This window comes from Euprymna scolopes, chromosome 3 (assembly GCF_053919585.1).
Source record: "Euprymna scolopes isolate OS-2025 chromosome 3, ASM5391958v1, whole genome shotgun sequence".
Lineage (NCBI taxonomy): Eukaryota > Metazoa > Mollusca > Cephalopoda > Sepiida > Sepiolidae > Euprymna > Euprymna scolopes.
In genome coordinates, this window is record NC_136484.1 from 160,628,925 (window position 1) to 160,701,013 (window position 72,089).

Sequence of the window (72,089 nt, forward strand, 5' to 3'; positions counted from 1 at the left end):
TGTTAGTGATGGTGCTGATGCTTAGGTTACTGGTAATGGTTGTGCTGGTGCTTAGGTAACATGTAGTGGTGGTGCTGGTTCTAAGGTTACTGGTAATGGTTGTGCTGGTGCTTAAGTTACTGTTAGTGGTGGTGCTGGTGCTTAGGTTACTGGTAATGGTTGTGCTGGTGCTTAGGTTACTGTTAGTGGTGGTGCTGGTGCTTAGGTTACTGGTAATGGTTGTGCTGGTGCTTAGGTTACTGTTAGTAGTGGTGCTGGTGCTTAGGTTACTGGTAATGGTTGTGCTGGTGCTTAGGTTACTGTTAGTGATGGTGCTGATGCTTAGGTTACTGGTAATGGTAGTGCTGGAGCTTAGGTTACTGGTAATGGTTGTGCTGGTGCTTAGGTTACTGTTAGTGATGGTGCTGATGCTTAGGTTACTGGTAATGGTTGTGCTGGTGCTTAGGTTACTGGTAGTGGTGGTGCTGGTGCTTAGGTTACTGGTAATGGTTGTGCTGGTGCTTAGGTTACTGGTTGTGGTGGTGCTGGTGCTTAGGTTACTGGTAATGGTTGTGCTGGTGCTTAGGTTACTGTTAGTGGTGGTGCGAGTGCTTAGGTTACTGGTAATTGTTGTGCTGGTGCTTAGGTAACTGTTAGTGATGGTGCTGATGCTTAGGTTACTGGTAATGGTTGTGCTGGTGCTTAGGTTACTGGTAGTGGTGGTGCTAGTGCTTAGGTTACTGGTAATGGTTGTGCTGGTGCTTAGGTTACTGTTATTGGTGGTGCTGATGCTTAGGTTACTGGTAATTGTTGTGCTGGTGCTTAGGTTACTGGTAGTGGTGGTGCTGATGCTTAGGTTACTGGTAATGGTTGTGCTGGTGCTTAGTGTACTGGTAGTGGTGGTGCTGATGCTTAGGGTACTGGTAATGGTTGTGCTGGTGCTTATCTTACTGTTAGTGGTGGTGCTGATGCTTAGGTTACTGGTAATGGGTTTGCTGGTGCTTAGGTTACTGGTAATGGTTGTGCTGGTGCTTAGGTTACTGTTAGTGATAGTGCTAATGCTTAGGTTACTGGTAATGGTTGTGCTGGTGCTTAGGTTACTGGTAGTGGTGGTGCTGATGCTTAGGTTACTGGTAATGGTTGTGCTGGTGCTTAGGTTACTGTTAGTGGTGGTGCTGGTGCTTAGGTTACTGGTAATGGTTGTGCTGGTGCTTAGGTTACTGTTATTGGTGGTGCTGGTGCTTAGGTTACTGGTAATGGTTGTGCTGGTGCTTAGGTTACTGTTAGTGGTGGTGCTGGTGCTTAGGTTACTGGTAATGGTTGTGCTGGTGCTTAGGTTACTGTATGTGATGGTGCTGATGCTTAGGTTACTGGTAATGGTTGTGCTGGTGCTTATGTTACTGGTAATGCTTGTGCTGGTGCTTAGGTTACTGTTAGTGATGGTGCTGATGCTTAGGTTACTGGTAATGGTTGTGCTGGTGCTTAGGTTACTGTTAGTGGTGGTGCTGGTGCTTAGGTTACTGGTAATGGTTGTGCTGGTGCTTAGGTTACTGGTATTGGTGGTGCTGGTGCTTAGGTTACTGGTAATGGTTGTGCTGGTGCTTAGGTTACTGTTAGTGGTTATGCTGGTGCTTAGGTTACTGGTAATGGTTGTGCTGGTGCTTAGGTTACTGTTAGTGATGGTGCTGATGCTTAGGTTACTGGTAATGGTTGTGCTGGTGCTTAGGTTACTGGTAGTGGTGGTGCTGGTGCTTAGGTTACTGGTAGTGGTGGTGCTGGTGCTTAGGTTACTGGTAATGGTTGTGCTGGTGCTTAGGTTACTGTTATTGGTGGTTCTGATGCTTAGGTTACTGGTAATGGTTGTGTTGGTGCTTAGGTTACTGGTAGTGGTGGTGCTGATGCTTAGGTTACTGGTAATGGTTGTGCTGGTGCTTAGGTTACTGTTAGTTGTGGTGCTGATGCTTAGGTTACTGGTAATGGGTTTGCTGGTGCTTATGTTACTGGTAATAGTTGTGCTGGTGCTTAGGTTACTGTTAGTGATTGTGCTGATGCTTAGGTTACTGGTAATGGTTGTGCTGGTGCTTAGGTAACTGGTAGTAGTGGTGCTGGTTCTTTGGTTACTGGTAATGGTTGTGCTGGTGCTTAGGTTACTGTTAGTGGTGGTGCTGATGTTTAGGTTACTGGTAATGGTTGTGCTGGTGCTTAGGTTACTGGTAATGGTTGTGCTGGTGCTTAGGTTACTGTTAGTGATGGTGCTGATGCTTAGGTTACTGGTAATGGTTGTGCTGGTGCTTAGGTTACTGGTAGTGGTGGTGCTGGTGCTTAGGTTACTGGTAATTGTTGTGCTGGTGCTTACGTTACTGTTATTGGTGGTGCTGGTACTTAGGTTACTGGTAATGGTTGTGCTGGTGCTTAGGTTACTGGTAGTGGTGGTGCTGGTGCTTAGGTTACTGGTAATGGTTGTGCTGGTGCTTAGGTTACTGTTAGTGATGGTGCTGATGTTTAGAATACTGTTAATGGTTGTGCTGGTTCTTAGGTTACTGGTAGTGGTGGTGCTGGTGCTTAGGTTACTGGTAATGGTTGTGCTGGTGCTTAGGTTACTGTTATTGGTGGTGCTGATGCTTAGGTTACTGGTAATGGTTGTGCTGGAGCTTAGGTTACTGGTAGTGGTAGTGCTGATGCTTAGGTTACTGGTAATGGTTGTGCTGGTGCTTAGGTTACTGGTAGTGGTGGTGCTGATGCTTAGGTTACTGGTAATTGTTGTGCTAGTGCTTAGGTTACTGTTAGTGGTGGTGCTGATGCTTAGGTTACTGGTAATTGGTTTGCTGGTACTTAGGTTACTGGTAATAGTTGTGCTGGTGCTTAGGTTACTGTTAGTGATGGTGCTGATGCTTAGGTTACTGGTAATGGTTGTGCTGGTGCTTAGGTAACTGGTAGTGGTGGTGCTGGTTCTAAGGTTACTGGTAATGGTTGTGCTGGTGCTTAGGTTACTGGTAGTGGTGGTGCTTGTGCTTAGGTTACTGGTAATGGTTGTGCTGGTGATTAGGTTACTGTTAGTGGTGGTGCTGGTGCTTAGGTTACTGGTAATGGTTGTGCTGGTGCTTAGGTTACTGTTAGTAGTGGTGCTGGTGCTTACGTTACTGGTAATGGTTGTGCTGGTGCTTAGGTTACTGTTAGTGATGGTGCTGATGCTTAGGTTACTGGTAATGGTAGTGCTGGAGCTTAGGTTACTGGTAATGGTTGTGCTGGTGCTTAGGTTACTGTTAGTGATGGTGCTGATGCTTAGGTTACTGGTAATGGTTGTGCTGGTGCTTAGGTTACTGGTAGTGGTTGTGCTGGTGCTTAGATTACTGGTAATGGTTGTGCTGGTGCTTAGGTTACTGGTTGTGGTGGTGCTGGTGCTTAGGTTACTGGTAATGGTTGTGCTGGTGCTTATGTTTATTGTTAGTGGTGGTGCTGGTGCTTAGGTTACTGGTAATTGTTGTGCTGGTGCTTAGGTTACTGTTAGTGATGGTGCTGATGCTTAGGTTACTGGTAATGGTTGTGCTGGTGCTTAGGTTACTGTTATTGGTGGTGCTGATGCTTAGGTTACTGGTAATTGTTGTGCTGGTGCTTAGGTTACTGGTAGTGGTGGTGCTGATGCTTAGGTTACTGGTAATTCTTGTGCTGGTGCTTAGTGTACTGGTAGTGGTGGTGCTGATTCTTAGGGTATTGGTAATGGTTGTGCTGGTGCTTAGGTTACTGTTAGTGGTGGTGCTGATGCTTAGGTTACTGGTAATGGGTTTGCTGGTGCTTAGGTTACTGGTAATGGTTGTGCTGGTGCTTAGGTTACTGTTAGTGATAGTGCTAATGCTTAGGTTACTGGTAATGGTTGTGCTGGTGCTTAGGTTACTGGTAGTGGTGGTGCTGGTGCTAAGGTTACTGGTAATGGTTGTGCTGGTGCTTAGGTTACTGTTAGTGGTGGTGCTGGTGCTTAGGTTACTGGTAATGGTTGTGCTGGTGCTTAGGTTACTGTTATTGGTGGTGCTGGTGCTTAGGTTACTGGTAATGGTTGTGCTGGTGCTTAGGTTACTGTTAGTGGTGGTGCTGGTGCTTAGGTTACTGGTAATGGTTGTGCTGGTGCTTAGGTTACTGTTAGTGATGGTGCTGATGCTTAGGTTACTGGTAATGGTTGTGCTGGTGCTTATGTTACTGGTAATGCTTGTGCTGGTGCTTAGGTTACTGTTAGTGATGGTGCTGATGCTTAGGTTACTGGTAATTGTTGTGCTGGTGCTTAGGTTACTGTTAGTGGTGGTGCTGGTGCTTAGGTTACTGGTAATGGTTGTGCTGGTGCTTAGGTTACTGGTATTGGTGGTGCTGGTGCTTAGGTTACTGGTAATGGTTGTGCTGGTGCTTAGGTTACTGTTAGTGGTAGTGCTGGTGCTTAGGTTACTGGTAATGGTTGTGCTGGTGCTTAGGTTACTGTTAGTGATGGTGCTGATGCTTAGGTAACTGGTAATGGTTGTGCTGGTGCTTAGGTTACTGGTAGTGGTTGTGCTGGTGCTTAGGTTACTGGTAGTGGTGGTGCTGGTGCTTAGGTTACTGGTAATGGTTGTGCTGGTTCTTAGGTTACTGTTAGTGGTGGTGCTGATGCTTAGGTTACTGGTAATTGTTTTGCTGGTGCTTATGTTACTGGTAATAGTTGTGCTGGTTCTTAGGTTACTGTTAGTGATGGTGCTGATTCTTAGGTTACTGGTAATGGTTGTGCTGGTGCTTAGGTAACTGGTAGTGGTGGTGCTGGTTCTTAGGTTACTGGTAATGGTTGTGCTGGTGCTTAGGTTACTGTTAGTGGTGGTGCTGGTTCTTAGGTTACTGGTAATGGTTGTGCTGGTGCTTAGGTTACTGGTAATGGTTGTGCTGGTGCTTAGGTTACTGTTAGTGATTGTGCTGATGTTTAGGTTACTGGTAATTGTTGTGCTGGTGCTTAGGTTACTGGTTGTGGTGGTGCTGGTGCTTAGGTTACTGGTAATGGTTGTGCTGGTGCTTAGGTTACTGTTAGTGGTGGTGCTGGTGCTTAGGTTACTGGTAATGGTTGTGCTGGTGCTTAGGTTACTGTTAATGGTGGTGCTGGTGCTTAGGTTACTGGTAATGGTTGTGCTGGTGCTTAGGTTACTGTTAATGATGGTGCTGATGCTTAGGTTACTGGTAATGGTTGTGCTGGTGCTTAGGTTACTGGTAATGGTTGTGCTGGTGCTTAGGTTACTGTTAGTGATGGTGCTGATGCTTAGGTTACTGGTAATGGTTGTGCTGGTGCTTAGGTTACTGGTAGTGGTGGTGCTGGTGTTTAGGTTACTGGTAATTGTTGTGCTGGTGCTTAAGTTACTGTTATTGGTGGTGCTGGTGCTTAGGTTACTGGTAATGGTTGTGCTGGTGCTTAGGTTACTGGTAGTGGTGGTGCTGGTGCTTAGGTTACTGGTAATGGTTGTGCTGGTGCTTAGGTTACTGTTAGTGATGGTGCTGATGTTTAGAATACTGTTAATGGTTGTGCTGGTGCTTAGGTTACTGGTAGTGGTGGTGCTGATGCTTAGGTTACTGGTAATGGTTGTGCTGGTGCTTAGGTTACTGTTATTGGTGGTGCTGATGCTTAGGTTACTGGTAATGGTTGTGCTGGAGCTTAGGTTACTGGTAGTGGTAGTGCTGATGCTTAGGTTACTGGTAATGGTTGTGCTGGTGCTTAGGTTACTGGTAGTGGTGGTGCTGATGCTTAGGTTACTGGTAATGGTTGTGCTGGTGCTTAGGTTACTGTTAGTGGTGGTGCTGATGCTTAGGTTACTGGTAATGGGTTTGCTGGTACTTAGGTTACTGGTAATAGTTGTGCTGGTGCTTAGGTTACTGTTAGTGATGGTGCTGATGCTTAGGTTACTGGTAATGGTTGTGCTGGTGCTTAGGTAACTGGTAGTGGTGGTGCTGGTTCTAAGGTTACTGGTAATGGTTGTGCTGGTGCTTAGGTTACTGTTAGTGGTGGTGCTGGTGCTTAGGTTACTGGTAATGGTTGCGCTGGTGCTTAGGTTACTGGTAATGGTTGTGCTGGTGCTTAGGTTACTGTTAGGTATTGTGCTTATGTTTAGGTTACTGGTAATGGTTGTGCTGGTGCTTAGGTTACTGGTAGTGGTGGTGCTGGTGCTTAGGTTACTGGTAATGGTTGTGCTGGTGATTAGGTTACTGTTAGTGGTGGTGCTGGTGCTTAGATTACTGGTAATGGTTGTGCTGGTGCTTAGGTTACTGTTAGTAGTGGTGCTGGTGCTTAGGTTACTGGTAATGGTTGTGCTGGTGCTTAGGTTACTGTTAGTGATGGTGCTGATGCTTAGGTTACTGGTAATGGTAGTGCTGGAGCTTAGGTTACTGGTAATGGTTGTGCCTGTGCTTAGGTTACTGTTAGTGATGGTGCTGATGCTTAGGTTACTGGTAATGGTTGTGCTGGTGCTTAGGTTACTGGTAGTGGTGGTGCTGGTGCTTAGGTTACTGGTAATGGTTGTGCTGGTGCTTAGGTTACTGGTTGTGGTGGTGCTGGTGCTTAGGTTACTGGTAATGGTTGTGCTGGTGCTTAGGTTACTGTTAGTGGTGGTGCGTGTGCTTAGGTTACTGGTAATTGTTGTGCTGGTGCTTAGGTTACTGGTAGTGGTGGTGCTGGTGCTTAGGTTACTGGTAATGGTTGTGCTGGTGCTTAGGTTACTGTTATTGGTGGTGCTGATGCTTAGGTTACTGGTAATTGTTGTGCTGGTGCTTAGGTTACTGGTAGTGGTGGTGCTGATGCTTAGGTTACTGGTAATGGTTGTGCTGGTGCTTAGTGTACTGGTAGTTGTGGTGCTGATGCTTAGGGTACTGGTAATGGTTGTGCTTGTGCTTAGGTTACTGTTAGTGATGGTGCTGATGCTTAGGTTACTGGTAATGGGTTTGCTGGTGCTTAGGTTACTGGTAATGGTTGTGCTGGTGCTTAGGTTACTGTTAGTGATGGTGCTGATGCTTAGGTTACTGGTAATGGTTGTGCTGGTGCTTAGGTTACTGGTAGTGGTGGTGCTGGTGCTAAGGTTACTGGTAATGGTTGTGCTGGTGCTTAGGTTACTGTTAGTTGTGGTGCTGGTGCTTAGGTTACTGGTAATGGTTGTGCTGGTGCTTAGGTTACTGTTAGTGGTGGTGCTGGTGCTTAGGTTACTGGTAATGGTTGTGCTGGTGGTTAGGTTACTGTTAGTGATGGTGCTGGTGCTTAGGTTACTGGTAATGGTTGTGCTGGTGCTTAGGTTACTGGTAATGGTTGTGCTGGTGCTTAGGTTACTGTTAGTGATTGTGCTGATGTTTAGGTTACTGGTAATTGTTGTGCTGGTGCTTAGGTTACTGGTAGTGGTGGTTCTGGTGCTTAGGTTACTGGTAATGGTTGTGCTGGTGCTTAGGCTACTGTTAGTGGTGGTGCTGGTGCTTAGGTTACTGGTAATGGTTGTGCTGGTGCTTAGGTTACTGTTAGTGGTGGTGCTGCTGCTTAGGTTACTGGTAATGGTTGTGCTGGTGCTTAGGTTACTGTTAGTGATGGTGCTGATGCTTAGGTTACTGGTAATGGTTGTGCTGGTGCTTAGGTTACTGGTAGTGGTTGTGCTTGTGCTTAGGTTACTGGTAATGGTTGTGCTGGTGCATAGGTTACTTGTTGTGGTTGTGCTGGTGCTTAGGTTACTGGTAATGGTTGTGCTGGTGCTTAGGTTACTGTTAGTGGTGGTGCGTGTGCTTAGGTTACTGGTAATTGTTGTGCTGGTGCTTAGGTTACTGTTAGTGATGGTGCTGATGCTTAGGTTACTGGTAATGGTTGTGCTGGTGCTTAGGTTACTGGTAGTGGTGGTGCTGGTGCTTAGGTTACTGGTAATGGTTGTGCTGGTGCTTAGGTTACTGTTATTGGTGGTGCTGATGCTTAGGTTACTGGTAATTGTTGCGCTGGTGCTTAGGTTACTGGTAGTGGTGGTGCTGATGCTTAGGTTACTGGTAATGGTTGTGCTGGTGCTTAGTGTACTGGTAGTGGTGGTGCTGATGCTTAGGTTACTGTAAATTGTTGTGCTGGTGCTTAGGTTACTGTTAGTGGTTGTGCTTATGCTTAGGTTACTGGTAATGGGTTTGCTGGTGCTTAGGTTACTGGTAATGGTTGTGCTGGTGCTTTGGTTACTGTTAGTTATGGTGCTGATGCTTAGGTTACTGGTAATGGTTGTGCTGGTGCTTAGGTTACTGGTAGTGGTGGTGCTGGTGCTAAGGTTAGTGGTAATGGTTGTGCTGGTGCTTAGGTTACTGTTAGTGGTGGTGCTGGTGCTTAGGTTACTGGTAATGGTTGTGCTGGTGCTTAGGTTACTGTTATTGGTGGTGCTGGTGCTTAGGTTACTGGTAATGGTTGTGCTGGTGCTTAGGTTACTGTTAGTGGTGGTGCGTGTGCTTAGGTTACTGGTAATTGTTGTGCTGGTGCTTAGGTTACTGTTAGTGATGGTGCTGATGCTTAGGTTACTGGTAATGGTTGTGCTGGTGCTTAGGTTACTGGTAGTGGTGGTGCTGGTGCTTAGGTTACTGGTAATGGTTGTGCTGGTGCTTAGGTTACTGTTATTGGTGGTGCTGATGCTTAGGTTACTGGTAATTGTTGTGCTGGTGCTTAGGTTACTGGTAGTGGTGGTGCTGATGCTTAGGTTACTGGTAATGGTTGTGCTGGTGCTTAGTGTACTGGTAGTGGTGGTGCTGATGCTTAGGGTACTGGTAATGGTTGTGCTGGTGCTTAGGTTACTGTTAGTGGTGGTGCTGATGCTTAGGTTACTGGTAATGGGTTTGCTGGTGCTTAGGTTACTGGTAATGGTTGTGCTGGTGCTTAGGTTACTGTTAGTGATGGTGCTGATGCTTGGGTTAACGGTAATGGTTGTGCTGGTGCTTAGGTTACTGGTAGTGGTGGTGCTGGTGCTAAGGTTACTGGTAATGGTTGTGCTGGTGCTTAGGTTACTGTTAGTGGTGGTGCTGGTGCTTAGGTTACTGGTAATGGTTGTGCTGGTGCTTAGGTTACTGTTATTGGTGGTGCTGGTGCTTAGGTTACTGGTAATGGTTGTGCTGGTGCTTAGGTTACTGTTAGTGGTGGTGCTGGTGCTTAGGTTACTGGTAATGGTTGTGCTGGTGCTTAGGTTACTGTTAGTGATGGTGCTGATGCTTAGGTTACTGGTAATGGTTGTGCTGGTGCTTATGTTACTGGTAATGCTAGTGCTGGTGCTTAGGTTACTGTTAGTGATGGTGCTGATGCTTAGGTTACTGGTAATTGTTGTGCTGGTGCTTAGGTTACTGTTAGTGGTGGTGCTAGTGCTTAGGTTACTGGTAATGGTTGTGCTGGTGCTTAGGTTACTGGTATTGGTGGTGCTGGTGCTTAGGTTACTGGTAATGGTTGTGCTGGTGCTTAGGTTACTGTTAGTGGTGGTGCTGGTGCTTAGGTTTCTGGTAATGGTTGTGCTGGTGCTTAGGTTACTGTTAGTGATGGTGCTGATTCTTAGTTTTCTGGTAATAGTAGTGCTGGTGCTTAGGTTACTGGTAGTGGTGGTGCTGGTGCTTAGGTTACTGGTAGTGGTGGTGCTGGTGCTTAGGTTACTGGTAATGGTTGTGCTGGTGCTTAGGTTACTGTTATTGGTTGTTCTGATGCTTAGGTTACTGGTAATGGTTGTGCTGGTGCTTAGGTTACTGGTAGTGGTCGTGCTGATGCTTAGGTTACTGGTAATGGTTGTGTTGGTGCTTAGGTTACTGGTAGTGGTGGTGCTGATGCTTAGGTTACTGGTAATGGTTGTGCTGGTGCTTAGGTTACTGTTAGTGGTGGTGCTGATGCTTAGGTTACTGGTTATGGGTTTGCTGGTGCCTGTGTTACTGGAAATAGTTGTGCTGGTGCTTAGGTTACTGTTAGTGATGGTGTTGATGCTTAGGTTACTGGTAATGGTTGTGCTGGTGCTTAGGTAACTGGTAGTGGTGGTAATGGTTCTTAGGTTTCTGGTAATGGTTGTGCTGGATCTTAGGTTACTGTTAGTGGTTGTGCTGGTGCTTAGGTTACTGGTAATTGTTGTGCTGGTGCTTAGGTTACTGGTAATGGTTGTGCTGGTGCTTAGGTTACTGTTAGTTATTGTGCTGATGTTTAGGTTACTGGTAATTGTTGTGCTGGTGCTTAGGTTACTGGTAGTGGTGGTGCTGGTGCTTAGGTTACTGGTAATGGTTGTGCTGGTGCTTAGGTTACTGTTAGTGGTGGTGCTGGTGCTTAGGTTACTGGTAATGGTTGTGCTGGTGCTTAGGTTACTGTTAGTGGTGGTGCTGGTGCTTAGGTTACTGGTAATGGTTGTGCTGGTGCTTAGGTTACTGTTAGTGATAGTGCTGATGCTTAGGTTACTGGTAATGGTTGTGCTGGTGCTTAGGTTACTGGTAGTGGTGGTGCTTGTGCTTAGGTTACTGGTAATGTTTGTGCTGGTGCTTAGGTTACTTGTTGTGGTGGTGCTGGTGCTTGGGTTACTGGTAATAGTTGTGCTTGTGCTTAGGTTACTGTTAGTGGTGGTGCGTGTGCTTAGGTTACTGGTAATGGTTGTGCTGGTGCTTAGGTTTCTGTTAGTGATGGTGCTGATGCTTAGGTTACTGGTAATGGTTGTGCTGGTGCTTAGGTTACTGGTAGTGGTGGTGCTGGTGCTTAGGTTACTGGTAATGGTTGTGCTGGTGCTTAGGTTACTGTTATTGGTGGTGCTGATGCTTAGGTTACTGGTAATTGTTGTGCTGGTGCTTAGGTTACTGGTAGTGGTGGTGCTGATGCTTAGGTTACTGGTAATGGTTGTGCTGGTGCTTAGGTTACTGGTATTGGTGGTGCTGGTGCTTAGGTTACTGTAAATGGTTGTGCTGGTGCTTAGGTTACTGTTAGTGGTTGTGCTGATGCTTAGGTTACTGGTAATGGGTTTGCTGGTGCTTAGGTTACTGGTAATGGTTGTGCTGGTGCTTTGGTTACTGTTAGTGATGGTGCTGATGCTTAGGTTACTGGTAATGGTTGTGCTGGTGCTTAGGTTACTGGTAGTGGTGGTGCTGGTGCTAAGGTTAGTGGTAATGGTTGTGCTGGTGCTTAGGTTACTGTTAGTGGTTGTGCTGGTGCTTAGGTTACTGGTAATGGTTGTGCTGGTGCTTAGGTTACTGTTATTGGTGGTGCTGGTGCTTAGGTTACTGGTAATGGTTGTGCTGGTGCTTAGGTTACTGTTAGTGGTGGTGCTGGTCCTTAGGTTACTGGTAATGGTTGTGCTGGTGCTTAGGTTACTGTTAGTTTTGGTGCTGATGCTTTGGTTACTGGTAATGGTTGTGCTGGTGCTAATGTTACTGGTAATGGTTGTGCTGGTGCTTAGGTTACTGTTAGTGATGGTGCTGATGCTTAGGTTTCTGGTAATGGTTGTGCTGGTGCTTAGGTTACTGTTAGTGGTTGTGCTTGTGCTTAGGTTACTAGTAATGGTTGTGCTGGTGCTTAGGTTACTGTTAGTTATGGTGCTGATGCTTAGGTTACTGGTAATGGTTGTGCTGGTGCTTAGTTTACTGGTAGTGGTGGTGCTGGTGCTTAGGTTACTGGTAATGGTTGTGCTGGTGCTTAGGTTACTGTTATTGGTGGTGCTGGTGCTTAGGTTACTGGTAATGGTTGTGCTGGTGCTTAGGTTACTGGTAGTGGTGGTGCTGGTGCTTAGGTTACTGGTAATGGTTGTGCTGGTGCTTAGGTTACTGTTAGTGGTGGTGCTGGTGCTTAGGTTACTGGTAATGGTGGTGCTGGTGCTTAGGTTACTGTTAGTGGTGGTGCTGGTGCTTAGGTTACTGGTAATGGTTATGCTGGTGCTTAGGTTACTGTTAGTGATGGTGCTGATGCTTAGGTTACTGGTAATGGTTGTGCTGGTGCTTAGGTAACTGGTAGTGGTGGTGCTGGTGCTTAGGTTACTGGTAATAGTTGTGCTGGTGCTTAGGTTACTGTTAGTGGTGGTGCTGGTGCTTAGGTTACTGGTAATGGTTGTGCTGGTGCTTAGGTTACTGGTAATGGTTGTGCTGGTGCTTAGGTTACTGTTAGTGATTTTGCTGATGTTTAGGTTACTGGTAATTGTTGTGCTGGTGCTTAGGTTACTGGTAGTGGTTGTGCTGGTGCTTAGGTTACTGGTAATAGTTGTGCTGGTGCTTAGGTTACTGTTAGTGGTGGTGCTGGTGCTTAGGTTACTGGTAATGGTTGTGCTGGTGCTTAGGTTACTGTTAGTGGTGGTGCTGGTGCTTAGGTTACTGGTAATGGTTGTGCTGGTGCTTAGGTTACTGTTAGTGATGGTGCTGATGCTTAGGTTACTGGTAATGGTTGTGCTGGTGCTTAGGTTACTGGTAGTAGTCGTGCTTGTGCTTAGGTTACTGGTAATGGTTGTGCTGGTGCTTAGGTTACTTGTTGTGGTGGTGCTGGTGCTTAGGTTACTGGTAATGGTTGTGCTGGTGCTTAGGTTACTGTTAGTTGTTGTGCTGGTGCTTAGGTTACTGGTAATGGTTGTGCTGGTGCTTAGGTTACTGTTAGTGATGGTGCTGATGCTTAGGTTACTGGTAATGGTTGTGCTTGTGCTTAGGTTACTGGTAGTGGTGGTGCTGGTGCTTAGGTTACTGGTAGTAGTGGTGCTGGTGCTTAGGTTACTGGTAATGGTTGTGCTGGTGCTTAGGTTACTGTTATTGGTGGTGCTGATGCTTAGGTTACTGGTAATGGTTGTGCTGGTGCTTAGGTTACTGGTAGTGGTCGTGCTGATGCTTAGGTTACTGGTAATGGTTGTGCTGGTGCTTAGGTTACTGGTAGTGGTGGTGCTGATGCTTGGGTTACTGGTAATGGTTGTGCTGGTGCTTAGGTTACTGTTAGTGGTGGTGCTGATGCTAAGGTAACTGGTAATGGGTTTGCTGGTGCTTAGGTTACTGCTAATAGTTGTGCTGGTGCTTAGGTTACTGTTAGTGATGGTGCTTATTCTTAGGTTACTGGTAATGGTTGTGCTGGTGCTTAGGTAACTGGTAGTGGTGGTGCTGGTTCTTAGGTTACTGGTAATGGTTTTGCTGGTGCTTAGGTTACTGTTAGTGGTGGTGCTGGTGCTTAGGTTACTGGTAATGGTTGTGCTGGTGCTTAGGTTACTGGTAATGGTTGTGCTGGTGCTTAGGTTACTGTTAGTGATTGTGCTGATGTTTAGGTTACTGGTAATGGTTGTGCTGGTGCTTAGGTTACTGGTAGTGGTGGTGCTGGTGCTTAGGTTACTGGTAATGGTTGTGCTGGTTATTAGGTTACTGTTAGTGGTGGTGCTGGTGCTTACGTTACTGGTAATGGTTGTGCTGGTGCTTAGGTTACTGTTAGTGGTGGTGCTGGTGCTTAGGTTACTGGTAATGGTTTTGCTGGTGCTTAGGTTACTGTTAGTGAATGTGCTGATGCTTAGGTTACTGGTAATGGTTGTGCTGGTGCTTAGGTTACTGGTAGTGGTGGTGCTGGTGCTTAGGTTACTGGTAATGGTTGTGCTGGTGCTTAGGTTACTGGTTGTGGTGGTGCTGGTGCTTAGGTTACTGGTAATGGTTGTGCTGGTGCTTAGGTTACTGTTAGTGGTGGTGCGTGTGCTTAGGTTACTGGTAATTGTTGTGCTGGTGCTTAGGTTACTGTTAGTGATGGTGCTGATGCTTAGGTTACTGGTAATGGTTGTGCTGGTGCTTAGGTTACTGGTAGTGGTGGTGCTGGTGATTAGGTTACTGGTAATGGTTGTGCTGGTGCTTAGGTTACTGTTATTGGTGGTGCTGATGCTTAGGTTACTGGTAATTGTTGTGCTGGTGCTTAGGTTACTGGTAGTGGTGGTGCTGATGCTTAGGTTACTGGTAATGGTTGTGCTGGTGCTTAGGTTACTGGTAGTGGTGGTGCTGATGCTTAGGTTACTGGTAATGGTTGTGCTGGTGCTTAGGTTACTGTTAGTGGTGGTGCTGATGCTTAGGTTACTGGTAATGGGTTTGCTGGTGCTTAGGTTACTGGTAATGGTTGTGCTGGTGCTTTGGTTACTGTTAGTGATGGTGCTGATGCTTAGGTTACTGGTAATGGTTGTGCTGGTGCTTAGGTTACTGGTAGTGGTGGTGCTGGTGCTAAGGTTACTGGTAATGGTTGTGCTGGTTCTTAGGTTACTGTTAGTTGTGGTGCTGGTGCTTAGGTTACTGGTAATGGTTGTGCTGGTGCTTAGGTTACTGTTATTGGTGGTGCTGGTGCTTAGGTTACTGGTAATGATTGTGCTGGTGCTTAGGTAACTCTTAGTGGTGATGCTGGTTCTTAGGTTACTGGTAATGGTTGGGCATGTGCTTAGGTTACTGTTAGTGATGGTGCTGATTCTTAGGTTACTGGTAATGGTTGTGCTGGTGCTTATGTTACTGGTAATGGTTGTGCTGGTGCTTAGGTTACTGTTAGTGATGGTGCTGATGCTTAGGTTACTGGTAATTGTTGTGCTGATGCTTAGGTTACTGTTAGTGGTGGTGCTGGTGCTTAGGTTACTGGTAATGGTTGGGCATGTGCTTAGGTTACTGTTAGTGATGGTGCTGATGCTTAGGTTACTGGTAATGGTTGTGCTGGTGCTTATGTTACTGGTAATGGTTGTGCTGGTGCTTAGGTTACTGTTAGTGATGGTGCTGATGCTTAGGTTACTGGTAATTGTTGTGCTGGTGCTTAGGTTACTGTTAGTGGTGGTGCTGGTGCTTAGGTTACTGGTAATGGTTGTGCTGGTGCTTAGGTTACTGGTATTTGTGGTGCTGGTGCTTAGGTTACTGGTAATGGCTGTGCTGGTGCTTAGGTTACTGTTAGTGGTGGTGCTGGTGCTTAGGTTACTGGTAATGGTTGTGCTGGTGCTTAGGTTACTGTTAGTGATGGTGCTGATGCTTAGGTTACTGGTAATGGTTGTGCTGGTGCTTAGGTTACTTGTAGTGGTGATGCTGGTGCTTAGGTTACTGGTAATGGTTGTGCTGGTGCTTAGGTTACTGTTATTGGTGGTGCTGGTGCTAAGGTTACTGGTAATTGTTGTGCTGGTGCTTAGGTTACTGGTAGTGGTGGTGCTGGTGCTTAGGTTAATGGTAATGGTTGTGCTGGTGCTTAGGTTACTGTTAGTGGTGGTGCTGGTGCTTAGGTTACTGGTAATGGTTGTGCTGGTGCTTAGGTTACTGTTAGTGGTGGTGCTGGTGCTTAGGTTACTGGTAATGGTTGTGCTGGTGCTTAGGTTACTGTTAGTGATGGTGCTGATGCTTAGGTTACTGGTAATGGTTGTGCTGGTGCTTAGGTTACTGGTAATGGTTGTGCTGGTGCTTAGGTTACTGTTAGTGATGGTGCTGATACTTAGGTTACTGGTAATGGTTGTGCTGGTGCTTAGGTAACTGGTAGTGGTGGTGCTGGTGCTTAGGTTACTGGTAATGGTTGTGCTGGTGCTTAGGTTACTGGTAGTGGTGGTGCTGGTGCTTAGGTTACTGGTAATGGTTGTGCTGGTGCTTAGGTTACTGTTAGTGGTGGTGCTGGTGCTTAGGTTACTGGTAATGGTTGTGCTGGTGCTTAGGTTACTGTTAGTGATGGTGCTGATGTTTAGGTTACTGGTAATGGTTGTGCTGGTGCTTAGGTTACTGGTAGTGGTGGTGCTGGTGCTTAGGTTACTGGTAATGGTTGTGCTGGTTCTTAGGTTACTGTTATTAGTGGTGCTGATGCTAAGGTTACTGGTAATGGTTGTGCTGGTGCTTAGGTTACTTGTAGTGGTAGTGCTGATTCTTAGGTTACTGGTAATGGTTGTGCTGGTTCTTAGGTTACTGTTAGTGGTGGTGCGTATGCTTAGGTTACTGGTAATGGGTTTTCTGGTGCTTAGGTTACTGGTAATGGTTGTGCTGCTGCTTAGGTTACTGTTAGTGATTGTGCTGATTCTTAGGTTACTGGTAATGGTTGTGCTGGTGCTTAGGTTACTGGTAGTTGTGGTGCTGGTGCTTAGGTTACTGGTAATGGTTGTGCTGGTGCTTAGGTTACTGTTAGTGGTGGTGCTGGTGCTTAGGTTACTGGTAATTGTTGTGCTGGTGCTTAGGTTACTGGTAATGGTTGTGCTGGTGCTTAGGTTACTGTTAGTGATGGTGCTGATGTTTAGGTTACTGGTAATGGTTGTGCTGGTGCTTAGGTTACTGGTAGTGGTGGTGCTGGTGCTTAGGTTACTGGTAATTGTTGTGCTGGTGCTTAGGTTACTGTTAGTAGTGGTGCTGGTGCTTAGGTTACTGGTAATGGTTTTGCTGGTGCTTAGGTTACTGTTAGTGGTGGTGCTGGTGCTTAGGTTACTGGTAATAGGTTTGCTGGTGCTTAGGTTACTGGTATTGGTGGTGCTGGTGCTTAGGTTACTGTTAGTGATGGTGCTGATGCTTAGGTTACTGGTAATGGTTGTGCTGGTGCTTAGGTTACTGGTAATGGTTGTGCTGGTGCTTAGGTTACTGTTAGTGATGGTTCTGATGCTTAGGTTACTGGTAATGGTTGTGCTGGTGCTTAGGTTTCTGGTAGTGGTGGTGCTGGTGCTTAGGTTACTGGTAATGGTTGTTCTGGTTCTTAGGTTACTGGTTGTGGTGGTGCTGGTGCTTAGGTTACTGGTAATGGTTGTGCTGGTGCTTAGGTTACTGTTAGTGGTGGTGCTGGTGCTTAGGTTACTGGTAATGGTTGTGCTGGTGCTTAGGTTACTGTTAGTTATGTTGCTGATGCTTAGGTTACTGGTAATGGTTGTGCTGGTGCTTAGGTTACTGGTAGTGGTTGTGCTGGTGCTTAGGTTACTGGTAATGGTTGTGCTGGTGCTTAGGTTACTGTTAGTTGTTGTGCTGATGCTTAGGTTACTGGTAATGGTTGTGCTGGTGCTTAGGTTACTGGTAGTGGTGGTGCTGATGCTTAGGTTACTGGTAATGGTTGTGCTGGTGCTTAGCTTACTGGTAGTGGTGGTGCTGATGCTTAGGTTACTGGTAATGGTTGTGCTGGTGCTTAGGTTACTGTTAGTGATGGTGCTGATGCTTAGGTTACTGGTAATGGTTTTGCTGGTGCTTAGGTACTGGTAGTGGTGGTGCTGGTGCTTAGGTTACTGGTAATGGGTTTGCTGATGCTTAGGTTACTGGTAATGGGTTTGCTGGTGCTTAGGTTACTGGTAATGGTTGTGCTGGTGCTTAGGTTACTGTTAGTGATTGTGCTGATGCTTAGGTTACTGGTAATGGTTGTGCTGGTGCTTAGGTTACTGGTAGTGGTGGTGCTGATGCTTAGGTTACTGGTAATGGTTGTGCTGGTGCTTAGGTTACTGTTAGTGGTGGTGCTGGTGCTTAGGTTACTGGTAATGGTTGTGCTGGTGCTTAGGTTACTGTTAGTGGTGGTGCTGGTGCTTAGGTTACTGGTAATGGTTGTGCTTGTGCTTAGGTTACTGTTAGTGATGGTGTTGGTGCTTAGGTTACTGGTAATGGTTGTGCTGGTGCTTAGGTTACTCTTAGTGATGGTGCTGATGCTTAGGTTACTGGTAATGGTTGTGCTGGTGCTTAGGTTACTGGTAATGGTTGTGCTGGTGCTTAGGTTACTGTTAGTGATAGTGCTGATGCTTAGGTTACTGGTAATGGTTGTGCTGGTGCTTAGGTTACTGTTAGTGGTGGTGCTGGTGCTTAGGTTACTGGTAATGGTTGTGCTGGTGCTTAGGTTACTGGTATTGGTGGTGCTGGTGCTTAGGTTACTGGTAAAGGTTGTGCTGGTGCTTAGGTTACTGTTAGTGGTGGTGCTGGTGCTTAGGTTACTGGTAATGGTTGTGCTGGTGCTTAGGTTACTGTTAGTGATGGTGCTGATGCTTAGGTTACTGGTAATGGTTGTGCTGGTGCTTAGGTTACTGGTAGTGGTGGTGCTGGTGCTTAGGTTACTGGTAATGGTTGTGCTGGTGCTTAGGTTACTGTTATTGGTGGTGCTTGTGCTTAGGTTACTGGTAATGGTTGTGCTGGTGCTTAGGTTACTGTTAGTGATGGTGCTGATGCTTAGGTTACTGGTAATGGTTGTGCTGGTGCTTAAGTTACTGGTAGTGGTGGTGCTGATGCTTAGGTTACTGGTAATGGGTTTGCTGGTGCTTAGGTTACTGTTAGTGATGGTGCTGATGCTTATGTTACTGGTAATTGTTGTGCTGATGCTTAGGTTACTGGTAATGGTTGTGCTGGTGCTTAGGTTACTGTTAGTGGTGGTGCTGATGCTTAGGTTTCTGGTAATGGGTTTGCTGGTGCTTAGGTTACTGGTAGTGGTGGTGCTGGTGTTTATGTTACTGGTAATCGTTTGCTGGTGCTTAGGTTACTGTTAGTGGTTGTGCTGGTGCTTAGGTTACTGGTAATGGTTGTGCTGGTTCTTAGGTTACTGTTAGTGGTGGTGCTGATGCTTAGGTTACTGGTAGTGCTCTGTGCTGGTGCTTAGGTTACTGGTATTATTGGTGCTGGGGCTTAGATTACTGGTTGTGCTGGTGCTGATGTTTAGGTTACTGGAAGTGCTGGTGCTGATACTTAGGTTGCTGGCAGTGGTTGTTCTGGTCTGTAGGTTACTTGTCCTTAGATTACTGGTAATGGTGGTGCTGGTGGTGCTTGTGGTGCTTTTGGTGCTGGGGGCAAAGCACGTGTTTAACAGTTTATGCACAGGTTCCTTCCATAAAGTAATGAATTCTCTAGAGGTTTAATGGAATACACATTTCCTGCGGTTCTTCATTTTTTGGTAATATTGCAGACAATAGAAAATGAAACTACAGGAAAAGCCTTTGCTACATTTTTTTTCTGCTGCCCACTCTGCTATCTTCCAAAATGACTTATGTTGGACTAACATATAAAACATATTGCCAGTTAACACTGGCCAATTGCCTTTAACTTTTTAAAATTCTTTACAATAGAGGCCAAAACGGTAGGTCTTTTAGACTGATAATAATAGAAAAAAAATTGCTTCAAACTCGGAACCTAATTTTTCAGATTGCACAAAATTTATGAAAATCGAAACAGTTTCAATATTCCCAAAACGCAAATGCTACAAACAAATTATAATTATTAAAATTATTACATTTCAGGGTTTGTATTACTGTACACATAGAATTGAAGAAGTTGTAAAAAACAATTATATAACAAATAAATATTATTAAAGGAAAGATATGTAACTATTCTTCCTAACTAGGTCGTTTTCTATTGTGTTTAATTAATGTAACATGTTCATTTAGAAGGAAGTATTGGAACATTAAAAATGACTCCCGACTCTCTCTTCCACACGGTTAGTTTCGGAAAACGAGTTAAAAAAAACTAGATAAAATACTGTTAGAAAATCGCTCAATATATGTTACTTATCTTGCCTTTGATCATATTTATTTGTTATATATATATATATATATATATATATATATATATATATGACAACTTTTTTTTTAATCTATGTGTATAGAAATACAAACCCTAAATTTTACATGGGTCAACGCTGTTTTTCGAGTTGAAAAATGTTACATGACCAAAAACACTAGCACAGTATCCAGTTAGGAAGAAAAGTAACTTATGTTGTCTTTGATAACATCCAGTCGTTATATATTTGTTTTCTGAAAACCTATTTGAATCTACGTGTACAGTAATAATTCAAACCCACTACTTTATCGTCGAAAGTGGAGACGTAATTTCCTTTCAGTTTCAGTGATGAAGTGTAGAATTACTTTAAAAATTAATACTTTTTTTACTCAAATAAAGTTTGTAAATATCACAAAAAAATTCAAGTACACTTTTCTCATAAGTTATAGAAAGTAGAAATCACATGTGGTAAATAAAATGACCACCATTTTCAGCACAAATCCAAGAAGTCCAGGCGGCTAGCCCAAGGTGCCAAAAGGATTAAATATTAAAAAAAAAACCGAAATAGATATGTCGACGTGACAGGAGTAAAATTATATTAAATGAAAATACACACACGCACGCACACACACACACACACACACACACACACACACACATATATATATATATATATATATATACAACGTGTAATAAGTGCAAGAAGAAAAGCAAAGGATCTTATTCCAATGGGCCCTGTCGGTGGGGCATTAGAATACACCTCAATGGGGTTCTGGATATTACCTTAAACTATATCCAGTGGTGAGGCCACAGCTTGTGGGCTTTGGGGAGTGTAGAACCACCCTTTAATTTCCATTGCTCCCAGGTCCACTCTGACCCGGAATGGTAGTACCTGTTAGGGTCCCAACTATGGGTTAAATAGAAACCGACGTGAAAACAACAAATATATTCTATTAAAAAAAAAAGTTTCTTCAAAATCTTTGGATTCGGCATTAAATAAACCGAAAAGGTTTGATATGCCGTAAAAGAAAAAAAAAACAACCAACCTTATTCCAACGAGAGACTTTTCCATTTTTTATCTCTTAAAGAATACATGAATTCTTGATTGAATATATTGACATTTTTCTTTAGCGACCGGAATTATTTTTTAATATCGGAAAAAAATCATTGGATGAAATAGAAAAATATATTCGTCAGCGGCCAATATTAAGTGAAGTATGAAAGCATAAAATAAGCTTCCACAAAAAATTAAAGAAAATCAACGTTGTTTTAAAAAAAAACAAAGGTTTACACTTTGAACTCTACAGGTAAATGTGTAAAAACATTTCTTTTTTTTTTTGTTTTAAATTTGAATATTTTATTTATTGATCTTTAATCTTTAATTTGTCATATATAAAGCTTTGGTGAATCAATTAATTATATAAATTGTAATAGACATTTTAAAATGGGAGGTAAATTTCACAAAAAACGTTTGTCTAAAATATTAAATTTTGTTTATTGGAAAAAACATATAATTTCACATTGATCCTGAAAATATCGTAAAAAAAACAATAGAAAAATTTGGATAGATTTTTAAATTATAAAAATTGAGAAATATTTAACTTGTGAAATTTAATTGGTTTCATTACGTAAAAATGGCGGCATGGTAGTTTATAAACACTGTATTTTAAATAATAAAAATAATATTTCTATCACTTATAAACAACTTTAATTGTGTATGTTGGAAGTATATTCCATAAAGAAAATAAAAAAAACACTTTAAAAAGAGAAATTTCGAGTTTTTTTTAATATTTTATTCGCAGTTTTGTGTTAGGGGTGTCAAACATTCCCAAAAGAGTTCTGGTACACCTAATGTACTGATAAATTAAGGATACACTGAACAAATTTACTTTCAAAATAACTTCTGACTACTTCACTAGCAACAACAATAATCCTTATAATTTGCAAGGAACAAAATTAAGATGACGATAGCTTCTATAATCTAGCTTAACTGTTGCGTAACTAATAATTATACGTTATGATAATACTGTGAATGCAATTTTGTAAGTTAATGCATTTTCTTTCTTTATAATATAAATAAGAATATTCATGTATACACAATGCAATGTATGTAGTGTCGCAAAAATTACTATTATAAACATGCTACTTTAAATAGAAGGTAAATGCAAATATTAAGTTGTGAACATTTTTCGAGAGTTCTAGAAGGAATTAGACGTTTATACAAAGCAAAATAACAGAACATAATCGTTTGTCAAGTATTTAAACTAGATACCGCCAAAAATGACCGAAAAATCAAGTTGTTGTTGTTTTTTAAAACGAAATTACATTTATTAAAATCCATTATTTTTGAGTAAATTTTTTTCCAGAAAGATACAACCCTGAATATTCTCATATAGAAAACAGAATAATGTAAACCCTTTTTCTACTGTTTTAAATTAAATTTTAAATGTTAAATTTTCCCCAAAAGTTAACAATTGCCATTTTGTGTCTTGCACAAAAAAACGTACATAAATATATATAAAAAAAAGGTTTTTGAAATAATTAATTAATTTATTTGTTGTCTAACTAAGATCTAGGGTGATTTTCTATGAGAATGTGCAAAAATATTATAATATAAGTATCTGGATTTCAAATAATTCCACTTATTCATATAGGCAACCAGTTACTTCGCGTCGATCTAGACACTATTTACGTTTGTACTTAATAAAAAGCAAACTATGGAAAACCAAACAGGCAAAAAAAACTTATTTTTCAGTGACGAAAATTTCAATGTATTATTAACGCTGAGGCTGGCCAGTACCAGATGGGTGACCATTTGTATGAGTTTGGTTTTTAATGTGTATGTGTGTGGGGGCCAGGCTCCCCAAATTAAGGGGGACAATTTAAAGCAGAATAAAAGAAATATTTCAGCGCGTTTGGTCCACCGTAATCGAAAACCGGCAAACATTTTCAAACAGGATCGAAAAAATGATGTTATTTTTAACACAGAGGGCACACTATTTATCGATTTTTTTTGTATCAATTCTTCAAAGCATGCCCTGTTTAATAATGGGCATGCCTTATTCGGCTCGCTAAAAAAAAATGTTAATTTATTTATCAAAGATTTTAAAATGGCTTTTTTCGTATAAATATTTTTTTTGCTTAACTTAAATTAATTATTTTACTTAACATTTTCTCCGAATTTCACACTTCAAAACTCAAAAGCGGGATAATTAAACACCATCGAAGTTCTGAAATTCAGACGTCAAAATAAGGTATGCAAACATTTTTTTAAATCTATAATCCTGTCCCTTATAACAGCACAATATATTTTGTTCAGATTCAGATTATTATTTTAGCATATTTGGAACCCCCTCAAAACAAGGGGGGTTGTAAGCAAAAAAAATATATACATATAAATATCGTTTATGAAAAATAAGTAAACGGTTATAAAGTTAATTCTTCTCTTAATAATTGCTGAAAATTTCGTATTGATTGGATAATTACCTGATTTTTGGTAGATTTTTAAAAAGACGGTCCGTCAAAAAGTACTTACCTGCCCCCCCCCAGTTTTGGCGGTGCCTAATTCAAACGTTGGTCCAATAAGGTTCGGCACATTTATAGGTAGACTCAATTGCCATAAATTTCAGATATACTTGTGTTGCAATTAATAATTGATAAATCATCTAATATGCATAAGTATTGATTAAAGACTGAACACGTTTTTCACTGTATAGTATATGTAGTGTCCATAGTTAAAATACTAAATGTAAGCATATCTTTATATTTATTATCGGAATAGGATTAACAATTAATTTGTAAAAATGCAGGCGTGTCGCCATTGTTTTACACACACATACACACACACACGCACACACATATATATATGTTTGTGTGTGTGTTTGTGTGTGGGTGTGCTTATCATTACTTATTTATTTTATTCTACTCTTATTAATAATTTTTAATATTTTATTTATGCGATTCTCATGTTGCTATAAATACTATCTATGTGTGTGTGTATGTATGTATATAATACTTTTGAAGTAACACAGTTATATCTACATGTTAATAGAAAGATTGATAGACAGCAAGAGATAAAGATAAAGAGCGGGGATGAGGGAGCGAACGTTGAAACCTTTTTGCACATGTGGTTCTTAACATTAACATAGCAGAAGATTGGTTGTGTCACGTTACCGACGCATTTGGTGTTCATTGTTTGTATTAAAACACATTCAGCATGTTCCACTTTTTGTAATTTAATAGCGTTCCTTGTTAATGTTTTCCTTGGGGATAGGACTTAGCAACACGAATATTTTATCTGGGTAAGCCATTTTTTTAGCGACTCTGCTTAAATTATTACATTATTTAATTACTCGAAAAATGCATCCGTTATTATGGGCGTGAATTCAATAAAAAAGATTACAGTAACCGTATGGTATAATGAATGTTTGTACTTTATTTCTTGTTTTTGTAAGAATGTGGCATTCATTTAAAGTTAGGCTTTTCATATTGATATTGTTGTCATCGAAATAATATTCCTCATTTTAAAAATCAATACACACTTGCTATTTTTGTTTTTAATTATAGTACCAAAACTAGAAATATTGTAAGCGTGCAATTAAATGAACTGATATAGTGTTATTCAATAACTTTTAAATATGTATGCACATGAAATGTTTTATAATATATAAGTACAAAGTCCTCCATCCAAAGCAATACTAAGACATTGCTCCTTCCGCAAGGATAATTTTGATGATCTGCATAATATGCGTTTCTTGTTGGCCCTCGAGATCCTTCACATTAGGAAGTAATTAGTGAAATATTTAAATTACATTTTGGTTTCCCTTGTCAATTATTATTGTATTTTATATTTTAGGAGTTCTATTTAATTTTTGCATTTTCCTAATCTAATATTTGTTTTAAAAATATTAAAACTGTCTTCACACATACGTTCCTGTATAAAGACTCTAGTGGTGTATGGCTTACTTATCATTAAACAGGTTACAATTATACAAATACTGTTATAAAAATAATGGCGTTACATTAGGAGTTCAGTTTTGTGACGGACATACGGCAAATCGCTCAAGACTTGTGTCTAAATTTCTTCAGCGGGTCCAACCATGGTAAAAATGCGTTTTTCCAAGAACTAAATATTAAAAAAAAACATACCCATTGATTGAGTAACTCCCGAGGCTGATCTGGTAGTGCGCCGAATTGTATCAACAAAAGAGTTCGCTTCGTACCGGATTATATCGACGGAGTTGTTCGAATCGTGTCGAGTCGTATCGTCGGCGTTATTAGGGACTGTGCTGGGTTCTGTCAACAGAAGTGTTTTACAGTGTCGCGTCGTATCGACGGCATTTTCCTGTTACGGCGTGTTGATGTAAGCGATCGGTCTACGTTTATTGTTGCGTTGATATGACAGTTTTCGCAGTCGGACTGTCGTTTGTGATTATATATATATATATATATATATATATATATATATATATATATATATATATATATATATATTGGAATTGGGTTCGTCTTCCTTCATTCGTGAAGTAAAATACTTTTAAATTTTATCATTGGTAATGACTCTGCAGCAGACGTAGGAAGCACAGAAAAAAACGTGTAAACACAACACGCTTGAGACAGTTAATTTCGCCATTGATTTCTCATTATTGAAAACGTTATAATTATGGAAATACTATTAAAAAGTAATCAGCATTATATCATATGAATCAAAGATTCTTTTGTTGGCATTGGTTTCGGTTGATATTTCTCTAGTTAGAACTCTTACGAAAAGTCATCGTGTTATTATTGGAGGCACCACGAGGATAATAGAAATACTGTTCTAAAACGTATTTAAAACTAGAAATAAAATACAACGATTGGTTAAAACTATTATCGAGTTTCATTTATTAAAACCTTACAACCATTGCAATAATATAAATGCGAACATAGTCATGACTGATACTACATTACACATATACTGAAAAATGCATTTACAACTACTGACACAAAATATAAATATCCTCTTATAAGCTGACACACTAACGGAGAGGAATTTATATTCAACATAAATATACTAGACGGCTCTTTAAAAAGATAAAGTATTGCGTCGTGGAATGTCGTATAACTTCCGAACAAATATTACGTCCACTGACTTAAATATTAAAGAAGATGTACGCTTTTGAAAAATATAGCAATTCAGAATCGAACATTAATAGAAGTAATAGAGTTTTATTTTCGTGCAAGTATGTTTGCTATAATTCTCTACCGAGTTTAAATCATTTCATGCGCACACGCCAGTGATAAAGTGTCACTTTTATCGCTTGGAACATACGAGGCTTGTATGCAGATTGCGTCGTGGACACGCACACAAGTCATCATTCGTTGCTGGCAAATGTGCATTGAGAATAGTTGAAAGTGTATAGAAAACTAGGTTCTAGACAACACAATATTTCTTATTTTACGGTTTATAGCTATTCATATTTTTTAAGTTTAAATCTAAGGAAACGACCCTTTTTAATATGCACGTTGTTTAAGCAATGTTCTGCTTGGGGCCTCAAGAACTTTAGTATTGTAAAACCTGCGTTTTAACTAGCACGCAATCAATTGTCTTATGTATTCATAATTTAAAATACTGATCTATATGGAGAGGAATCATGACCATGTAATCAGGAATCACTTGAAAAAAAATAAACATCATTTGTTCTTTTTTTTATTTCTGACTGCATTTTGTTAAATTGTCTTATCAGTAAAAACGCCATTTTTCTCGTTACTAAATTAGACCTCCGGGATACGGTGGTTCTAGAATACGATTTTTTGCAGATTACGATGTTTTTTTTTTTTGTCGCTGGTTACGGTATTTCCCGGGTTTACGCTCTTATTTACAATATTTCTTCCTATATACATGTGTATTATATACTGTACATTATTTTGTTACTAATTTTCAATGCCGTATCCCGCATTTCTACTGTATTTTAGATTACTTGTTTTGTTCAATTAAAAAATGAGAATAACAAAAGAAAAAGAGACGAATGAAATTACCTGTAGCTGATTAACCGCCATCTCTATATATGATCCCGTTGTCGGCAACAAGAATCCTCCCTTCTCAAATTTTAGGTAGGGTTACCTTTACACATTTTGAACTCCAATGGCAGTGTTGTCTTTATAGCTAAGCTAATATTCACTACGCCTTATTTTGATCGGGGCGAGTTCTAACTGACGAGGTTTTATCACTACATACTCTCTTGTTTCAGTAAGATATTAGATGTGACGTTTAAATAATTGTACTAGTCTTCTGCATTATCAAACTATGATTCGTATAAGATCGCTACAAAATCTGACCCGACCTTATACATTATAATTTAAAGCATGCACAAAATACACATTAGTAATAGAATTAACCAGTTTCCATCTTTGTCATAATAAAGTTTAATCTGAATGCAATTCACCATTGCCCACAGACATAATTTATCAAGATATTCACTTAAACATTCCTAAGAAACATTAAAATTTAACGTCGATGAATGCAATTTTATATGAAAAAAAAACATAATTAGCATTTCTGATGAGCTGAATATATATATATATATATATATATATATATATATATATATATATATATATATACTCGGGTTTTTATATTCAAAAGTAATGGACTAATGAATTCAACGAGGTTGTTAGATAGTGCTCAATAAAAAGAGCTGATAATACTTGTTTATTGTTATATAAACATGCTCACATCCCGCTGCTACAAATAGCCACTTGTTTCAATCAAACAACAGATATCATCAGGCAGCGACTTGACTATTCAAAAGTTCAATGAATAATGAATTATTCATTGAACTTTTCAATAGTCAAGTTGCTGCCTGATGATATCTGTTGTTTGATTGAAACAAGTGGCTATTTGTAGCAGCGGGATGTGAGCATGTTTATATAACAATAAACAAGTATATATATATATATATATATATATATATATATATATATATATAGCTTAGAGAGTCGGAAGAATACAGTAAATTCAATTCTATGAGAAGATACTTATTGGGATAATATAAAGTCCAACAAACATTATTGGAGTTTATATATAAGCAATAAGAGTGTAAAATGAAGTCACAAAAACTATATGGCGATGGATATAGAATAGTGCATTTATTTAATAAAGGTATACAAACATTTAGTTGGGGAATAGAACGGACTCTTTATACCAAGCTATTTCGAAGCCTAATGCTTCTCATCAGAGGAGTATAACAGATTCTAGGTAATATAATGGGGATACGACGTCTAGCTTGGGATCCACCAGGAAGGAAATAAATCAATGAAAATATTGATGTTGTTAGGGGGAATATATCGAATTCTAAGATAAAAGAGGGGCGTATTATATGAAGTGTAATGCAAAAAGGTGTATAGGTTTTTATCATAGTCTTAAATAATGAAGGTAGTTTATGTTTTAAGAGGAGGTATAGGGATGTATGGGGTGTGATCATGTTTTATCCGTATGTAATATGTATAGAATCTATACAGGTGCTTTTTTATAGATAGATGCTTCCGAGATGTCATCGGCACATTGAGACGATGTATAATTTCAGGCGAAATGTTATGATTATGAGTTATATAGGGTTATCCCAGCATTACATATAAGAAGACTATATTTATAGATTGATCATATAAGAATTAATTAAAGTTGTGGAGTGGATTACATAGTGCGTCGTGTACTAGAGTGTGAATTTAGTGATACAAGAGAAGATCCGGAGGAGAGTTAAAGGAGTAAGTTATGAAGTGAGTATGGGTTTATAGTTGTATACATAATACTAAAAATTTCCAAATGTGATATTCATTAGATAATATGCAGTAATGGTCCTAAGGTTGCCCTGTTATTAGGTGTATAGAAAGGAAGGGTTGGAGTGTAAGGCATTGGTATGCATATAGAGGAGCAAATTTGATTGACGCGGATAAAGAGACAAAAAATAAGGATGTGGACGAATGGCGTGGTGGGATACTAGGTGATGAGTTCACTACTACGACTACTACTACTGCTACTACTGCTAATAATAATAATAATAATAATAATAATAATAATACATCAACAAAATTAAAGGACAAACAAATAAAAGAATACAATATAAAAAAATATAAAAATGAAAATGAAAAATGAAGAGTAAAATGAAATGAAAAATGAAAGAAATAAAAAAAACTAAACATAAATATATTTAAATGATGCAGAGATGAAAAATTAGGGTACATGTATGCAAAAGTAAGGCACCAGTTATAATGTATGTATGGGTTTAACCAGCAGAGCAAAGGGTTCGATATACAATATCCCTGAAGATACAAATCTCTAAGTCAGGAGACTGTCTGCAGATATAAATCTTATTTTCCTAATTTTCCTAGATGCATGGAAAAGTGACATAAGTCATTTATGAACAAGCAAGATCTAAGCAACCTATTACATTAAGGCTCGTGTTTAACAAGACATGAGTTTTTTCCTGTGTGGAGGTTCAGCGAAGTGTGTTATTAACGGTACTGAGACAGATTTGCAAATTCAAAGTAAGAGCTCGTCTTATCTTGAGATATGTAGGAAGGGGGCATTACCGCATTCCTAAAAAAAAAAAAAAAAAAAAAAAATCGATGAAAAGATTGGGGATTCGGTTAGTTCCAAGGTTGAAGTTGGTGTTACCGAGTTTGTAGTGTGCTTTACTTATTATATGATGCCGTAGCTGGTCCTTGGTTAGGTGCTGATGAATGGTGTTCTTTATTCGTCCTTTGCGTATGTGTGAACCGACATGTTTGATGTAGAAGAATCCAGGAGGAGTGGAAAGTTACGTCGAATAAAGCCGCTCGACATGAGTTCAGATGCTTGCAACGGGAATGAAGGGCAGTGTCTGGTAAGTAGTAACGAATACCTACCTGTGTGGAAGCAGAGGTTGAGGGTATACGCTAAGTTTGCATGGGGAAATGGGTTGATGGATCTTAACGGATAGTAAGGAATTTTAGACGGGAGATGTTTGGGTATGGGGGTATGCATGTCGGGTGAGTTATATGGAGATGGATGTTTTTTTTTTACATAGGCATCACCACATTATCAAGGCCAAGAGGCCACTCAAGGATAAGGGTTAAAGAGTGTACAGTAGAAATTGGACAATATAGTAATCATTAGTAATGAAAATTTGGTAAATTTGATAACTTATATGGAACGGCTCAACAACTTATTAACGTTAGACTTGAAGGCAACCATATTGTAGTCAGCCGGAAAGCAGAAAACGGAAGACAATTCCACAGGCGTGCAGTTCTAAGAAAGAAGCTTTGTTCATGGAATCTACGTTTAGGTTTAGGCACAGATAAAGAGTGGGGGGATTATTGATAGTGTTTACAGCTAGACGAGTGTTTCTTGTGAAAGTTTGGCGAGGGCGGACCATAGATTGAAGCTCAGTCGAACACTTTCCATGAAAATAACGATACATCAGAGACAAACTCGCAACATCTCTTCTGTGGGATAGAAGTCGAAAGGGAGTATAAAGGATATTTCCTACGAGGCTACGAAGTCTATTTTGAATATCAAGGCTTGACAAGTCCTTTCTAGCAGCTCCTGCCCAGATGTGGCAACAGTATTCCATCCTTGGACGTACCTGGCTCTTATATAGATAGAGAATAGCATCAACCGTGATTTATTTACCGGATCGATAGAAAGATCCCACCATTTTTCCAGCGGCCTTGGCAACAGATTTGATGTACGTGTTCCATTTAATATCAGGAGTAATGGTCAAGCGAAGAAGCTTGTCAAAACTTGAGGCATCCTGAAGACGAGAGTCATTCATTTCAATTGATGCCAGATGTGGATCAGAATGTTGATGATGTAAAGAGAGAAGCTTGGTTTTCGATGCATTAAAAGTAAGCAGCCACTCCTTACCCCATTGTACTACGTGCTCAAGATCAGAGGAGAGAGAATTGGAGAGAACTTGGTCGTTTACTGTCTTAGATATGCTACCATAAATGGTAGTGTCGTCAGCATAAACGTCTACAAATGATGTAAGGATGTGATTTGGAAGATCATTAATGTAGATCAGGAAAGGAGTTGGACCCAGGATGGACCCCTGAGGGACACCGGCATTAATACTGTGAGCTTCTGATGTTTGCCCCTCAACTACTACTCTTATGAACCTATCAGAAAGAAATGATTTAATAATTGAGAAGACATTTCCAGCAATACCATAGCTAGAGATCTTATGAAGTAAACCATTATGACATACCCTATCAAAGGCCTTTGATATGTCAAGAGCAATTACCCTAGAAAGGTCGCCTCCGTCGAGAGATTTGCTAATCCTATGAGATATAACTGTAAGCACATCTGCTGTAGATCTAGCAGAACGGAAACCATATTGAGTGTCACTAAGAAGGTTATTTTTGTTGAGATGGCTGATTACTTCTGTATTTAACACAGATTCCAGCAACTTACTCATGATGCACAGGAGACTTATTGGCCTGTACTGAGAGGGGGATGAGCGATCACCTGAATTATTAAAGACAGGGCATACTGATTAAATTTTCCAGGGAGATGCGGAACTATTCTCCTTAAGACAACGTTTAAACAGTTTTGTAAGTATGGGCGCTAGTTCAGGTTGAAGATTTTTGAGTACTATTATTGGAATACCGTCAGGGCCAGTTGCTTTACTGGAATCAAGGATTTTGATTAGCTTGGCAACATCACGTACAGATATACGTATATCACATAGTGTGTTTTCTGATAGAGGAGGAAATATTGGGGGTTGGCGGCCTTTATCGCAAAGGGTAGAATTAGCTGCAAAGTTCTTGACAAAGAGATTTGCTTTGTCTGATGCTGACGAGATTACCTCAGGTCCATTGATAATAGTTGGGATGGAGCACACGCTTCTGTTCAGGATTCTGTTTGCTATTTGCCACAACTGGTGGGAACCAAGCCGCTGTTCAGCTACTTTGGACTTAACATATTTAGCATACAACTCTCTTGCATTCTTTATTATTTTCTTACAATGGTTGCTGGCAGTCCTGAAAGCGGATTTAGTTTCCATACATCTATTACGTTGGAAACAGTGGAAAAATGATGTCTGTCCCAAATGGCAGCAGCACATTCTGGAGAGAACCATGGCTGGCTGTTAGGTGTTTGCTGAAACTTTTTCGAGGGTATGAAACGGTCAATACCTAAAATTAACCATTCCGTCAGGTCTAATACTCTAGAGGACACATCCTTTTTAAACATGGAATTCAGAGGTAGATCAGATATAAATGTACGGAAGCTATCCCAGTCAGCCTTAGTGTATCGATATACTGTACGATTGTGAGGTACGTCTGGGGACTTATTACATTTCATTTTTATCCTTATTGATACAACAAAGTGGTCGGAAGATCCAAGAGGCGACAGGACAGAAACTGAACATAGTTCAGGGCAAGTTGTGAGAAAAAGGTCTAGTAGGCTTGCATACTGACCGTCATTGTCGGGCACACGGGTGGGTTCCTGAACAATCTGTGTGAGGTCATAGGCAAGGGACAAATCATGACAGAACCCCCCTCAACATCGGTCTTGTTAGAGTGGGTCAACCATTCGATGTTGTGAATATTGAAGTCACCACATACGTGAATGTTAGCTGAAGGATAAGCAGATAGGACTTGGTCAATTTTCTCAGATATGCTTTGAAAGACAGTAACTCCGCTGTTATGTGGGCGATAGAGAGTAAATATAAATGCAGTAGTGTGAGCTAAAGCAACCCGGAAGCACATATAGGGTAAGTTAGGATCTTCCCTGGAGATGTCCCTACCACATGGAAAGCTATCCCTTATATAGGCACATATTCCATGCCCATGGCGATCTTGGGGGTCAGATTTAGAAGTAAAGTTAGAGTATCCTTTAATTGAGAACTCTTCCAGTGAAATAGCCTGTCCAATGCCAGTTTCACTTAAAAATAAAAGGTCTGGTTTAGTCTCCTGTAATTGGGTTTCAACCTCTTGAAGGTTAGAACGTACACCCCTGATGTTGGAGAAGGAGACATGGTAGTAGGGGTCTACGTTGGAAGTTGGAGAACCGGGTTTAATCGTGTATTTTTCTTGAAACTTGTCAGAATGAGATTTTTGAATTTTGGACTAGGTCGTCAGATTTACGTAGAGCAGGGCAGAGAGGGGAAACTAAGAGAGAAAAAGAAACGAAGAAATTTTGTGTAGCTAATGATAAGGTAAAGCCGTAACAATTACCAACTAGTATGGCATCGAGAGGCCCCACCAGAAGCTACTGCATGGCCCAGAATTCATTCACCAAATGGCAATACAGCAGCCCCAGTACTTTGCACCTGCTGATAGGACAGCCTCCTTAGTGGTTAATCCAAGGTTCGGGTCCCTGACTATCAGGCGAATAACGTCAGCTCAGACAATACGTTTACCTCCAGCACCCTTACTAGTGTCATGGCTACAAGGATAGACATAGAAACAGAAAGTTTCCGCCATCTCTGCCTACTGTTCGCGCAAAATACTGCCAACCTAGAAAACAGATTTTTCTTCTCCCTTTTTCAGAAAAATCACTCATTAAAAAATAAGGACTGAGGGACAAATAAGAAGAAGCGAGAGTAACAGGAGCTGCTGATAACGCATCCAGAATACATTTTCTACTCTCCATTAAAAAAAATTATTAAGTATTCTACTTAATAAAGTCCAACTGACGTGTTTAAGGGAAAGTATGGTCATAGCTTCCCCTCTCACGAACTAAGAATGAGTACAAATTCGTAATCTATTTTTGCAATCAACTTGGTAGATAAATAAACATTTATGGACGAGAAAAAAAAGCTAGCATTTAATAAAACAGAAATACATAAATGAAATACTGAAATAAAATGGAGTTATTAATATTTGAATCTAAAAATAAAAAGTATGATTAAAATTGAAATCACTTATCGCAACAAAAACACGTCCGTCTCCAAAATGTAAACTGAAGTGAGAAATTTAAGTTAACAGAGTTCAAAAGATTTATTTTTAAATTAACCGTTAAAAGCAAAGCGTGATTTTCTTCTGAACTTTAGCTAGTCACGTTTTAAGAAACTTACGATATAAAGAAAAACGGATGGGGGGTCCTTCCGAAAGTTAGTTTGTGACGTTATAAGTAATTGCGAGATAAGAGGGAAGCCAGCGTAATTAAGGGGTGTAGACTGAAAAGGATAATATAATGAACTGAGTATACAATATTTAACATCAACTCGGTAGATAAATAAGCATTTATAGACGAGAAAAAAAGCTAGCATTTAATAAAACAGAAATACATAAATTAAATACTGAAATAAAATGGAGTTATTAATATTTGAATCTAAAAATAAAAAGTATGATTAAAATTGAAATCACTTATCTCAACAAAAACACGTCCGTCTCCAAAATGTAAACTGAAGTGAGAAATTTAAGTTAACAGCGTTCCAAAGATTTTTTTTTAAATTAACCGTTAAAAGAAAAGCGTGATTTTTTCTGCACTTTAGCTAGTCACGTTTTAAGAAACTTACGATATAAAAGAAAAGCGGATAGGGGGTTTGCGCTGAAGATTTTAGAGAATATAAATATGCATATAAATATTTCTGGTTTGAATGAGTTAGGAGTATTGTTTCTAATTGCATACATTTATATGTAATCAAGTATATAGTGTGGATATATTTTAAATTAGTTCCATTTCTGGGGGGCTTCAAGTGAAAGAATAAAGGGAGGTGCTAGGATTCATATTTTTGGTTTATGGGTTGGGGTAAAGTTACTTTTTATCAATATTTGGCTTTAAATTGATGAGTACAGAGTCTTGGTATAACTACCGTAAATCGCTTATTAGGGTGCGATTTAATAGGCGATATTAAATGTTAGACTTGACAAATTGCGATTTGGCTAGATATAATAGTCTGAAAGATTACGAATACAAAGGAGGAGAGTGGTTTAATATGGGTTTGATGTTGGGGGATTATATTTGTGTATAATCTGAAGAGAGTGTACTAATAATTTTTATTTAACAACTAAAACAGTTGTGGCTGAAGCAGCGGGAAAAATGGCGGCTATAAACCGTCTCCTAGGAGGGAGGATTTGCAAGAGGGGGTGAAAGTTTCTCCATGGATAGCCTTTGAGGTAATAGATATGAGGCCTTTTCCGGCGGTGTTTTTTCGGCGGCTTTGTTTTTTAATTTCTGTATTTGAATTTTATTTTGTGCCTGCAATGCAAATTATCCCCGCTTTAGAGTTGAGAATGTTTAATTTATTCTGTGCCATTATAATCTCAGTCGCCTATGCGTTGCAAATCAGGCAGTATTTAGAGCCTGAGCTGCATGATTTAGATTTACTTAATATTTTCTATTTTAATGATAAATGTATGTTGTTAGCTTTCAAGTTTCTTACTAGGTTGAATATGGATGTTTTAGTCTTAAGGGCCTCTCAAGAGATAAATTTCAAGAGATTTGAAATTATAATTTTCATCGCAAAAGAAGATAATCCTCTGCACATATGTATTTTGGGGTTTGGTTGTGGTGTATTAAGGGTTTTTTTTGTTTATGCGGGGATTAATTGAGTTTAGATGTTCCGCGGGTTGGTCGATGTGTGGTTGAGTTACTTCTATTCCCAACTGTTGCGTGATTAGTTGTTCGATGAGTCTGCTATTGTTTATTGAGTTATGCGTATTATCGTTGGTATTATTGGTTCTACGGGCTTGGGCGGTCAAGTTATAAACTGTCGTGATGTATGGAAGTTCTGTTACTATACACGAGTATATGACGTCCTTAATGTACGCAGTCACTCTCCAGTGGGCCGCTGTCGTGGTCGATGCAGTTACAGTTTGGGTGAGCCGACTTGGATTACTGTTAATTGCTAATTAAATGCTAATTCTAGTTTCGTATTATCCGTGTTTTTTTTTACATAGTGATCACCACTTATCAAGGCCCGGAAGCCACTCAGGGATAAGGGTTATTGCAAGTACATTACGTTAGTGTGGAGATTTGATGAAGTGTATACTTAAGGGGGAGGTTCATTAGGAATTTTTTAACGTTGGACTTGAAGACATCCAAGTTGTAGTCCGGTGGGAAGCAGGCAGACAGAACAGAGTGTTTAGATTAGTCTGTGATGTGCGCATGGTTGAAAAGGATAAGTTGATAATTAGGATCGAGATGTACATGTGAGGGTATGTCCTATTACCAACTAAAAGTTTTTTATGCATTTATTATATAAATGAACCATTCTATATTCACTAGTATATAGTTATTGTGTCTTCAGTTTCAACTCTTATTGTTATATATATATATATATATATATATATATATATATATATTTAATTTTTATCTCACTATATATATTAGGTGCGATGTAATAATTGATAGACAATTGTATTCATAATGATAAATACGCAATATATATGAATAAAAACTTACATGTCAGCGCATCTTACTAGGAACATTGATCCCACATGTGTATATGCAGCAAAGCCACCGTAACATCTACTCTGTCATCCCGAGGAATCTTTACGGGATAAAATGCGAACAATTATGTATAACTTTAATGGCATATATGTTTACATAACTTACCCTGTTTACATACACACATACACACAAAGATACACCCACGCCCACACACACACATATATACATATATATACACATATATATATATATATATATATAGCCAATAATCTCACATTTATATATTGTTACATAAAATGTAAAGAAAAAATACATTCATACCACAGTGTTCTTGTAAATTCAGTTTTTATCACCGCCAAAAATGGTAATTAGCTTATAATTTCGCCGAAGCATTCTCACAACTGTATATCAAGATTTGCCTTGGCTTATAAAAAAAAATACTTGAAATTAAAATTTGACGAAATTTGACATTCTATTTAAAAAAATCGCTTGGAAAAATGTGTATCATGATCAATTTTATAGTTTTGGAGTTGGCATTGTTTCCATTGCCGATATCTGCGAATACAATATAATACACGAATAATCAAGCCTGTCATTAAATTATTATTGCTTTTGCAGGCAGTGATATTTAGTGTCACGATTAATTTCAGTTACTTTATTCTCATTGTACTCAAAATGTAACAGTATATTTGGTATGCTGTAACAATTAAATATTCATAATCGATTATACATGCATATTATTAAAATTATTCGGATTATTATTCTAATCTAATAATGCTATTTTTAAACTGTTAGCGTCGGTTTTACTCCCGATCTTTTCACATGGCTCTTGTCGAACACGGGAATGATTTTAGCCGGGAATTCGCACGGGTCGGACAGAATTCCGAAAGGGAACACCAATCTCTATATACGTGTAACTTACAACAAAAAATTACAAAAGCCACTAACATACATTTGCGAATTACTAAGGACACCATTTCAGTCATGGCTAATAGACAGAAATCAAACTACCAAGCTTGGGTTAAATAAAGAACAGCTGTCCTTGTTTAAGAAGGAATTTCCCGAATTCCTTAATATACATTTGGATAATTCACAAATCCCACCCATGTATAAAATGGCCGAATTACACTTACGTAGTCCGAATGATCTAAATGTCTTATCCTCATCTCAAAAATTCAGAATCAAAATTTCATTTTCGCACTAGCTTATTAGAACATCTGTTGAAGAATAGTTTTACACAGCCTATAGTATAATTCGTTTCGAATGCATCAACTACAGAATACGCGCTTGTGTTCTCGTAATCTCCAGTGATTATCATACTCTGCTAATGTTTACACTGAATAGGCAAACAAAATACGCTTTCAATATCCATTTGTAATGATACAAGTTGTGCACACTTAAAAAGGACCTAATGAGATTTCGAAACATTGTTTAGAGAGACTCGTTATGCGCCTTTTCTTTCGGTTCTGCCAAGAAATCAGACGCCAATTCAGAAAAATCACGACACCGAAACGTTAATGACCTCTTCGAACCCTTGGTCAGGTGGAAGATAGAATATACTTAGCATCTGATTTCTATTCCATTGATTTCTATCAGCATCTCGGCTCTCATCTAAAATTGTATTTTTGGCTCCACCATATTACTTTCTGTCTGTAACTTAAAATTAGTGGTTTGTGATATTTTAACGGGTTTTATTTGAAGAATTGTCGATCCAATATCTAATCCTTTGATAAATAAGAAGCATTGGATATCAATCAATCTGCACGTTTATACTGTGAGTTATATAACAACTTTAAACTTTACACTAGTAACACAAACCGAGCGAGGACTTGTAACACGGAGGCAAGGAAATAGATTACATAATTTTACTATAGGAGATATATTTCATTGAAATTTATGTAGAAAATATATTGATAGTTACGGGTTTATTGTTAACCCGGTATTTAAAAAATAAAACTTATTAGGAAATTTATGGCAATTTACCATTTACTATATATATATATATATATATATATATATATATATATATATATATATATATATATATATTTCTAATACATATATCTATTGTATTGAATTGTAATTATAATAAAGCCACATTATGCAAATAAATAATATTATTAATATTTCAAAATTTTTAACATAATTTTTAATGCGCTTCTATGGCAAAACTATATTGGTAGCGAAATACGTAATATTGAATTGATTTTCTTAAGTTTTATAATGACTCGCCCAACGTTACTACTTCACGTTTTGTGCTTTAGAAATGAAGTTACGTATTCATACTGGGCATACAATAAACACTATTTTATTTCCACGATTCCATTGCTATACGTCTTCGTAAGCTAACGTCAGCCATTTTTGATGCAACTTTTATATACAAGCCTGGGAGATGTAATTGGAACATAGGCTCTAGCCAAATAATCCTTTTCTCTACCAACGTCGCTGCTAATATTAAAGACAAATTAAAATCTTATTATATGACACAAATACAGTCGCATAATCAAATATAATGCACTTCCAATCAAAGTCGAATTTTCTTAGTAGCTGCACTCCGGATTTTTCTTCGATGTTTAATCTGGGGCCTTTCTCAGAGAGGAGCCTTATCAAGACAAATAGATGGTTTAAATGAAATGTTACCTTACCCTAGGGAGACTTTCCTGAATTACAAACTTTAACTTACCCAAAACAAGTGGGTTTGCTGCTAATAATCCTCCGATACATTTTTCCGTTGAGTTAATTGGATCAGGTTTGCTTAGGCTTTTCTCGGCAATGCTTAAATCACGACTACAATGAAGTTGATAATTATTTACAAGTGATAGCCATAATCTTTTACTAATTTTGTTAAAACATACTTTGCCATATATTTATTTAAGAATATATTAGCTTAAACCAGAGATGTGTAAGGAAACAAAACATTGGATTTATTATATATTAACTAGTAAACTATTTTATATGTTATACAATTTTGTCATATAATTCTTGGGGATTTCATTTTTCATGTCGGAATTTGGTCAAAACAGTTAAATTGATATGTCAACTTAATTATCTTGTAGTCATTTTGTGTTTCATAATTTCCTTACTATGATTTATATTTCTCTCATATTTTAACAGTATTGTTATATTATTTGGCAATTTTGTTATTTCATTTCCGGTTTGTAAAAGTTAAACGTCTACAATGTTTTTAATATAAAGAGTTTTTGTTCAGAAATATGATCATTTTGTCGCACATTCTCTATGAAGGCATGTAGCCGTTTTACATTTTACTATTTCAGAACATAATTATAGTTATAGTAATTATAATTATAATTAAAACCATGTTTACTATAAGCATAGCGCCAAACGATCTTTGTATTACTAATGAGATTGTAGAATTATAAAGTTGAATCAATCGACCGCAAGTTTTTTATTTAAAGCTTTAGAGCACATTTAAATGATCATAAAACAATTACGTACAAGTCTTTGTACAAACAATATATATATATATATATATATATATATATATATTGTTTACACAGTGGTCACCACTTATCAAGGCCCGGAAGCCACTCAAGGATAAGGGTTATTGAAAGTACATTGCGTTATTGTGGAGATTTGATGAAGTGTTTACTTAAAGGGGCGGGTCATTAGGAATTTGTTAACGTTGGACTTGAAGGCATCCAAGTTGTAGTCAGGTGGAAAGCAGGCAGACGGAACAGAGTTCCACAGGCGTGCAGTTCTAAGAAAGAAGCTTTGTTCATGGAATCCACGTTTTGATTTAGGCACAGATAAAGTTTCGTGGTTAAATTTTAAATTCTGAGAAAACAACATATAAACACATATATTCGATTTAAGAATTTATTGCTTGACAAAAAGAATATATAGGAGGATTTTAATTTCCTTAATCCATGGATTTTTAACAATGGCTCAAATGTCAGAGGAAATGAAATGCAGTTAGCAAGATGTTCAGCTGCGAATGGACGCTATTTTGCTGTTCAGAAGCTTGTGGATTAAAGATGAATTAGAGGGAATGGGGATATTTTTAGCGAGAGGGGTATATATTCCTTGTCAAACATTTTTGGTAAGGAAGAAAAGCTTAACCAGGGAAAGGGAGCTTCTAATAAGCGAGATAAGACACCTCTCCGGTAAAAAAATATGTGTTTCTCATCAACTCGTCAGATGTGATTTCCATCCAATGTTACCAACAAAAAGTTAATTTTATACATGATAAAATTTATGCGTTTGTCTGGAGAAAAGCAATTCCATCCCTATGTTGATACACGTCGGCCAACATTGGTAACGTGCAAACCAAAATTCCTGTTTTAAACCTTATTTTCGTAGTTTTTATTTGTTGTTTTACTCTTAATTTCGAAAGTTTTTCTATTATTTATACTTTCTTATATTTTTATATTTTTTATCACTATACCTAAAAACATTCCAGTATTCAGAATTGATTATGTAATATTAAGAATTGAATTCAAAAATCCTTATTCTGCAATATTTAAATTTATGAATTTATTATATTTACTTATATATATTGTCCTTTTCTCATCCAGTTTTCACAAATAGTCTTTTAATTTTCCATGTTTAAGCTTAACCATGTTACTTTCCATGCTCGCATTTTTCTATTGTAATTGCTTTATCCTTTCAGTCTTCTAATAAATTCACTTGTTTGTTGTCTACTTTCCGTCTTATTTTCTGCTCCTGTAAACACATATGCAATAACAATGTAGGACACGGATCTGATTTTAATAAAATCCTCCCAATTATTTCCATTCCAGGCATTCATTCTCTCATTTCACGTTTAACTTCTCTTATTGAATTATCAGTGAATAAGTAACAACAGTAGTCGCTGAAGAGATGTTATTGCTATGGAAACCCGTCAAAAAACGTCACTTACATATATTTAACAATTTTGAACAGCAGAAAATTCATCATAACCTTTCTTTTACTAGAAGATAAGTGATTTTTTTCAAAATATTATTGAGAAAATGATCTATAAATTGTAATAATTGTTTGATATTTCATCGAAAAATTAGTGAGCTGTGAAGCTTTAAAGCCGTTCTAAATGACTAAAACTGCCAGTTAACCATATATTCAAACACAACCGTGTTTGAGTGATATATATATATATATATATATATATATATATATATATATATATAATAATGACAGTTAAGTTTGCGAAAATAATCCAATATTGCAAAACTAACGTATATTATAAATATTGAAGAGTTATCGACATACAGTACGCATTTGTTGTATCATAGCTCATCAGCGCAGCTGGACAGGCAACTATTTCAAGCCAGGATCGAAACCCGACCTTGCAACCGACAATCCAAGCTTTTCACTATTACCCCATACAGTTGGTGCTGTGCGGGTCTAAAATTAACGATTTCTTTACGTTGTCCAAATGCCTAAGCTCGATTTGTTTACACAAAGAACATGGCTTAATACGCTGATAGCAGTTTTTATATAACATTCCAATATGCTTAACATAATACAGGGGGCATTATATATATATATATATATATATATATATATATATATATATATATATATATATATATATATATACACATATAGGATTGATATGTAGTTTGCTTGAAGCATTGTGTGGGATAGGTATGTAGTAGAGATTTAGAGGGCTGACACAATGCGAGGAATGAAATATAGTCGTTGTTGGTAAGCTACTCAACTTCCGCTCCATCATCTAGTATGCTTTGAATCGATCTGTTACGCCCACGATTTGAAAAGGTTTTTTTTCTGAAATTAATAATGGATATTGTCGTTGACATAACAAGTAATACATTTTACCAATACAACTGAATAAATATATGTATATATAACATTTATGTATGCATTATGTATTTGTAAATCGTCACTTGTTCTCGTCTTCTCTTACCAACAACGACTATATTTCATTCCTCGCATTGTGACAGCCTTATAAATCTCTACTATATATATATATATATATATATATATATATATATATATATATATATATTAAGTATTATCGTTATTTGCCAGAAGTATTTAAAGTAAAATATAGATGGATGCATACATTTTCAAAATGTATTGATATATAATGCAACGTTTGTAGGTCGGAAATCGTTTCGTGTAGAAACTTACATGTATGATTAATAATGTAATTTAGTGTACTGCTCATTCACGGAGTTCATAAAAAATACAACGTTCTCTTCTTGAATAAACCCTTGAATTAGAATTAGCAAGCATATGTTACATACAACTTACAAAAAATGTAGTCCCTCAACTCAAACACTAATTATTTAACATGCTATCTATTTCTAATAATAATATATATATATATATATATATATATATATATATATATATGCATATGCGTGTGTGTGTGTATGTGTGGGTGTGCATCGTCCGATCCTAGTACTGTTTAACAGTTACTCTCATTCTATTTACATGACATGGTACCTGATAATTCATTTTTTTCGTTGGTCACGATGAGAACACAGTTTATAAACAATAGGTGAGGTTTACAATATTTCCAGTTGTCAACTCGTCCTGAAATTAGAGGTTAAAAATGTATTACTAAAATGCACATTTTAGGGAGCTGGGGTAAAAATAGGAAGAATCATCAAGTATTAGTTTGTGGTAAATTTTAAGACACAAATTTATATGCCGGTTTTGGATCAGGGTAGCTTCATTTTAGAAACTATTCATGACATTTATCTGTGTTTATTTTCTATTCATACCGAGGGAAAATAAAAAAAAAAGTATTCATGCGTGTTAGGCTATTTCTTGATGCAGTGGGATTGTAATCAACAATGTTAATCAGAGGTATGCTATAAAAAGTCCAGTCTTCTGCATAAATACCAAAGAATAATATTAGAGTGGCACTCGAAAGAATCTTTCATGAAAATAAGGAAGAAGAGTTAATCTTTTGATGCGTACAAAATAATTATATGCTCGAATTGTTGACAACTAATACAGATTTCGTGATGAAAATGATATTTCCAGTTATTATATTATTGCGTAGTGGAATCTCGATACTTAAGTAATACTTTTTAGTACCACATATTCATCGGTCACATATGGTATATCTGGTTAACTCTAACCGAGTCATCGCAGCAACGGAATGGTAAATATATACAAAATATGGAGACCCAGCTTTTTTGTTCCTTGATTACCGTTGACTTTATTAGATTTCGACACAAATGTTCGAAAACGCGCCAACAAGTTCTCTTCGATACCGCTACATCTTGAAACAAGTCATATACTTCTGTTGGATACACCTACACAAATCCTTCTGGCTCTCTCGCTCTCAAGAATTATACTGAGTAAACTCTGTAATAATTGGTCCGGGTTACCTGACCATGTGACGTCATAATTGATATCAAGCTTAGCCCTCATTGGTTCCAGCTTTGCACCACACCCTATAGCAATAAACTAACAATCTGTATTGAGTGGTAGGGGTGCTATTCTTCAGAAAAGAGGAAACCCGCTTTTTCCTCCTAACACTCTGCGATCTTTCCTTGCGAAATAACAAGACGAAACGATTGTTTTAATATTGCTCAAAACTAATGCCCTTCAAGCCAACCTACGGAAACACCGTGCCAAATGAATATGAGGTACTCTTCAACCAATCTCTAATTTTACACCTAATCAAAACAGATGTGCGGGTGTGTTCGCGACGAAATTGACCAAGCATGAACTTGATAAATTTCTAAATTAAAATAAGGACGTTTGCTAAATTGATATACTAGCTAATCTCTGCTTGTCCGCTTTCGTAGGATCCATACTTGTCGCATACGTCTCCTGCAATAAAACTCACGATTTTGTTCACATACAGCCGGGCCAAGTAAATGTCAGGCCCTATATACTAATTTTTTTCCAATTTAATAACTTATTGCTCGATCTCATTTTTTATCAGGTTGGCATTTATCAACGGCTCATATAATTCTTCAGAGATGTGAGACAAACCACCTCGTGTTCAATGTCGGCGGTCCAATTAGCAGTATTCTTGTATAGCTCTTCAATATTATTCTCAAGGAACTTAAGTCAAACCATTTAATAACCTATGTCGGCTCTTTCCCTGATCCAATCTTCTGCCATTGTCAATCAGAGGGGCATATTTCGCCTGACCGCACAATTCGAGAAAATATCGTTTGATTACATTTCTAACTCTTTTTGCTCCGGGGGACTAAACTTCTCCGACTCACCCACCGATCGAAAAAAAAAAAACGCTCAAGAATAATTACTTGCTTAGTTGTCCTTATAGAAGTATTCATCCGGGATGGGTTGAGCTAGTTCCAGCGGTGTAAACCGATTTTGCCACAAAGCCATCCGCATTAGTTATTCGGCAGCCGAGTCGACGACATTATTCAGCCTGAAATGAAAAACCTAAGGTAAAAATCTTAATCCGCACTAACGCTTTTCTAACAAGCCTCCCCACAAAAGTGCTTCCGCTGCATGCCCCTAAATCACTTTGAGGAGTGTAACTATTCATTAGATATATAACCTCTACAAACTAACTCTGTAACATTAACTAACCATGCGGGGTCGCAGAAATACCTGGATTAGGACCCTGGCGCGGAGAAAACTCTCTCAGGACTGATGAACCCAGTAGATCTTCACAGATTACCCGTCTAGGAGAGGGAAAACTCTGAAACTAAACCAAAGGGGATAGATACGTCTCCAGTCTTGGATGACAACCTTCCTAGAGCTGGTGACTCAAACAAATTACCGATCTGTCCCTTAAATTGCTTAAGGAGTAGATAGGCTCTGTCTATCGCCGGCTTCCATACTCCTTCTTTGCCTATTAGTCAGGCGCAGAGACACTATCACAAGTGAGTCGACAAAACGCTTAATGGTAGATCTTGTTTCTTGTCTAGGGCATTAAATGCCGTTCCGCCACTCCCGACACATCCCACCCCTCAAATCTGGGAACTTGGGAGTGCTTGATTACCACACATGCCTGTGCAATTAGATTGGAGTGATCTTCTTCTGATGGGCTGAGGGTACCGGATTGACAGTTCCTGGCTGCTGTATCCAACTGAAAGTAAAGGAACTCTAACTCTTTGGTAATGCTTAGAGCGGCTGCTCCATCAACAGTTGTATAATATCGGGATGTTTGTAGTGTCATGTCGCGCATGGAAAGGGACCCTACACTCATTCCCGATGGGCTTTACTGAAGTCACACTCCTTATGAAGACAGGTCAGTTAATGGTCTACTTGTGTTGCATGTGTGATACCCTGCATAACCTCTTGTTCAGCTCCCCCTCTCCTAACTGAAACTCTTTAAAAACATGATGATAGTACAATAAAAAATAAGCTTAAACCAGGCCTAGGGACAAACAAATCCAACTTGCCTCCTCCAGTGAGGCTTGCATTCACAAACATCCGTGGGCTTATACTAATTGAGCTGGTGTTAAAGCATTTCTCCTAACAAATACCCCGGATATCTTAGCACTAAGCGAGACTAACCTACACTCCTCTATCCACTCTAACTACTTCAACATGCCTGGGTATCTCCCACTCTGCCGTAAGGACTCTGACAGACATATGCACGGACGTGGGTCTACATTGGTAACACCCTCCCCTGACTAGAAAAAAACAAACCTAGAAACGGACGCAGGTGTCTTATCTCGCTTATCAGAAGCTCCCTTTCCCTGGTTGAGCTTTTGTATCCTTACCAAAAATGTTTGACAAGGAATATATACCCCTCTCGCTTAAAATATCCCCATTCCCTCTAATTCATCTTTAATCTACAAGCTTCTGAACAGCAAAATAGTGTCCATTCGCAGCTGAACATCTTGCTAACTGCATTTCATTTCCTCTGACATTTGAGCCATTGTTAAAAATCCATGAATTAAGGAAATTAAAATAACCCCTCCTATATATTCTTTTTGTCAAGCAATAAATTCTTAAATCGAATATATGTGTTTATATGTTGTTTTCTCAGAATTTAAAATTTAACCACGAAACTTTATCTGTGCCTGAATCAAAACGTGGATTCCATGAACAAAGCTTCTTTCTAAGAACTGCACGCCCGTGGAACTCTGTTCCGTCTGCCTGCTTTCCACCTGACTACAACTTGGATGCCTTCAAGTCCAACGTTAACAAATTCCTAATGACCCGCCCCTTTAAGTAAACACTTCATAAAATCTCCACAATAACGCAATGTACTTTCAATAACCCTTATCCTTGAGTGGCTTCCGGGCCTTGATAAGTGGTGACCACTGTGTAAACAATATATATATATATAAACGGACGGTGCTTTAGACTACACATACAACAAAACATAAGCTACTTTCATTTTCTCTACCGATCTCCCTCGACTCTGGACTGCACCATAATAAACAAAGTCTCTGACAGCATAGCCACAACACTGTCCCTCGACATTACTGCACAAGTATATGTATTTGGTGACTTTAATGTTCACCACAAAAACTGGCTTGGATTCTCTACTACCACAGATGCAGCGGGCAGCATAACACATAGTTTTGCTATATCCTACTCCCTTTCACAATGGTTACGTTTCCAACCCGTTTCCCTGACCAGTAGAAAAAACACGCATCACTTCTAGATCTGTATCTGACTACAGTTCCCGAGTTTGTACAATAAAGTCGACAGCCCACTCTGGAACGCTGATCATGCAGTGAAAATGGTAGAAATCGCCCTAAATTCTAGACCAAAAACAGAAGAGCCAGTGCTCAAAACAACGAGATATTATAAAATGGCTGACTGGGAAGCCATCAGAGATCTTATCAGAGATGCTCCATGGGGAAATATTTTCTCTACCTGCTGAATTGTGCACAAATAATACCGCTGAATGGTTTAAAAAAGCAATAGAAGCACATGTTCCCATGCGAGAAATTTTATAGCAAGCCCCACTCTCCCCAATGGTTTACTTCGACTTGCGCAACTGCCATTGGTCAAAGGCAGCATGCATACCGCAGATTTAACCGACATAAGTTCAGTTAAAACAAACAGAAGTATACAGAAGCTAGAAGTAGCATTAAGAAAACAATAGCGACAGCTAAGAGAGAATTTACAGAAACCACTAAAAAACGCATCGAAGCACAAATATTAGGAAATCGTGACTTCTGGAAAATCTACAACAGTGTAGTAAATAATGGGCAATCAACAATTCCCCTACTAGCCAAAAATCACGAGGTTGTTTACTTAGCAACCGACAAGGCTAATATGCTTTCCAGCACGTGTGCCTCGAACTCAACCCTGGAGCATTCCAACCACCCCCTGCCTGACTTTCCTTTGCGCACAGACACCACGTTAGATGATCTAAAAAGCACCCCTGCTCATGTGCATGCTATCATAAAAAACCTTGACACTTTAAAAGCATGTGGACACGATCTCATCCCAGCTGTGCTATTAAAACGTGCTCAGCTGAAGTAGCTCCAGTTCTCTTCAAACTCTACAACAAATGCCTTAATGAATCATGCTTTTCAGACTGTTGGAAACCTGCTTCTGCGATACCAGTATTCAAGAATTCTAGCGAAACAACTGACCCATTCAATTATCGCCGCATTAGCCTCCTCCTACTTTTCGCCAAAATATTTAAGACCATAATATACTATGCTCTAGTCCGGCACCTTATAGATGCTAAACTTCTTACTGACAAACAATATGGATTTAGACAAGCCCTTTCCACAGCTGACATCCTCACTATAACCTCTGAACGTATATACCATTCACTGGACAATGTGGGGGAGGGCAGATCGGTAGGTCTAGATATATCTAAGGCTTTTGACAGGGTATGGCATGAGGGTCTCCTCAGGAAAATTAAATCATACGGCAAAGTAAATGTTTTCTGACCTATGAACAGAGACGCTGTTGTAAATTAGTTAGTTGTAGAAGCGCAATCCTCTCGAGTGCAAACGTTTGATGCTCAGTTTTGAGTCATATTTATCATCAAATTTTATAATTAGGGTTTGAAGATGCACGCACCGAAATCGAATATGCATGCTTCACATCTGTACAAGTCAGCAAATATCTGTCCGCAAAATGGTGTCCCCTTATATGTAAGTTATTCGATACGCACCCCCTTTCACAGAATATGCGTTGCAACTGCTTAATGACGCTAGCAGAATCTTGGCGCAACTGACTCCAAATGGTAAAACGGCTTGGTATATCAACCCTACCTGACTTGCAATGCAACAGCGCTGGATCTATATACTGGCATTCTTTACAAACACCAACCACCGACCGCAATTCAGTTTCAGTTATTAATGGATTTGCTAACGTAACAAAATACAATGTCTTTTTCACACTGGGACCGATGAATTGTGTATATCTCATACACGTGTTTATATTCAGCGGCCACAACGCACACATTTTCTGGGTTCTGTCGCTTACGAATCGCATTAAATCACCGCTGTGGTACTCGAGTAAGTTGGTCAGCTCTGTTATCGCGCGACTTAACGAGCCCTCCATCTGTTGTAATGCATATTCCGAAGCCAAATCTCGGCGTGGAGTAGTGACGCCTAATTAACATTTCCGAGGTTGATTTAGTGTGCACTCTCGTCTATGGGGATACGGTGCAAGTTATACCTCGATATACACAGGTAGATCCGGTTCGTAGATGTGTGGGTTTTGGCTTTCCACTGTAATGCTAGGTTTACGCCTGGTAGCACAAACTCAAGCTCAGCTAAATTATGTGTTTATCTAAATTCACTGTTTGGGGCCAGCTTACGTCCTCTGCCAATCAACATTTGCCTGCAACAATGGAACTGGCGTCTACCCACACTGTAACATCTTCTCCACAGACACACCAGACACCTTTTACTGGATCGCCCTGGCCTGCTCACAAACATTTATCCTCGATCATCCGTGCTATAATAGGGACTGGCACTTTATTATCTTATTTAGCAGTACTCATATTTGCTCTTCGTTTTGAGAAATGACCAGTCGGTGTCTCGCACACTGAAAATACATTTCGGCGAGTAAGTTTATCGGCCACTTCTGGAAGGTTACTTTTACGTCGCCGTAACAATTTTCCGTGCTTCTCCTGGACATGGAATCGCAACACGCGTGAACCCAGTTTCAGCTGTTTTGAGGTATTGCTTTCCAGACCAAATGTTCCTTGACACGGGTCGGAGAACACATATTTTCATTCACAAAAATGTCATCAATATACGAAGACGTAGCCTCGTTTATATTCCTATGCTGGCTTTGGACGGTTTTGAAAATGACCCGCATTATTAACGTTAAGCCCAACTTCGAGGCGGGTGAGACAATATTGTTGTGCGTTGATCTCGAGTGTTTGGTACGGCCAAAGAGGTTTGTCAACATGTTCTTGCAAATAGGCTCATTCCCTTAATTTTTGTAAGAAAACATCCGCGTTGGACGTATGAACGTCCACATACTTATTTACCTCCCGATAATCCATACCGGGCCGCAAATTCTGTTTGTTCTCCTGCCTTGAATGGAATTAGATCTTTTGGGCGTCCAAGTTCCTCCTCAGAATGTTGCAGTAGCCAATCATTATCAATTCACATATGTTATGAATTGGTGCTGGAGCTGGAAACTCTGCACGTCTATTTCTCAACATAAGTGGAAGTTGGTTGCCAGCCCATTTCCACGACTAAGTCCACTTCCGAGTGTTCTCTTCATACTCTGCGGAGAAGTAAGGATCGATAATGGTAATAGCAGTGAAATTGGTCTTGCTGAAATGTAGGGATACCCCACACCTTCACTAGAGACAGATACTCCTTCCAATCCCTTGATTACATCCAGCCCAAGCAATAAATCAAATCCCAACAAGTATCCATCTACAACGAAGACTTCTATGCTAATGCTCCGCATTACACCAAGGTTCACTTGCACTATTCCTATTTCACAGCAGCTGTGTGCTTCCGACTGCTATGAGCACCGTGGCCAATTTCATCGTCCATTCCTTGCAACACGACTTGCGACCAGTGACTGTGTGCAGCCAGTGTCCACTCGAGCTGTACGCGGTATTCCTTTGATGTTAACAGTGATAACCGGCAATGAGCCATTTACACCAGTTTGAGGGATGAGATTGTCGCTGAATTCTCGTCCCCTTGCTCGTTTTCCGGACAATATCTTGCAACATTCCCTCGCCGCTTCCATCGGTAATACGGGATAGTTTGTTAACGCTTGATACTAATATCTCTTCCCGTCGCAGTATCCAGTAGCATATCGATTGCTCTATGATTGAGTCTTTTATACTTGTAACAATGCCGTGAAGTGTCCGTCCCCTTAAGTGTAATTTTTGTTGATCGTGCAGCTTGCTGTGGAACTCCCGTGCAGTTATTTGAAATGGCACGAGCGCGCGCCAGCCCGTGTGATAGATCTAGGTTTTCCATCTGGGAACATGCTCGTAACAAGTCTTCCGCATGCTTCGGCAATATTTAAATAATGTAAATATACTGGTATTTATGAATTATTTATTCATTGGTATAGTGCAACTCTTATTAAAATTTAACATAATAAGAAGCATGTAAATATTCAATAGGTTTCACCTGCTTTCAATTCAAGTAAAACACAACATAGCGCACATTTGCAGTTTACATTTCAAACGAAAAACATAATGTATTAGTCGGCATCAATGCCGTACTGAAATGATTAATAATATAACTATCAGTTGAAGTATCTCGATATTTTTGTATATATAATTGCCTGCGGCATTATTATTTTTGTAGATATGTTTGATAAAAGTGATGAACTAAAAGGATCGTTAATTAATTAATGTCTAAACTAGTCATACCTTTGAAAAATATCATTATGGAATATTAATCCCAAATAATTTTATATTAAATTATATCAGTGGCCACGTCGGAAACGAATTTTTCAAATATGATCACGTCGCTCCGTCTATTGATTTGCGATGCTAATTAATTACATGTATATATTTAGATATCCAGAGAAACCAGACCTATAGATAACTTTAGTTATAATATTTTTGATTGTAATATTTTATATGAGAAAATGTGTGCATAAAAAGTTCTGAAATTATTCAAATTAAAAGTATTTGAGTAATCTGGGAGGCTTCAATTTCGACAGTTTTAAAATGCTGAATGCAGGCAACGTATATAATAAACTTTTCTATATATGAATCTGTCTGGGGGCACGATCTTATGAATAGACAATATAATTACTGATTTGAAAAATTACGTAAATACATATACGTACACACAGATACACACACGCACACAGGCGCACACACATATATACACACACACACATATATATATATATGTGTGTGTGTGCATGTGTGTAATGGTTGTATAGATTGGTTTTCTAGAAATGCATTTAAAGACATTCCTCTGATTATTCAAGATAGTTGAATGAAGAGAGAGTTAGTATATTGTCTGTTTATTATACAAACAATATTGGTTACATATGGGCATACATGTTTCCTTAGAATCTGTTTCACGGAGACTACTTCATCAGAGTAAAAAAGGAGCGATATTAAAAATGGAGTCAAGATTATATTAATTTTATACGATATTCTGGTGTGGTTTACGATTCTGCAGAAGGTTGGGTGTATACCATCTGAATGTGAGCAGTCGGAGATTTGAAAGGAGACATAATGGATTAGGGTTTAGTTGAGGTTCAAGGAAGACAAGTGAAATACGAGCTCAATTGTTCAAGCTGTAGCAGCGGTGATAATTGGTATTATTTTAACTTGGCAATTGTTTCCTCTTTTATCTAAAGTGCTATAATACCCTTGACGCTATTACTTTCCCTATAGTTATACTATTGTATTAAGGAACAGACAAACAACCCAAATGAAAGAATGACAACTATCAGTATAAAGTTTATATATATATATATATATATATATATATATATATATATATATATATAAATATGTAAAACTTTGCTGCTGTACTTACTTCATACAGCACAGTAGAGTGGAAAATATAACTGCCAATATACATTTGTTTTAATCGTATAAATGTGTGTGTATATCTACTTAAAGGCTCGTCATTTTAACAGATGGACATATATCTCATAAAAAATAAATAAACGGAAAACGAGAATCAAATGAACGGATAAATAAGCAAGAAATAAAATACATAAATAAATGAACAAAAAATTAGATAGAAAGTTTAATCATAAACATCAAATATAGGGAAGTAAACAGCAATGAGAGTGTAATATTACTTCAGAAAAAAGTGATAACTCAGGCCAGTACACAACCTCCACGTTAAAATAATATCAATACACCCGCTACTACAGCTTGACCACGTGAGATAGTAATTCCAATCTATTCCCTGAACTTATGTCAACTTCTATTCTCTTCCTTCAAAACACCTCTATCCAACACCTCTACTGCATAGATTTATAAAATTTACACCCCATTTTTACCAAATCGTACAAAAACACCCGAATATATTATAAAAACGAATATTATCTCGATTCTCTTTTCAATATCGCTTCGTATTTGGTTCTGATCTTTCTAATAGAGTCCCACTGAAACACCTATGCCCACAATTAACCGATAATCTTAGTACAATAAACAATCTCTCTCTCTCTCTCTCTATATATATATATATATATATATATATATATATATATATATAAATATATATACATATACATATACATATATGTGTGTGTGTGTGTGCATATATATTAGTAAACATATGAATATAAGATTATAGTGAATTTTATGAACTATTAATTTTAATGGATTATTAAGACGTCCTCTTTGCACAGCCTTTTTGTAGGCAGCAGCATCATATATGATGTGCCTTGTTATTGGCGTAGAAATCTGAGGTTTTAACCGTGCAAAGAAGCCTTTGAAATAAGGAAGTCTGCACCAAATCAAACAAAAAAAAAGACAAAAAAGAAAAGAAAAAAATAAACAGAGAAATATACAATACGTGCTCGAGGCAGAAGTAATGCCAGATACCTCTGCTGATATTTAAGATAAAGATTGGATTAAGTTTGCAGCAAAAATAGAAAGCTGATTGGGTTGGGTCGCGTATTTGTTCAAACCCCTCTAAAAGGCTCTGATAAGAAAAATAAGTGGACCCACAGGAAGCGACTATTTATATTCCGATCCCATAATTCTTTGTGTTTCCGCATCCGTCTACCCCGCCATCTTCTAATTAGCCTATTTATAAAAGATGGATGGATGAAGACTCAAACGCCACCTGGTGGCCACTATTTTCTCAATCCAGCCACGGATAAAATAGCCAGAGACATCAAATTTTTTTTCAGTGATGTCGAAACAGGAGAGTAATGGTAATACAAACTTTTGTTAAAAAAGAAAAAAAATGTCGATGTTGATTGTAGTTATTTCCAATTTTTTCTGAGTTACTATAGTAAATGTAACGGCTATGCTACAATTTTACTGCGGTCTCTGAGCAAAGTCACTATGTAGTGCCACTTTAGATTTATTAATATATTAGAAATTCAGACCGTCTTTGCTCGGACCGTACGCACTGTTCATAACTTCATGTGCATATGTATATATTAGAAAGCGTGAATATGTACGGTAATGCGTTCTATATAAAAGGCTTCCTTAACTACCATAGAGAAAAGTTGGTAGACGCCGCAGAGTTTTATTATTTTTAAAATTTGACCCCAATCTGGACCCCTTAACAGTTATTGTTTTAGGATCAAGTCAAATGTACATTACCTGTTTTATTTATTTTTTTAGATAGTGTTCCTTGAATCTTAATAAGCATTACTCTGAATGTAGTTATGATGTGTTAGTAGTTGTATTTAATTTCTATGTTTAAGGTTTCTGAATCTGTCTTATATGTTTTAGGCAACATATTCATCATATCAGTTCTGTCTGAAACAATCTATAAATTCGTTTTTTTTTGTTAATTTAAACTGTAAAAGCATTGTAAAGGTGATATTAGATTAATATTTTTCCGATAAAATAGTGATTGTTCAGCAGAAAATTCCGCTCTCTGAAGTTCTCTTTTACTTGTGTCATTGTCAATGATAGTCTTTTCTTAATGATTGTTTTTACACATCTTCAAACGACACAATATTCAAAAGTACATTTAAATATGCAAATACTCTCAAACATATTTGCTAAAATTCAATAGTTGTGTTATTTTTTTACTTTTTATTCATAGAAATTCTCAAATTATAAATTGAAAATCAGCACAAAAATGAAAAATACTAAAAAAATATATTATGTAAATATTTTAAGAAATCATGCAATCGTTCTTTTTACTCCGGATTGTTAAAAATCTATCCTAATTTTCCATTTTGCAAAACGCCCAACGAATTTATTAGATCTGGGTTACTACTTCCATTTTTTGTTAAAAATGTAATACACCTCATGATTTTTGTGATATACACAATGTTTGTGATATACACAATTTTTGTGATATACACAATTTTGTGATTTCTGTAATACACCTTTCGATTTTTGTTTCATCTGTATTACACTTTAAGGATATTTTTAAAATCTGTAATACGCCTTAAAATCTTTGTAAGATTTGTAATAGATTTACGATTTTGATAACATCATCTATACAATTTACAATATTTGTTAAATGTGAAATACACCCTGCGATTTTGATTAAATCTGTAATGCATCTAACAATTTTTGTAAGACTTGTATAATAACTATGATTTAAGTAACAATGTATGTTTCAGATGAAAATTCATAAAAATAGTAAGAACATATTTAGAAAATAGTCTATATTTCACATGTGGGCGGAAGTTCGTTTATATATATTTCGCTCTATTAATGTTAATACTTATGGAATACAGTATTTGATATACATATATCTATCTATCTATCTTTCTTTCTATCTATATATCTATATCTATATGTATATATCTCTCTCTCTATATATATATATATATTGTGTGAGTGTGTGTGTGTGTGTGTGTGTGTGTGTGTGTGTGGATGTGCGTGTGTGTGTGTACTAGCAGTTCAACCCGGCTTTGCCTGGGCCCTATACACTGTTCATTACGTGCCCTACTTAATGAAAGATTTCAAATGTTTACACCAAAATGTGGCTGAGTAATTTCATAGCGACTGTAGAGGTCAGTTTTTTTTAGCTTTGACCCCAATTTTGACTCTTTAATATTTATTAATTTTGTCTCAAATCGAAGTACCAGTTTTACTCATGTCCAAGTTACCTAAATCTAAAATTTCAAGTGTTTGACCCGAAATTGACAGACGAATTCGGTAGAATCTGCAAATGTAACCTCTTTCAATTTGGACCTGTTGGAAGCCAAATTTTCGCCTCAGAACTGATTAAAATGCTCGCTGCTTCTCCAATTACCCGTTATGTATAACTTTTAAATGTTTAAACCAGAAATGGTCTGAGTAGTTTGCGGGGCAATACTAAATCTTTTGAACTTTGATCCATTGGCAGCACAAATTTTCGACTAGAACCAATTAAAAAACTTGCCCTATCCCTGAATACTCTTTATGTAAAATTTCAAAGAGTTAGACCAGAAATTGCCTGAGTAACTTGGTAGAGACCGTATATTTACATTTTTTAAACTTTGACCAAAATTTTCACACCTTGAAATTATTTTTTTGTGTCTCAAATCTAATTAAGATGTTTAATCTGTCCCAGTAAGCTAAATTACAAGTGTTTCGACGCAAAATTGGCAGAGGAGTTTAGCAGAATTGTCAAATTCAAATCGTTGAACCTTGATCCTGTGATTGCAAAAATTTTTGGCCGAAAACCATATATTGACAAAGGTCTTATCTGTGGGGTCGCCCCCACATAGGGTCTTTGCTTGCAGTATCAGCCGGAACAGATACTACACTTTGAAGTATATATTTGCTCTCCCACTGAGCAAATTAGGCACAAGGCCGATGTTTAATGTGAGGAGTGAAGGGAAAATGGGGACCAACTCCCCGGGGAGTAGGGGAGCTGGATAGTGACAATTGGTATGAAGGGTTGCCCCTACCTTGACCAAAGTCTTATATGTGGGGTTGCCCTCACATATGGTCTTCGCTTGCAGTATCTGCCGGAAGAGATACTACACTTTGATCTTGGCCCGAAGGCCAAGCAAGTTTCCGAAGCTAGAATTGTTCCAAAATAATACCATGCTGACTCTTTGTTAGTCGACTATCTGTGTCGTCTATTACGGTTTTTTTAATGCAGGCGAAACCATTTTAGCGGAGCAATACTCTCAACTAAAGGACGAAATCCATCGGAAACTTTGAAAACAGCACACACCATTATTTAATACAAAAAAGATTAATTCTCCGTCACGACAATACCCGACTACACCTTGCTCAACTGAGCCTAGTATACTTGAACGAATTGGGCTATTAATCTTTGCCTCATCCGCCATACTCTTGAGACCGCTCATATAGATTACCAATTTTTCAAGCACTCGCCAACTGTCCGTGTAAGAAATACTTTAAAAAAGCTAAGCCATATCAAAAATACCTTCAGTGACTTCTTCGACTTCCTCGATACTATAACGGAAAATGTTTAAGTTTCTAGTATGAATATACTTGTCTTGCGTTCGTAAACGTATGTTCCTTTTGATGGTACTTATTTCGAACAGTAAATTTTTGTTTGAGCCGAGATATATTTACATGAATTTAAAACTTTAAAGCTACAAGGACTTTCCTGTCAATCTGATATATATATATATATATATATATATATATATATATATATATATATATATATATATATTGAAGAATACAGTATAATATTTTGCTTGGATGGAATGACGCATTGATACATCCATTTTGTCGTCTTACATAAAAACTTCGAAAACTGCTCGGTTCTAAAGATAGAACTTGATATAGCGTTAAGTCGCAATGTGATTAATAGCGAATAAACCGACCGTCATCAGTATAATGATATATTGACTTTTAATTGGTGACACTATTATCATGGATTTCGAAAAGTTACCAGAGAAGTGAAATACGCGATAACAATAACCTGTACCATTATAGACATGAACGCAAAAACTCTTTAAAACCGAATGCCTTCTTTTGCTACGCTTAAGTGGTGTTTCAAAAATAGCCATACTTAAATATATTATCCTTGGGCGAAACATACACATCCAAGTAATTGCACCATAGCATCCATATATCTTGAAATATTTTCGAATTCACTGTTTTTATACCCACTTTCTGTCCATCACATTCTGTGTATATATATATCCATATATATCTATATGTATGTATATATATATATATATATATATATATATATATATATATATATATATATATATACACTGCGTACCAAATTATACACGAGTTTATTTTTCTAGTGTTTAAAGAACGAATGGATAAAAATCCATGAAAATTTGAGAAAGTTCGTATAGTACGATTCAACTACTTCAGTCAGAAAAAAGTATTTAAAGCAATACTAGCGAAACTATGGCAGAAGATAGGAATACCTGTTGATGTCAGTGTTTCACCTTTTAACGAGGTTGAGAGAAAACACAAAATACCCGTAACTTGTTTATTGAAATAATATTCAAACATTAAATGAATTAGGAAAACATCCTTACAACACAATTACTACATAGCAATTACGACGTTGACATAATAAGTAGGGTAAATGCGATACCTTTTCATGAATCACATGTAAGAGACGTTGGTCAACGGACTCAATCAAATTTGTGATTTCGTTAACAGTTATTCCTCGCGACTCCTCTTGGATAGCATCCCAGGACGCATACTTGCTCTTTAATTGCCGTCTACTTGCATAGATATGCCACTTCATGATACTCCAAAGCTTCTCAATTAGGTTCAGATCTGGTGAATTCGCAGGTGACTCCATCTTCTGTCGCCCAGAGAACCCTAGTTGTTGCCAATAATTTTTGCGTTTGGTTGCTGCATACGAGGGAGCATTATCCGACATAAAATAATGTTTTTTTTTTCTGAACGCCAACCTTTGATTCTTCAGCCATGATCAAAGGTACTCCTTCAGAAAAGCTATGTTAGAATTTTACGTCAATTTAACGTCTTCTGGGATTCCCCATATCTCCGATAATCCATACCCAAATCATTATGCCACACTCAGCTTGTTTTCCCCTTAAATGTTGATGAAACTGTCGTCCATCTAGAACTCCTCCCTTGCTCCAGCCATTCGGGCCATCAAGAGTGACACACAATTCATCCGTGAACAAAACTTTGGAAAATCCGTTTACATATTGTCATTTGCCCTTTTCAATCGGGTTTGTATATCTTTCCTCTGTTAGTTTCTTTAATGGAGGTTTTGCCACAGGCTTAACAGACTTTGCCACTTCTTTCAGGGGTGAAATCGAGTACTTTTTGAGACATTCGCCAATCCGGCTAGGTCAAAGACTTCTTGATGTGTCTGCCCAAGATTCTTTACGTTTAATTTGGAGTAGAGAACGGCGTGAAACAATTCTAGATCTTCCCTTATCAGCTCTCCTACGTACACATATAGAGTCCTTGAAAAAGTTCTTCACAGTTTGATGGTACTTTCCGATCATTTTCCATATTTCGTTGGCAGCTTGAACTTTTGCTAGCTGTTCTGTAATAGTACTCTTTTAAGAACACTTCAAACCATCTTTAGGCGCTGTTTTAATGACGAAACCCACTACCTTGTAAATAATGTGGCAAACCTAAAATACCGTGAACTCAACAATACGATGGAATGTAGTTTAAACAGGACGCTGAACAGGACGAAACTTTCAAAGTACGTGCAACTCAGCATTGCCAACGTTTTTGAAGTTTTTGATACGAAACAACTGGTAAGTTTCTTAAACTGGTAACAAACTATTATCTCGTTAATAAATTGACACGCAGTATATATATATATATATATATATATATATATATATATATATATATATATATATATATATATAAGCATTGCATGAAATCAGCACCATATTTATTGCCTGGCTTAAAAATAACACAAGGAAATCATATAAGTAATATCCCTTGATTTTTTTTTATTCTGAAACCCTGGAAATTACCCTACGCGCGTTGTGTTCTTTTTTGAAAATCTTTCAAACCAATACTTGTCTGGAACAGTATCCGCCAAATAAGGCTGATATTCACAGCATATACATTTAAAAAATATGTTCTCTCGGTAAGTTTATTTAAGTTGAGGTTATGAATAGCTTAGACTGGTCTCTGTTCACGTTTTTCTTAACACATTTAAAAACTAGATTTTTAAAAATGTAGTACAATATAAATTCATCTACTACAAATTAAAAGAAAACAAAGAAAATCTCGTTATTTAAAAATTACTAGTATATTACAATTAACAAATCTAACGATAAGTTATGGAAGTAAAAATTATCAATTAGGTGTTCAATTTATTAATTTAATTCATAACTAATAAATACATAGTTAATAAATTAGAAATAAATCAAATCGTCGAGTATAAAATAAATTATAAAATTGTAATATTAATTAATCGATAAAATCAATTGAATAAAATTAAAATATTACTAACTAAAATAAATACAACAAATAATATAAATAAATCTTTCAAATAATTAAGTATATTAAAATTTACACAAATATAAAATAACAATTAAAACTAAAACATAAAAGTGTACAACAATAATTCCAAACATGTAAATTTTGATTTCATGAATCAACCCATACAAAGAATTAACGGCGCGTAACATGTGTGAACGAGTTCCTATCTTCATTACACACCTAATCTTATACACCCCTTTCAATAACAATTTTTTTTGCGGAACCCAAAAACTCCACAGAAATATGACAACTTATTTTAAATCCTATTTCCATTTTTTGTGTATTTTAATGGAAGGCAAGACAAATTATTTTAAAAATACAATATATATGCATGTGTGTGTGTGGTATTGAGTTAATTCCCGTAACATTTTTTAGGGCAAATTGATTTCGTTATTCTCTCATTTATAATTTTAGATTTTTATCTCCAGATTTAAGGTAGAAATCTACAAATGTTCCTCTTTCATATTTAACAATTTTATAAAAAAAATATTTGCATGCGTGAATTAAAAAATTCACATCTCTTAAAAAACACTTTTATCGCTGTCATTAATGATCAGAAATATGTTCGATGTTCGCTAGCATTGTAACAGTCTATCAACGCATGTACGTAATTATGGACAATGTTCCTTAATTTTTTAAATGGCATACCAGGTGTATAGTTCTGATTTAGTATTTTGATTAAAATTATTATTCCTCTGGATTTGTATTTACAATATACAGTATAATCCCGCAATACGGCATTAATCAGTTCCCTGGGAAGGATCATAAAATGGAGATAGTTTAAAGCGGGTCCTAAGCAAAATTTTATACGATTCATATTAAAAATTAGAAACAAGTACCAGTAAATTATATAATACACATGTATATGATTAAATTACATTATAAATAACACCGTAACCCAAATCAAATTACGTTACAATTGGTCAGAAAACATCTTATTTCCCACCGTAACCTTAAAAACCTTATTACGTGCCACCGTATGCAGATTTCTACAGTATTTCCTCTCATACATTCGTCATTCAATAAAAATGTGATTTTTGTTATAAGGAGTCCTAACACATTTGTACATTTCCTTTCTTTAATACTTTTGTTTTGCGTCTTTTTACATATATTTAATTAATTGCAGATATAAGAAAACACGGAGATATTTGGATACTAACAAAGATGCCCGAAAAAAACATACTCCTGGATTGAACAACGGTCATTAATAAGTTTGTGATGACTAAACTTGTTAGAATTCAGATGATAACGTTTACTGCGTATGGTGCCACATGGGAAGCTGAGAAAAGTGGTCTTAATTGTTAAGAGAAAAACAGAGCAGTGCTGAAAACGAATGCAGGCTTGGGGTCCGAAAGATATGATGTCTTCTGAGGTTATCGATTCAGTGAATCACTTTATTCAGTTCAACAGAGGAAGAGCAATGCATTACATTCTAAGGATTTTGAAGGTATCTGTTTGGACAGCGCTAAAAGTTGTCTATGATGGCCTTGCCTGTTCTGAGGCCAGCTTTAGGTTGACGCACAAAATATGATTACTGCAGTACAAAAACGATCATGGGTTTATACTGAGTGAGAGCATGAGTTCAAAAAGTAATATATTGTGGAAGAATGTACGCTCTCTAGTAAAAAAGAACCCCGAATCTCAGTAGTCCACGGTTTTTGAGGATATGCATTGACCAATCACCATTACATTCCTTGAAAAGGGAAAGCACTGTAAACAATGCCAACTACTTTGAACTGCTGATGCAGACGAGAAAAGACAAAAAATAAACACAGGGACTACCTTGCATCATGATAACGCAATGTCTCACACAACAGCCAAAACCTTGCAGCCCATCAATGAACTGGGCTGGAAACTGCTTTCTCCTCTCCCTTACAGCCCAGAAATTGCCTCTTCAGATTTTTCCCTCTTTGTTCCCTTGAAAACGTTCAGGGGACCCAGGAAGTGTTTAACACAAGAATCAAGTCAAAATTGTATGAGCGACTGGCTGAAACAACAACCTGAAGATTTTTACGTTGTGGGAATTCAGCAGCTTATATACATATGGGAAAGAGGTATGGCATTGTATGAAAAAACGTTAAAAATAAAGAAATAAGTTTCGATCTCTATTAGAATTCCGTATATCTAACAATCCCCCATATATATTTAACTAGTCTGGATGGCCGAGTATTAAGAGGTGTGTTTATAAAAAACAAAAAAAGAAAGTAGTAGTAGGCTGGAAGCTCCAGCCCGTACTACGAAGCAGGAAAATAACGTGAAAAAACACCAGAAGTATTTGCCGTTGCGTCCATTGCAAGATCGAAAATGGCGAAAGATAAATTAACGATAGTCAATCGAAAAGAGGGGATGACTTTCGAAAATATCGGCGAAAAAAGCCACTTCTCCTTGTAAAAAAGTGCTTAGTTAAGAGTGAAGTAATTACAGTTTTTAGCCGATTATTCGGTATTCGTACTCCGTACATACATACATACATACATACATACATACATACCTGCACACATACATACATTTAAATAGACAAGTGAGATTTACATTATGGATCGTCGTGTTTGCTACGAAGATCAAATCTAATTAATTCTGGGAGTTCTTTTTTCTTTAACAAACATATATATATATATATATATATATATATATATATATATATATATATATATATATATATATATATATATATGGTTTGAATATACTTAAACAGAGTGTTTGAGTGAATGTCAAGAGTATATTCTTAACTTTTATTTTCTTACATTCTGAACAGGCTGACAGTTTATAATTTATAAGGAATATATATATATATATATATATATATATATATATATATATATATATATAAAACAAAACTGTGCCAACAGCGTCATTAATTATTACTACCGCCTACTTTGAAAATACGGCGTAAACATAGTAATAAACTACCTTATTATTACTAATTCTAACACTACTTTTGCTAAAACTGGTACTACATCTATGCTTTTGTTGCATCATTATAAGAGCAGGATTATTTTATCTTGCGGACTTCAATTCTAGATTTGTATCAGTAAAAATGAATGGCTGTATCATGTTTGAGAGTATTACGCTTACTTACCTTTCAAAATAAAATTTAAAGGCTTACATAAAATATATTTCTGAAATTGCTGAAAAGATTATATGATGATTCTAATACTCAAGAATATAACACACTCCTAACACAATCCTCGGCGTGCTAACGAGCAGGATATTTGTGTAGATGATGCTTAGCTGAAATTTCTCTGTGGGGTTCCACTAACAGTTCCTTTTTGTCACGAAAGTGTACGAAATTTGCTCCTCAATCTTGTTTGGTATGTTAGCTTCTCATCAATTCATAATTTACTTGACGGAAAGGTTATATCCATTGACTTCTTAATATAGTCATATGTAAATGTTAGGTGCCCTACTAAACTCAACTCGATATTCTTCTTTTGTGAGGCATTATGTAATAGGCAGACATAACCCTGACGAATTTATTTCCATAATGCCATTATTGTATTGGATATTTGATTATGAATTAAAAAGAATTGTACTTAATTATAACTATAACTATGCCATTTTAGTCCTCGATCAGTATTTGAAAAAACATTCTATACATGAGCCAATTCTATTTTGACCTAAGCTTCAGTACCCATCCCAGGGGGAATAGATTTTCTTTGAATGAAAATACCGACCCTGAGTCTTATTATCTCCTGCTTAGGAGGCGTGCTCTTCAGAAAATGCTTAAACGTAGATACTCGTCCAACAAATACATAATACTTAACCGCATACATTCATACGAAATTATTAGTTTATGCTCATACTTATGTGAATGCCACAGGTTGAAGAGACGTGTAGATTCGTTCACTGTTGTTATCACAGGTGACATATTCTCGACGCATGCACAACATATTGCTAATGGCGAATTCTTTCCTCCACTTGTACGTGACGATCGCCTTTATCTTCTTTCACTTTGACGTAATCGAGCGAAAGTGTGTGATTGGAAAAATCTGTGTGACAATCTCTCTCCCTTACATATTTATTTCGTTTATCTATACTCACATGACTTTGTTTTTTATTGTATTGCTATTCGTATACAAACCTTTTTTTATTTCTATTTATTAAAAATAAAATACAACTTTAATATGTAATGGATTCCTCAAGTCTTGACAGACTATAACTATCCACTGTAAGGGTGTCTGTCCGTGATACTTGTGTGGCAAGAGTTGCGCAGTCTCCAACCATGCATCTTCTGAGTCAACATTGTTGCATACTAGTGGCAAGCTGAGGTACAATACGACTGGAAACAATGGTGAAATGAGCAGAGAGTACATAGAGCGTCTAGAATTCCCAAATGGTCACCCAGCTGGTACTAGCCAGACTTTACGCCACTTAACTTCGGTGATCTGGCAAGAACCCGTGTGTCAACGCGATTATGCCGTATATAACTTTATATATAGGGGTCGTGTTATTGTATTCCTCTGCAGAAATTTAGCTAATTTGCATATTCTTTTAAATATTCCTTTTTGTTTTAATTCCCTATTAGTTGTGTTCGGTTTTCTTATGGGATGATAATCTTTAGTTAAATATTACATGTAATTATATTCATGCAGATATTTTACATGATCTATACTTGCATAATATTTGCGTAAAAGTTTATAGTTAACACACACCTCTTTCTATATATATATTTATGTATGCGTATATATATATATTTGTTTTTAAAATTTACCTACCAAAATCTTCTTTCAGTTTGTGGTCTACACACATAAACCTTGATATATATCGTGTATTCCAACACATGTTTATCTTTATATTTGTGTTTTCGCCGGGAAAAATCGGTGCAAATGTGTGAAAATTAAAAAAAAATAAAAATTGAATTTGCCAGATGAAGGTCGAACGACGGCATTACGAGTATGAATGCGTAACGTAATAGCTATTGTTCCATGGTTTAATGTTTTGCGTGCAACAAACATTCCTTCATAAATAAATCATTCAGGGGAAAAGAAAAAAGTTAATGGTAAGCGAAACATTTTGGCTTCGATTCTCTGTGGTGGCGCACAATTCATTTTTACACACTTTAAAAAAATCATTACTATATATCGGGTCTAGTATAATATAATAATAAATACAGAACTTGTATTAATAAACATATAATATTTAAGTGTATTTCATGACCAAGCAATGTCGGGCAGTCTACTATATATCGCATATTTTAACCTATTCGCATGAATCCATTAGTGCGTGCTTGTGGTTTGTCTGGTTGTATTATGACAGGTAAGTGAAAGTTATTGTTTGAAAAATTATACTATTTTTGGTTTATATATATATATATATATATATATATATATATATATATATATATATATATAAACCAAAAATAGTATAATTTTTGGAATAATAACTTTCACTTACCTGTCATGATATATATATATATATATATATATATATATATATATATATATATATATATATATATATATATAGGTTGCTTGTTTAACTCAACATGTAACAACGAGGAATTTCGTAAGATATATATTCAAATAATACGGGCACGTCAGATATCTCACGGCAGAGGCAAACCTCGAATTTTCTGAAATTTCCCTTTTTACATGCATACAAACCCAATCGAGTAAAATGGTCTGCGCTATATAAAAAGGAGATGGTTCAGAGAGATAGATAGATACAAACAGAGAGAGGGAGGGGACAGAGCAATTTTCGTTAATTTTCATGAAATGTGAATGTTAATGTGTCAATTTATTACTCTTCTCAGAGAGTAGAAATAACATTTGGAATTTTTGGAAACTTATCTTTTTATTTGATATTTAACCGGATTAAATAGCATATTAAACATTATTATTAAATATGGTACATTCATTTTGCTGGGTTTTTTTCAGTTCTGTGACGGCTTATTACTAATATTACAATAGTACGTTTTGTTAGTAACAATGCGTTCATGTCGCCATTGTCTGAACGAAATATAATTGCCATTATTTACATAATTCTGCTTCTTACTTTTACTTTAACAATATTTTAAACAGTTCTCTTTAAGCTTACTTGTTAACAACCCATTACACTATAGTAAAGTCAGATGGGAGGTCCTAGAAACTTATGCCCTAATCTATGAGGCCAGAGAACAATATAATTCTCATTACTATCATAATATCTTTTCATATTTTTATTTCTGTAATATTTGTCATTATTATGACCGTCTTTTTCTTAACCTTACACGATAATACATGCTAATGATTTGCGTTATTAAAAAAACAACAACTTTTGTTTAATCCGACGAAAGATAGGAGCAAATAAATTATCACGAAAAAATCATTACGCTTCACACATGAACGTAAGCGTCCTTAAGACGCTGTTATAAATGCCTTCTTTCACGGAGTATTGTAATTCGTAATTGACGCGGAAAGAAAGCAATAGAAATTTGTGAAATACGTGACTGGTCAAAGGACAATGGTATTTTAATTATTACCATTACATCATAATGTTTAGTAAATGAGTGCGACTAATATAATATTTTCTTTGTCTTTTGAGTTTTATGTGGTCAATGTATGTACATTATAGTATTACTGTGTAATATCATCGCATTATTTTCATCTTGAAAACAATACACTTTCCTACATTAGGTATTATTTTGAGTAAGAAATATAGAATTCATAGTAATTTATAAGCTCGTCGACCAATATGATTTCGCACACTTTAACAATAAAACTGGTTAGGTATGAGTAAAAATGTGTTTGTATCATTGATTAATGCTTTTTCGGCGGATAAACTATTTATTCTACAACTTTATGTAAATTAACAAGCACATGCACGTGTATATATGTATATATATATATATTTATATATCTATATATATATATATACGTATCTATGAGATAATGCTATATATATATATGTATATAATAGTTACATGTTTACATATATATATATATGTATATACACACACGCCCCCCCCACATATATATATATATATATATATATATATATTAATGTAATATACAAAATATAGAGAAGTTGGAATGGAATCCAATATTTGAATTCAGATAACTTTTAAATGCATTTTGGATATCACTCAAATCTAACTCCTATTATGTATGGGTTTAAAAGTTTACAGTTGTCGAGTCCTTTCAATTCTGCACAAGACTGTAATTAAATAATAAAACTGAGAAATAAATAAATTAAATGAATAAATAAAATTAAATTAGTTAACCAGAATTTGTTATTTTATTTTCAAATTAACGTTCAGGGAATGAAATAATTCAGTTATTTGCATCGGTTCACTAAATAATTTCAATTAAATAATAAATACCGCTCATATTTTCTTCCCTTGATTTTATAGTAAATATTGCTAATGCTATTATTTAATTTTAGGAAAGTATAATAAAACAGAGCCTCCAGTTTTGTCAAATATGTCCAAGATACCACGGTTACTATCTATCTATCTATCTATCTCTCTATCTATCTAGGTATCTATCTCTTTTTCTCTCTTTATATATATATATATATATATATATATATATATTTATATATATATATATATATATATATATATATATATATATGTACAGTGTTGCAATGGATATATCTAATCCTTTAATTTGGGGTACATATATTTATATATAACACACGCACATATATATATATATACATATATATATATATATATACCATATATATGCACACACATACAAACAGACGCACGCACGCACACGCACAGAAACACGCACACAAACACACACACATTCTCGCACACATGTATACATATATACATATATATACATATGTGTGTGCGTGTATGTATGTATGTATATATATATATATATATATATATATATATATACATTGCTACGAAATTAAGAAGAGAACATATAATCAGAGTATAATACCGTATCAGTCAACATTTCAGGATAAACATTCAGGAATGTTATTAGCAGCGTGTTTTTTTTCTTAAATAATTTTAGCTACTTTTTTTTAATAAAATAATTTATGGGATGGAATACCTAGACTAAAGCCCGAGCTTCGCTGATGCAGTCGGTTTTGTGTTTTGTATGTTCTCCGACAATGTCTGGCCTCATGTTGCTAGAATATGTTGCCAGTTCCCGAGGATGAAGGGTCTGGTACCTATGATTTGTTCACGCTCACCTGATTTCAAAAGAATATCTACAAGTTTAACTTCAGACTATTCACTCAGTTAGCGCCTAAACTACACAATGCTGATTGTTGCTTCTTGCAGATGTAGAAAGAGAACCCACTAAGGGATTATATGTCGTCTTACTAGGTACATTACCAGACCTTTTCAGGCACGAGTAAAAGTATGTACAGACAACACAATCTACTGGAAAACTGTTTAGTTCATACAATATTTGGAAAATATGGGCCAGTCATCCGCATCATTATTCTTCTGTTAGTGATCAGATGTAATCTATTTCCTTCCTCCATAATTTATTTTTATCACATTGTGCGACATTCTATTGCCACTAATATATCATTCAAATGTTTCCAGATCGTCTTTCACGTATATTGCTTATGTGTTTTCAAATTGTTGAATCTTAATTTAACGTGTATATATATATATATATATATATATATATATTTATATATATATATATATATATATATATATATATATATATAGCTGTAAAAATAATAGGCGGAAGTTTCTCGAGAGCTCTTTCGGCTATCATCTCGTCAGGAGAAAATCGATAGGGAAACCACCAGACCCCATCCTCCCCTGTCTGATCTTCGATGGAACATGCTGGTTTATACGAATCAAAAGGTGCAAGGATGTTCGCCCAACATAACCAGCATCGCACAAAAAGGTTGAGGATTTTAAATCCCTTAAAAAGTTTGGACCCTTGAAATGGCTGGTTTATTTGAAATTACCGTGGATTGGGGAGGGGAGTAATAGACTTTCCAAACAGATTCGCAGAAGTATTTACGACTGCTTTAATTCTGTGTCCTTGCGTTTGGTATATACTACGATACCTGCTTTCCTGTCTTTTCGCAAGGATAGTTTGCCTTACATCCAAAATAGTAACATTGTATATCAGTGTAGATGCCAGTGCACCTTTTGACTCGTATACACCAGCATGTTCCATCGAAGATCAGACAAGGGAGGATGGGGTCTGGTGGTCTCCTTCCTTCTGCAGCCTTGGACTCTGCTATTGGCCAGCATTTGGTTGACAACCCGTGCTGTGCCGATAGGTATAAAATAGATTGGTTCGAGGTGCTACGTAGCGCGGACTCCAAAAACCATTTAAAGATTTTGGAGTCTGTCTCTATTGCGGTGCGTCAACCTTCTTTGTGCCGGCAAAAAGAAACATCAAACGGATTGTTTCTCTTTGGGGAACTTTTAATCTTTTCTACCGCTTTTTTTCTCCCTCGTTGTGCCAATATATTAATCGTTTTTAAACGTTAATAAATTTATTTAGTGTCCCCGTACTTTTGGCACATTTAATAAGTTCCCAATTAGAACTCTTTATTTTTCGACACAATATTATTTTGTTCGCTATCGATTTTCTCCTGACGAGATGATAGCCGAAAGAGCTCTCGAGAAACTTCCGCCTATTATTTTTACAACTATATAACATTTTTTTACCTCTAAACATTTATATATATATATATATATATATATATATATATATATATATATATATATATATATATCATTATTATTATTAAATATTTCTATTTATGTATAAGTATATGTGGAATGAAAAGTGCATTTTCATTTTTGATGTTCCCTAGAAAACAATAAAACATAGACTCATTTTTCCATGCACTCACACCGAAGGACTCTGACTTTAATATATTTGTTATAATTTAATTATATCTTGAGCTTTTTAGACCATAAATTATTTGCTTTGTTTAGTGGACGGCAAATTAAGTGATAAGTAACAAACTTCTACTATAAGAAAGTTTTTGGGGTTAAACTTTCTTTTAAAATTTAAACTACATTCTATCATGAGTATATATGACTCATGCCGGCACAATTCCAACGGTAAGTATTGGAAGTAATTCAAATCTTTATGTTTAGTTCTATGCGTAAGAAAAACTTCAAAACATCACTAATGGGAGGCAACTGTAATCACTTCTACATACAATTTAATTACGTATATTTACATTTTTTTAAGTTTAAAAATATGTATGTGATTCTTATAAAAGTTTTGCAATATTTAATCTATTTCTTACTATAGAAAGGGGTCAACAACCCGAGGAGATATTTAGCACAAAGAAAGTAGTTTAGTGTAATAACTAAAGTTATCATATTTTTTTTATCATTATCACCCCAAACAAGGCACATTGCCACTTTGTTGAAGGGGGCTACTATCAGGACATACGCATCAGGGTAACTGTGTAGGAAGTTGGGCAGCAAGATGTCGGTTCACATTGCACTTGAACTTTTGCATGTCAATACAGTCGGGGAACCAGGCATCCGGAAGGGAATTCCAAGTCTAGCTGTTCTGGGGAAAAACTACTGGAGTAGAAGACTCTCTTACATGTAGCTATCTCTACTGTGAAGAGGTGGAATTTAGTTGCGTGTCGTGTTTGTCGGGGATATTTACGTCGAGGGGGACACACTCTTAAAGTAATTGTAGAACAGGCATAGGGATTCAAAATTTCGTCGAGGTGACAGAGGTTGAAGTTTAGCTGACAGTTCAGGACCTATAAAATTGGCGACTCTCTTTTGAACCTTTTCTAGGAGCGAGAGACTAGTGGCAGATGCACCAGCGCAAATATGACAACAATACTACATACATGGTAGAATGGTGGCCTTATAGATGTATAGGATACTTTCAGGCGTTAATAGCTTTCTAGCACAGTAGAGAGAACCACCTTCTTTGCAGCGGTCCTGGCAATGTTCACAATGTAATTGTTCCAAATCATGTTCCCTGTGGACGTTAGGCCGAGGAATTTAAAATATGTACTTTCAGATAAAGAGTCTTTGCCCATTGCTATTGGCAGTAGAGAAGGTTTCTTGTAATTATTGAAGGAAACCAGTTTAGTCCTGGATGCGTTGAAGGTGACCATCCAGTTTTGTCCCCGTTCCAATAGGGATCGAGCTCCTCTAGTGTTTCTGCCATTTCTTTAGATATGTGTTCATTTTTTTCCTGTCGTTTCTGTTATAGAGCGTGGTGTTGTCAGCATACATACCCATCTAACAGACAATCTTTTAAGAGTGGTTATTTATGATTATAAGGAATAACAGAGGCCCAAGGATAGACCCCTGAGGCACTCCCGTATTTATATCATATTGTTTAGATGTACGACCGTCAAGGAGAACCTGGATTTTCTCTTATCTAAGAAGGATCTAATTATGTTATGTATTCTTCCAGTGATATCGTATGATCTCATTTTCTTTAAAATACTCTCGTGCTATACCCTATCAAAATCCTTAGATATATCTAGAGCTACTGCTCTACTATCCCTTGCTTTGTCCAGTGACTGGTATGTACGTTCTGAGATTACAGTTAGGATGTCTACTGTGGAACTGGCTTGCCTACATCCATATTGGATGTCAATCAGCATTTTAGCATCTGCAAGGTGATGAACTTGGTTAATTATTGTCTCAAATATTTTGCGAAAAGTGGAAGGAGACTAATGGGGCGATACTTTTATGGGGCAGTTCTTTCGCCAGAATTCTTGAAAACTAACACTACAGAAGCAGTTCTCCAGCAGGCAGTCAAGCAAGACTCAATAAGGCATTTGTTGTAGAGTTTGGAGAGAACTGGAGCTACATCGGCGGCGCACTTTTTTAATCGCACAGCCGGGATGAGATCAGGTCGACATGCTTTTGCAGTGTCAAGCTTTCTTATGATAGCATGCACCTGAGCAGGGGTGATTTTCAGATCGTCTAGTGTGGCGTCTGTCTGCAATGGAAAGTCAGGGAGGTTGTGGTTAGCAGAGTCCAGTGTGGAGTTGGAGGCAACCGTCTGGCGAGCATGTTAGCGTTCTAAGTTGCTGAGCAAATAACCTCATGATTGTTGGATAGTGGGGAAATAGTTGATTGCCCATTATTTACTACACTATTGTAGATTTTCCAGAAGTACGGGTTCCTAATTTCTGTGCTTCTATGCGTTTTTTGATGATTTCAGTAAATTCTATCTTAGCTGTCGCTATTTCTTTCTTACAGTTATTTCTGGCTTCTATGTACTTCAATCTGTTTGAACTGGACTCATATCGGTTAAATTTGCGGTGAGCATGCTGTCTTTGAGCTATGGTAGCTGCACGAGTTGCAGTGAACCATTGGAGAGAGTAGGGTCTACTATAGAATTTGCGTGTGGGAACATGTGCTTCTATGGCAGTTTGGAACCATTCAGTAGTCTCGTTTCAGTTTTAGATGGTATTATTATTATTATTATTATTATTATTAGTAGTAGTAGTAGTATTTGCTTATTATTATTATTATTAATATTATTATTATTATTATCATTATATATTCCCTTATTATATATATATATATATATATATATATATATATATATATATATATATATATATATATATTCCCTTCTGCCGATACCACGACAATCAAAACATCTTTATTTACTAATAAATTATACAGCAATGCCGACCATCAGTGTTTACAGAGTTCACATTCCAAACATTATAAACTGTGACATAATATATCGTAGAAAATTAATGCACATAAATACTTCGATATTATGAATACTATTTTAAACATTAGTGTTACCCGATAGCTCTCTTCATGATAGCGCTACGATTAAGCAAGCCAGAACGAATACTTGATGTAAAGCATTTATTGTCTGCGTGAATGTATGATATTGCCAGTTAATGTAGAAAATAGGGTTTAAACTTTGTCAGCAACGGATACAACTTGATTAACGATCCTGATTTAGTTTCCCTGGATGTTTCCTGTTTTTTTTCCTTTGTTTTTTAATCAACTCTATTTCTATGTTTCCGCTGAAAAAAATTACTTCTGCTTTTCAATTCCAAACATTAAGAGAACGATAATATAAGCACAGTAGTAAAGTTAGTTTCATCATTAATCTCATTTTAAAG